At 51.5% G+C, this 70,565-nt stretch overlaps 1 protein-coding gene and 1 pseudogene across 2 annotated transcripts; both read left to right on the plus strand.

Annotated features, from left to right (window-relative positions):
- The first annotated feature begins 24,954 nt into the window (after nucleotides 1-24,954).
- LOC122477159 lies at nucleotides 24,955-25,384 on the plus strand (annotated as a pseudogene).
- A 32,049-nt stretch (nucleotides 25,385-57,433) lies between these two features.
- Nucleotides 57,434-69,203, plus strand: ZIC3 (Zic family member 3). Of its 2 annotated transcripts, none has more exons than XM_043570096.1 (3): nucleotides 57,434-59,126; nucleotides 60,278-60,441; nucleotides 68,603-69,203. In XM_043570096.1, exons 1-3 carry the CDS (start codon nucleotides 58,067-58,069, stop codon nucleotides 68,750-68,752), a joined length of 1,374 nt encoding a protein of 457 aa, XP_043426031.1. In that variant the 5' UTR covers nucleotides 57,434-58,066; the 3' UTR covers nucleotides 68,753-69,203. The 2 variants fall into 2 exon arrangements, with proteins under 2 accessions (XP_043426031.1, XP_043426030.1); XM_043570095.1 differs by lacking the exon at nucleotides 68,603-69,203 and adding an exon at nucleotides 61,299-63,541 and having other exon boundaries at nucleotides 57,457-59,126.
- The last annotated feature ends 1,362 nt before the right edge of the window (nucleotides 69,204-70,565 follow it).

The following is a 70,565-nucleotide window of genomic DNA, read 5'->3' on the forward strand; positions in this document are numbered from 1 at the left end:
GTCCAGCAGGCAGAAAGGAAATGTCTCTGCCCCGGCAAATACGGTCCAAGGCCCCAGAGAGAACGGGCAACAAAACAGAAAAGATTGTTACAGACCCCGCAGAGAAAGGGTGCAGGCACCAGCCTCCTTGGCACAGGGACATCGTGCTCGGAGGCCTCAACTCTCCAAAGGTAATGCTGGGCAGTGCCTTTGGCAATTGTAGGAGGTACCGGTTATCAAGCACTCCCTCTGGGCCGGGCCCGGTGCCCCACGCCTTATACGTATAATTTCCTTGAATCCCCACAGTATTGCCAGAAGGTGGGTGTCCCCGTCTTCCTCATTCTTTAGGCTCAGAGAGGTTAGGCGATAGGCGCTAAGCCACACAGTAAAGGACAGAGCGGGAATCGTAACCAGAACTGGAACCCAGGCTCCTCCGACCACAGAATCGGCGCGCTAACCGCTTCGTCATGCCACCTGTCCCACTGAGGCAGGGCGGAGTCTCTCCACGCTTTTGCAGCCACGCTGGTTGAACTCCTTGCATCCCTCCCCCCCCCCACCCCCCAGAGTTACCATCTCGCTAAAATTTCCAGCTCTCCTCCAAACCTTCGGTGGCTCTGTCGTTGCTTGTAGCACGAAGGTCAAGATCTTCAGGATGGGATTTAAGGTCTCCTGAATCTGGCCACGACCTGCTTTTCGGATCCGTTCTCGCTTGCTAGCTCCATCTATCCAAGCCCCGCCCCACCTCCGTCCCCCGTGCTGGCTGAGTCCCCGTCCTGTGAAAGGCCACGGCTCATGCCAGCTTTGCTCACTGCTGTTCCCTCTGCCTAGAAGCCCCTTCCGCAAGCACCCTCCTTTCTTCCGCTGGCTGGCCCATTCCTTCTTGGAAGCCCGGCTGACATGTCAACTCCCTTCTGAAGTCTCCCTCAATCCTCCCAGTTGGAATTGTCCCTTCCTCCTCGCGCGTCCTACACCCCTTGTGCTTTAATACCCTTGGGACGTTCTCACCCTGTCTTGTGTTACAGTCACTCCTGTAAGAGCATCTCTCCTCCTCGAAGGAGCAAACTCCGGGTGTACCCGGAACCGTGCCTTCTACGCAGCTCTGCGGCCGAATGAAGGGAGTTGCAGGCGTAGGGGTTGCTCAGCCCCAAACCTGGCCTCTTCAGTGGGGTCTCTCCAGGTCTAGGCCACACCAGTACACGCCATCCTTTGTGACTGTCCCCACTCAAAAAGCCTCAGCCTTCCCCCCATCTTGCCCAAACCAGCCTTCCAACATATTTTAAGAGCACTAGGTGGCATCCATTTGAGGGGACTCTGCATGCAACGACTCAGACGAACCTCAAGAATGTCAAGCTGCTCGAAAGAGGCCATGCAAAGAAGAACGCATTCTGTCTCGTGTCATTCTACGACATTCAGGGACAGGCAAAATTCCTCTACGATTTTAGATGTCAAACTAGTGGCTACTTTGGTGGCGGCGGGGGCCGGGGTGGGGGTGGGGGGTCGTGGTTAACGGGGCGGAGGCACTGAAGGAAGTTTCTCGGCTGCGGAAAAGCTTCATCTTGATTTGGGTCGTGGCCACATGGATGTGTATGTGTACGAAAGGTCATTGAGCCGTGCACTTAAAGTTGGTGCACTTTGCTGTATGTGTGGTTTACCTCCAGTTAAAAAAAAAAAAAAATAGGGGCGCCTGGGTGGCTCAGTCGGTTGGGCGTCGGACTCCGGCTCAGGTCATGATCTCAAGCCCCGTGAGTTCGAGCCCCACGTCGGCCTCTGTGCCGACAGCTCAGAGCCTGGAGCCTGTTTCTGGTTCTGTGTCTCCCCCCTCCCCCCACACACTCTGTGTCTCCCTCTCTCAAAGATAAACAAACATTAAAAAAAAAATTATTAAAAAAAAAGAAATGCTTAGCTAAGATGACGTGAAGACTCTCCAGAAAGCTAGGACTGCAGAAAACACTGAGTCCCACAGAGGATTTTTAAAAGGTTTTATTTTTCAATAATCTCTACTCCCCCCTCCCCCCCCCCCCCCCCCGCCCATGGGGCTTGAACTCACAACCCTGCCATCAAGAGGCAGGGACTCTACCGGCTTAGCTGGACGGGCACTCCAAATTTAAGTTTGATAGGAACACGTGGCTCTCACAAACACCAGTTCTCATATCTCCTTTACTCCTGCTCATCCTCAAGCCTAGAGAACAGAAGCGATCCCAGTCGATGAGCAGCACAGCGTGAGTTACCTGGGAGTTTGTCAGATACTGGAGAATCACCGGCCCCAGACCGCCAGAATCAGAATCTGCATTTTCACTTGATTCCGAGGCACCGTAGAGATTTCCGGAGACGTTTAAGAGAGTTCCTACTCAAACTTCAAAGTGCTTCCAAACGGCCTGCGGCCTTACAATTGCAATCCCTACAGTTGTAAGTTCGTGGGTCCAACCCCAGAGATCCTGACGCGGTAGTTCTAGGGCTGGGAATCCCGGATTGTAACAAGGCTGGGCTTGAGAGTTTCCGGGGAAGGTCAGCTCAGACCTTGAGAACACCTGCTACCAGAGACAACGCCACTCCTGGTAAGGGAGTTCCCGGCCACTTCCCAGAAGCCTGCCAAACAGGGGTCCGTCGTGATTTGGGACCTCGCTATCAAAAGAGAGGTTCATGGCAAATCTCAGCCCGGGGCCTTCCCGGCCAGGACCCAAAGCGGCCCCTTGCTGACAGCTTGGTGCCTCAAAGAAGCCCACGTCAAGTGCCACCAATCTCTTTTTGGCACCCTCCACCCGTCTCGAACAGGAGAAAACCCACCTCCCCCCGGGATCTCAGTGTCCTCAGAACAAAGACTTCTCCCTCTGGGCCCTAACGCCACGTGTGCACTGTAAGCAAACCAGGGCCAGAAGGAATGAAAGCACGCGGTCACCTGTCACCGTGGGCCAACCGTCCCCGGACAGTTGCGGCCACGAGTGCCTGAGGGTCTCCGCCAAGCCTGGCACCCTGGAGCCAGGGAGCGAGGAGGAAGCGCAGTAGGAAATACTAGTCACAGCGTTGGGAACGACTCACCTGAAAGGGTCAGCACTCAGATGCCCCATTCATCTTTGATATCGAGTAAAGGACTTCACTAAGCATTCAACTCGAGTGGCCAGTTATCAGATTGACAAAAATGCACATGAGTACTAATACCCGGAGTGGGTGAGAGGTGGGGGGGGGGGACACACACAACTGGGGAGAGCCTGAGTCAACACTAACTTTTTGGGGCGCCTGGGTGGCTCAGTCGGTTAAGCGTTCGACTTCAACTCAGGTCACGATCTCCCGGTTTGTGGGTTCGAGCCCCGCGTCGGGCTCCGTGCTGACAGCTCAGAGCCTGGAGCCTGCTTCGGATTGTGTTTCCCTCTCTCTGTGACCCTCCCCTCTGTCTCTGTCTCTCTCTCCCTCTCAAGAATAAATACACATTTTTTTTAAATTTTTAAAAAAGACTAACTTTTTGGAAGGCATTTTGGCAATACATATCCAGAAAGGAAGGGGCCGAAGTGGGGTACAAAGGAACTTCAGCTCAACTGGCCTGAAACTTGACGGAGAATACAATCTCCCACCTTCTTTTTTTGCCCATTGTATTGGCTAAAGTCGGAAAGAATAAGAATATCCATTGCTGATGTGAGTGTGAAAAAATGGGCACTTTTATTTACTGATCACAGCGTTGAAATTGGTATATCCTTTCCGGAAGGCAGTTGGGAAATCAATTACCAGGAGCCTTCAACATGTGCCTGCTTGCTGATCTAGCAATTCAATTCTAAGAATTTATCCGAAGGAGGGGCACCTGGGTGGCTCAGTCGGTTAAGCGTCCGACTTCGGCTCAGGTCACGATCTCGCGCTCCGTGAGTTCGAGCCCCGCGTCGGGCTCTGGGCTGACGGCTCAGAGCCTGGAGCCTGTTTCGGATTCTGTATCTCCCTCTCTCTCTGACCCTCCCCCGTTCATGCTCTGTTTCTCTCTGTCTCAAAAATAAATAAACGTTAAAAAAAAATAAAAAAAAAAAAAGAATTTATCCGAAGGAAATAATTAGAAATATGTGAATAGATGTGTCCACAAGGTGTTTACCACGGTTTTGCGTGTAGTAGTAAAAAACGTAAACCACCTGTATAGGCAACAAGAGACTGTTTAAGGAAATGATGAGCTGGGGCGCCTGGCTGGCTCAGTCGGTAGAGTGTGTGACTCTTCATCTTGGGCTCGTGAGTTTGAGCCCCACGCTGGGTATCGAGTTTACTTAAAAGGAAACAAAAATGTAAATTAAAAAAAATTTTTTTTTAATTTTTTTTAACGCTTATTTATTTTTGGGAAAGGGAAAGACGGAGTGCGAGTGACGGAGGGGCAGAGAGAGAGAGAGCGGGAGACACAGAACCCAAAGCAGGCTCCAGGCTCCGAGCTGTCAGCACAGAGCCCGACGCGGGGCTCGAACCCACGAACCGCGAGATCGTGACCTGAGCCGAAGTCAGATGCTCGACCTACTGAGCCACCCAGGTAGCCTGAGATGGAACTTATCTTTTTTTTTTTTTTTTAATTTTTTTTCAACATTTATTTATTTTTGGGACAGAGAGAGACAGAGCATGAACGGGGGAGGGGCAGAGAGAAAGGGAGACACAGAATCGGAAGCAGGCTCCAGGCTCCGAGCCATCAGCCCAGAGCCCAACGCGGGGCTCGAACTCCCGGACCGCGAGATCGTGACCTGGCTGAAGTCGGACGCTTAACCGACTGCGCCACCCAGGCGCCCCGAGATGGAACTTATCTTAAACGAGATGAAGTGTCACTGATTAAAAAAAGAAGAAGAAGAAAGAAAGAAAAAGCAGGAGCAGAACCTTGTTTTCCCTAAAAAAAAGGTTACATTGGCGCCCCTTCTAGCCTACTGACTTGACGACTGGAGACTTGGCGTTTGAGGGCAGGAAGCTGCGAGCAAAGTACAGTTCATAGTCTGTCACTTTCTGTAGACACTCAGATTTAGGTCCCATTCATACTTAGACGACATACCCACCCCACTGATGGACTCCTCGGTGGCCCCCGAGCTGGCAGGGCAGGGCAGGGCAGAAGAAAGCACAGACAAATGAGCATCTCGGAGAGTCAGCAGAGTTGCTGAGAAGCTTCGAGAAACTGAGTCTCTGAAACCTACGTGAAGGGCAACAACCCAGGAGTGGAGCGAACTGCTCTCTCCCAATATGCCTTGAGGCACCCGGTCCGAGGCAGCCAGACCAAGGCACTAGGGCAATAAAGGGTTTTTCACCAGTCATCCCCAGAACGACCCCTCTTACCCCAAATCCTACCAAGAACTGTGCTTTCCAAACTGCCGGCCGTGACCCACGCGCGGGCCCCGAGATCACACCGCTATGTTAAAAATACAATAGAAAGGACTGGTATGGATGGGTTAAGGCAGGAATAGGATAAAATATGATAGAAAATAGCGTCTCCCGGGCAGTAGGAGAACAAATAGGGTGCATGGGCACGTGCATACGTACACGTATGCATAAGTGAGGTTTGATGTATTGCTTACTCTGGGTATTGTCACTTGAATCTCCCTAGCCCACATTTGCCGCCTGTCCCCTGCTTTGGACTCATCAACCTCTTCACCCAAATGTTTTTTCACCGAGGGCGCCTGGGGGGCTCAGTCGGTTGAGCGTCCAACTTCGGCTCAGGTCACGATCTCGCCGTTCGGGAGTTCGAGCGCCGCGTCGGGCTCTGTGCGGACGGCTCGGAGCCTGGAGCCTGCTTCGGGTTCTGTGTCTCCCCTTCTCTCTGGCCCTCCCATGCTCATGCTCTGTCTCTCTCTGTCTCTCGAGAATAAATACACGTTAAAAAATTTTTTTTAAATGCAAATGTTTTTTCACTGAGGCTGACTTAAAAATACAGTCCCAATGCCATGGATTTCTGAGCATGACCCAAAGCCTACATAAACTACCTATCCAAGGCTCCCTGCAATCAGGAAGGAACGTTTGAATCGGAGGCACTTTTTTCTCCCGCCCACTCATATGCAAAGGATAGATTCATTTCATAAAACAGAAAGCATTCGTATTTACGAGTTTATATCTTCTCAACTATTCCCTCTTTGAAAACTTGCTTTAATATTGATCGTTCTGATACAGTGTGCTTGCCTTACAGAGACGAAATATGTTTATTAGGTGGCTAGTTTAAAAGAAAAAAAAAAACCAAAGGCATTAGAAGAAAAATTAATCTCAACAAAATATTTCCTGGACTCAGTTTCTGCAGAATTGCCCCACAGTCTATAATTATGAATAAAATACCCTTTGAAAAGACCTCATCAGAACCAGAGAGAAATGAGAACAATAGGGTAGGTATTACAAAAGATTGGTTCTTCTCGGATAATTGGTTTTAATAAAACGGTAAAAGTGTAGAAAACACCAGGCAACTATAATTAGGATAATAATCTATTGTTCTACAGGGATATGTACTGTGTTGTCCCTTTAAGGCAGGACGAGCCAAACAAGGAGAGAAGCCCAGGGACACTCTGGGACTGCTTTTAGATAGGACTGTATGTGTTTTCTATTTTTCTGCTCAGGTGTTATGGTATGCTGACACAAAGCATCTCCTCTCCACTGCTGAATTTCACTCTCTGTCAGTCCTGAGTGTGTGAAATCATCCTTGGTCTCCCCAGTTGGGAGAAATTCCGGGAATGGTGGCCCCATGAAGATCCACGAAGATCTTAATTGGATCGTGACCTTGACAAAGATGTGTTCTCAAGACAGAGGTCCCAACGAGTTACGAGACCGCTGAGCGAAAAGGTCAGCTTTTCATCTTCATTTTGCAGATAAAAAAAAAAAAAATGAGAGGGGAGAAATCAAACCATCTCCCCCGCCCTGGGCTGGGGAGGAGAGGAAAGCCTTTGCCCAGACGTTCCCATCCCCTGGCTGCTCGGGGTCAGAGGACAGCCAGAACCTTCCCTGGTGCCTATGGAAGAGCATGCCCTGGCCCGTCCCACGGAGACTGCCCTGTCGTTCTGGGCTAAAGGCCTGACAAGGGGCCGTCCCAGATGAGCTACGGGGAGAGGTCCTCACCTCCTGGGCCGCAATCCCTTCTCTTGTCCTTGGAGCTGTGGACCCTCCAACACTTAGGTCCCAACGATCCTGATTTATAGAATTTATAGAATTATCCAGTAATCGATAGCACAGGCCCTAGGGCAGGTCTGTCGAAGTTCAAGTCCTCTGCCCTCTACAGCTGTGCACCCTTAGCAAGTCCCTCAACAACGCTGAGCCTCCGTTTCTTCATCTGTAAAATGGGAGTGAACATAGTGCCTAGCTCAGAGGGCTGCGCTAACGATTAAATAATTACATGTAGGTGAGGTTCTCAGGCTGGGGCGTCGTGAACCCTTAAACACCAGCCAGGTTTGTAATTATCAGAAGCTCGTGGGAACGTTCATCTCCCCTCTTTTTCAGTCGCTAGGAGCTTGGGGAATGCACGAAGGAAGAACGAGGTGACCATCCCTAGAAAAGAAATTTGGGCGTTTAAAGGAAAGTCTAGTCACCTAGGATTCTCTTCTCTAAACGATGGTTGCGTTTGCACAACCACAGAATCTTGTCTGCCTCCTTCCGTTAAGGCGACTTCCGGTATCCAACATGCACACCACACATACGTCCCCAGGCACGCATGTGCGCACACACACACACACACGCACCCAGATAAGCTTGCTCTGAGGGCCCTGAGCCGAGGGGAAGGGTGTGTGTATCTGTGTGTGTGTGTGTGTGTGTGTCTTTGTTTGCCAACGTCAAACAGATGATCATTGCTTAAAGGAGCGTCCTTTGAGCTTCGCCATCCCTGATAACGTCTGATTCCTCTCCACGCTTTTCCTGCCAAATGGCGTTTCATCTTCTGCTTCGAATACTCCCAGAGTGAGCTCGCTCTGCCCGGAGGCTGCCACACTTAGCTTTAGCAAGCTCTTTCTACTTACAAGTTCTTTCTTAGTTTGGTCTGAAATCTGCTTCCTTCAAGCTTCATCTAGATCCCAGGTCAGCCTAACGGCAGAGAGTAAAATAAAGCCATTTGTATCGTGAACATTAGTAAGAAAGATCCTATTCCTTCCAGAGGGAGGCACAGAGTCGCTCCCCTTCTGCACTCAGTCCCCTGAGATGACTGGCGTCTTGGGTCGGCGGGGGTTGATCTTGGACCAGAATCCCAGCTGTCTAGGGCAGCTGCCTTGGCCGGCGCCCACCCCCGCGCAATTTTCCCCCTTTCTTTTCCCTGACTATTCTAGGCTCATAACATCTAGCACGTAACGTCCTCTGCCTCACCTGACGTGACCCCGGGGTTTCATCGGGACCCCCTCGGGAGTGTAGGTGGCTCTCACTCACCTTGGGCTATAAATACTCGGAAGTGTGCATCCAGCGGATGGGGTGCTGAGACCAGCACCCCCGAGAACGCCGTGTGTTTCCCAGGCTGACCCGCACCCCTCCTGAGCGACGGCCTCATAAAATGCACTGGATTTGGTTTAAGCCCATCAGTGATCATTTGCCCATCACTGCGCGCAAATCCTACAGCTTGACAGACCGTGGAGAAGGGCGGGGAGCACAGGTGTGTGTTTTGTGTCTTTTGACCTCGGTATTGATTCATGTAATTGACTTATTTCACACTCTGCACATTTTTAAGGTGCTTAGAAATAAAAACGTTACGTTGGGCTTTCCTATCTGCTTCCTATCCGGAGTTGCACGCCATCGGTTCCCATCTGCCCTAGGAAGACTTGATAACTGAACCCAAATGCCCTTTTTCATCTTCCCCCTCTGCACAGCTTTTTGGTTAAATAAAACGGTAAATGGCGTTTCTAAGTAACCGCGCGGCGATATTGTCCTCTAAAGTTTATTTATCTTATCTTGAGAGAGAGAGAGCGCATGTGGAGGAGGGGCAGCGACACAGAGGGAAACAGAGAATCCCAAGCAGGCCCCACGCTATCAGCACAGAGTGCGACGCGGGGCTCGATCCCACAACCATGAGGTCACGACCTGAGCCCAAAGCAAGAATCAGATGCTTAACCAACTGAGCCACCCAGGTGCCCCAGCAATGATGTTTTCCCAATTGAAGAAAGGGGTGGAAAGGGAACTAAGATTTATTGACCTTCGGTTAGGTGCTAGATGTTTTTACTTCTGTTGGTAAGATTTTAAGGGAGCGTCTCATTCACGTAGTAAAAGTGAAAGATTGTATTTATTCCCAAAGGCTAAAAAAAAAAAAAAAGAAAGAAAGAAAGAAAGAGAAACGTGTCATTAAACCTGTGCCTAAAATCAGCTCATACCGCAATTTCCGGAGTCTGTTTAAATGGATACTAGTATTTTTTAAATGTTTTATTTTGTTTCTGTCGTTGAAGATTTTATTTACTTATTTATTTATTTCACTAATCTCTACTCCCAGCACGGGGCTCGAGCTCACGACCCTGAGATCAAGAGTCACGTGCCCCACTGGTGCGCCAGCCAGGCACCCCTGAAACGTTTTCTTTTGGATTAATTTTAGACGCACAGAAGTGCGGCAAAGAGGACAGAAAATTTCGGAGCGTCGTTAGCTCAGCTTCCCCCGATGTGAACATCCTACGTAACCATGGTAAATTTGTCAAAACTAACACTGTTACCATTAGTACGGTACTAATAAGCACACTCCGGACTTTATTTGGATTTCATCAGTTTTTCCACTCACATCTTTTTTTGTGTTCCAGGCCCCGACCCAGAATTCTGTGATGCATTTTGTCATCCAATCTCCTTAGCCTTCTCCAACCTGTAAGCATTTTTTAGGTCTTTCATGACCTCCACACAGTTGAACACTAGCGTTAGTAGGTCTTCCGTGGGGAACAGAAGAAATTCTGTGGTCAGTGCGATTTAGAAAATGCTAGATTAAACAAAGATGTCTTAGAGACTGGAAGAATATGCTAATGTGGTTTTTGAATATTTAAGAAGGGACTGCAACAGGCAGCATTTCCCAAATATTTAGCCTCAGGAGCCACGATTCACAGAGGCTCTCTCCGGACTAGGGTTCTAGAAAACCCATAGGGGAAGTTTAAGTTCTATGTTTTTTTTCAATGTTTATTTATTGATTGAGAGAGAGAGAGAGAGAGAGAGCGCATACTCGAGAGCGGGGAAGGAGCAGAGAGAGAATCCCAAGCAGGCTCCGCCCTCTCAGCACAGAGCCCGACTCAGGGCTTGACTGCACAGATTGTGAGATCACGACCCGAGTCGACATCAAGAGTCCGACACTTGGGGCACCTGGGTGGCTCAGTCGGTTAAGCGTCCCACTCTCAATTTCGGCCTAAGCCGTGATCTCACGGTTCGTGAGTTCGAGTCCCGAGTCGGGCCCCACGCTGAGAATGGGGAGCCTGCTTGGGATTCTCTCTCCCTCCCTCTCTCTCTCTGCCCCTTCAGTGCTCTCTCTCTCTCTCAAAATACATAAAGAAAAGAAAAACTTAAAAAGCCTGACGCTTAACCGACTGGGCCACCCAGGCACCCCTATTTCTATGTTTTTAAAACATTTTTTAATGTTTACTTATTTTTGAGAGAGACAGAGACAGAGTGTGAGTGAGGGAGGGGCAGAGAGAGAGGGAGGCACAGAGTCCGAAGCAGGCTCCGGGATCCGAGCCGTCCGCAGGGAGCCCGACGCGGGGCTCGAACTCGGGGACCGTGTGATCATGACCTGAGCCGAAGGCGGCCGCCTAACTGGCTGAGCCACCCAGGCGCCCCTATATGCTGCGAATTACAGTCATCTTCCACATGTTCTTCCCGTCTCTTGTCCTGTACGTCTTCCTCCCTTCCTCCTAGTTAGTCAACCGCTAGACTGGCATTTCCCGACCGCACACCTGCTCCAGAAACTTTCTCCGGCCTACGCTCCAGACACACGAGGTGCTCCACGATCTCCCAAACCCGTCTCCTGCCTTGGAACACCACCCTCCCCCCCCCGCCCCCGCTCTGCCCGTCACGTCTTCCTCCTCGGTCTGTCAGAACCCAGTTCTTCCTTCCGCACCTCCCCGCCGGCCACCGTTCGCCACTATAATCCTGGCTCCTGTCTTTTGCCTCGCACGGCGTAAGGGCTCGCTGGGTGCTCGGCAAACGAGTGAACCGGAGTCCATGTGGCACCTCACACGTTCATTTGCGTCTCACGATAATCCCCCGAGGAAGGGGGTGATCATGCCCAGGCTACAGAGAAAGACGCTGGGGCGTAGAGTGGTCAAGTGACTTGCCCGGGTGTCGCACAGCTCATCAGGTGGAGAGTGACGTTTCCTGATCCCAGTCGGTAGCCGTGTTCTTTTCCACCTCGCCACGTGGCCTTCTTCAGTGAGCACGTGGCCACCAAGCCTGAAGCATTTACCAGGTCCGGAGAGCTGGGACCCGGGGGACCCGGAAAGGAAGACCGATGAAGGAGCGTTTCTGTTGGGACAGGCAGGAGTGGCATATTTTATGGACAAGAACACCCTGCCCTGAGAAGGGCAGGAAAGGCTTAGATCCAAGGCAAAGAGGCAAAAGGATCCGGAAGGGCTTAGCCGGGCGCCTGGGGGGCCCAGTCGGTGAAGCGTCGGACTCCAGGTCTCGGCTCAGGTCATGATCTCACAGTGTCAGTTCGAGCCCCACACGTGTGGAGCCTGCTTGGGGATTCTCTCTCTCTCCCTCTCCCTCTCTCCCCAAAATAAGTCAACATGAAAAAAAAAAAAAAGAAAAGAAAAAAAGAAGAAAAGAAAGAAAGAAACGGCTTCGAGGCCGCGACGAGCTGGAAATCTGTTCGGAGACAGTGATGAAGGCAACACTGTCTGATTGCCTAAAATTGGCCGCGCAGAAATGGATGGCAATGGAGACGTTTGCTGCTGGGGAGAGAATATACTTTAAATTTAATGAGGACGACTCCGGAAGCCCCGCTGATTCCTGATTGATAAGTACTGGGGCGCCTCACTTAACTTGCACGCACAGCTGTCTGCACGGAGCGTCGGCGGGTAGCGGGCAGCGGCTCGGCCCGCAGCAGAACTGTCCAGGCCATTCCGGCTGCCGGCGACGTCACCTCCCGGACAGCCAGCGGGAGAAGGGGCAAGCCCGCGGCCCCGCAGCCCCCCAAAAGGCTATTGCGTCCACGGCGCGCCGCGCCTGCCGAACGCTCCCCAGCCTGATTAGAAAGGATTATTCTGAAGGTCTGTGAAGTATCTAGTAACCAATCTTCCTGAGTTATTTTTGAATAGCTATTGAATGGATAATTTCCATACCCATTATCAAAATGATATGCTGGAGGTGGAATTTAGCTGTATTGTATTTGATCAGTAATTGCAGAAATGTTTTATTACTGTAATATTTTTGTTGCAGATGGGGGGGGGGCAAGATTTATTTGGGCATCGGAAGATGAACTGAAAGTTTTTTTGTTGTTTTTTTTCCCCACCTCCTGAGAGCGTCATTTGGCAACACAGCGTTTCCCGCCAGCGGCAGCTGCCAGGAGAAACGTAACGCAGGCCACATACAGAATTTGGATTTTTCCAGTAGCCCCATTTAAGAAGAAAGTGGGGAAAAAAAAAAACCCCGCTGAAATTAACTATCATAATATGTTTTGTTGAAATATATCCAAAATATCATCACTTCAGCATAAAACCAATATAAAATGATTGATGAGATCATTTACGTCTTTTTTTTCATAACTCACTCTTCAATCTCGGGTGTGTCTTTTACCCTTACAGTTCGTCTCAATTCAAAGTAGCCACAGTTCGGGGCCCCCCGGGGGGCTCAGTTGGTTGAACGTCCGACTTTGGCTCAGGTCATGATCTTGCGATTCGCGTGGGTGCAAGCCCCACGTCGGGCTCAGTGCTGACGGCTCGGAGCCTGGAGCCTGCTTCGGAGTCTGTGTCTCCCTCTCTGCCCCGCCCCGCTCATGTTCTGTGTCTCTCTGTCTCTGTCTCTGTCTCTCAAAAAAAATAAAATAAAACGCTAAGAGAAAGACACCTAGCCACAGTTCAAGTGCCTGATAAGCACATGGGACTAGTGGCTACCGGGCCGGACAGCGTCGGTCTACAAGGCAGCGGTGGCGGCTTCCAGTTAGCCCCTAATCTGGACTGGTCTTTATGGTTTGTTCTGCGCCCAGGCCAGGGAAAAGCTCACATTGCCCTCCGCTTTTAGACGGACTCCTGTCCCCATTCATTCCCGTGGTCCTATGCAGACCCTGCCAAGGTTGTCAAATCCAAAACTCAAAATCATCTGCTGACAGTCAGGGCAGGTAATGTTGCATGATGATGATTTATGCAAAGAAAGGAAGAGGCAGCCTCCCACATCACGCTCAGAAAAGGAAAAGGGAGGAGAGACTCAGCCAGCTCCAGGGTGATCCAAGTGCACAAAAATCCACCACGATGTCTTGCCCTTCGGCACCTTTCAGCATTTAGACCCTTCCCTGGGGCTGGGCTGGGCTTGCCACAGGTGATGCTGGACCCAAATCCCAGGAGAACCAAAACAAAGCTGGCTCGTTGGGTTGCCTTTACACTGCCGTAATAGGATTCTGAAATGAACAGTGTTGAAAATTGGCAGGCACAACTGATTCCTCTTGACTGATGGTCTTTCTAGTTACAGAATGATAATGCCATTTGAATCCTCTTTGTTGTGATGGATTCGGACCCATAGCTGCATATCCTCGGCACACTGAAGGAATGCTAGTATATGGGACATCTCTGGCCACGGCGTAGACTACCGTACTTGGGGGAGCCATAAAGCTAATTTTGATGTGCGTGCACTGCTTTGGCATTGATGTCTCTTCTCTGGTACTGTGACCTAATCCTGTCGTTCTCTGTTTCCCATTTGTGAGATTTGTCTGTCTGGCAACGTGGGTCAATTACTGGAAGACGATGTATTTTATATTCTACTATTTCTTCTCTACCCTCACCACCAAGCCCAGCCCGGTGCTAAACACTCAATGCCGTCAACCCTTGTCCACCTGATCTAATTACCAGCTGTCCAGCAATCCACCTCTGAAAAAGCTATGGCCATTCTTTTGGAATATTAGCACATTTCCAACGCTCCTTACTCTCCTTCCTTAAATGGCTTCGTTTAGGTATTAGACGTGCAACTCACGGTAAGTTTCTATACCAGCACAAATGCGAGCAGGTGAAAAACCCAGTTACCAGGTTGATTTGTCTGTGGCATTAAGAACTCATGGCTGGGGGCGCCTGGGTGGCGCAGTCGGTTAAGCGTCCGACTTCAGCCAGGTCACGATCTCGCGGTCCAGGAGTTCGAGCCCCGCGTCAGGCTCTGGGCTGATGGCTCAGAGCCTGGAGCCTGTTTCCGATTCTGTGTCTCCCTCTCTCTCTGCCCCTCCCCCGTTCATGCTCTGTCTCTCTCTGTCCCAAAAATAAATAAACGTTGAGAAAAAAAAAAATTAAAAAAAAAAAAAAAGAACTCATGGCTGATCTTTGCCCCTGAAAAGGTTGGGTGTTTGGGGGTTTTCTTTGTTTTGTTTTGGCATCCCCTATAAGGTTGCCAGTGTCACCAATTCAGTAGGCATTTCGTTGAAGGCTTACTGTGTGCTAAGCCTGCGCAATGGCTTAAAAGAGCTTGGCCTGTATGCTCAGCGGTGTCTGGGGGGGACATTTTAGAATGTTGTATTTTACTCTTCCTTATAAGAACACGTGGGGGGCGCCTGGGTGGCGCAGTCGGTTAAGCGTCCGACTTCAGCCAGGTCACGATCTCGCGGTCCGGGAGTTCGAGCCCCGCGTCAGGCTCTGGGCTGATGGCTCAGAGCCTGGAGCCTGTTTCCGATTCTGTGTCTCCCTCTCTCTCTGCCCATCCCCCGTTCATGCTCTGTCTCTCTCTGTCCCAAAAATAAATAAACGTTGAGAAAAAAAAAAATTAAAAAAAAAAAAAAAAGAACTCATGGCTGATCTTTGCCCCTGAAAAGGTTGGGTGTTTGGGGGTTTTCTTTGTTTTGTTTTGGCATCCCCTATAAGGTTGCCAGTGTCACCAATTCAGTAGGCATTTCGTTGAAGGCTTACTGTGTGCTAAGCCTGCGCAATGGCTTAAAAGAGCTTGGCCTGTATGCTCAGCGGTGTCTGGGGGGGACATTTTAGAATGTTGTATTTTACTCTTCCTTATAAGAACACGTGGGGGGCGCCTGGGTGGCGCAGTCGGTTAAGCGTCCGACTTCAGCCAGGTCACGATCTCGCGGTCCGGGAGTTCGAGCCCCGCGTCAGGCTCTGGGCTGATGGCTCAGAGCCTGGAGCCTGTTTCCGATTCTGTGTCTCCCTCTCTCTCTGCCCAGATAAATAAACGTTGAAAAAAAAAAAAAAGAACACGTGGAAATGCAGAAAAGCTAAAGGATTCATACTAATGACAGGAAACACCACCTCGAACTTAACTGAGACAAACATGGAAATCATTGGATGTGCTGTAACACGGCACATATTTAGCTGCGATTGGATTTTCGTTGGGCTTAAGGCATTTCTATCTTCAAGTGTGAGCAGAAGGGTTACAGTTCCGGAAATACGTAAAATTACGAAGATGCCTTTTTGAATATTATGACTAAAACGTAAGGTACAATTCAGGATTTTCATATTACTTTTTAATTCTCTGCGAATCAACTCCCTCCCACGTCCCCGATAACATGTGAGCCTACGGGTTGACTTTGATACAGGGGAGTTTTGCACGTACTTTCGGGACTGCTTTCTCGGGGAAAGCAGGGTGCTACTTACGTCATGTTTGGACTCACCAGCTTTAAGATCATAGCTAACCCCTGAACTAGCAGCAGCTGTTTCCTACGTGTCTGTTCGTTTGGTCTTCTCATCAACCCATTATTCCTTGGTTGACAAAAATTGATAAAGTTAGTTCATTGCTAAGCTTAATCCCCAGAAACGGTCCCGTCCGATAACATCATACTTTTCTACATTTCTCCTGTTATTTTTTATTTTATGCCACTCAGGATTGAAATGGACAGAGGGCTAAGTAAAGTAGGAAAATACATTAAATAAAGGAAAGCTACTTTGTCCGCCTGCACAGGTGGCCATAAAGAACAGCTTTTTCCCTAATGGCAAAGTCCCGCAGCTCCTAATCTTTGAGCAGGCATTTTATGCCCCGATTGTGACTAAAAGTAGCCTAACATGGAAAGAGGCAAGTGAAACATATTGGCCCATAAAGATTTCCTTTTAAAGGCGGAAGCTATCCAATTTGCTTGGCTAAAAAACTGTGTTGCTGGGGAGTTCCACCTCTTTGGAAATTAGTCCCAGCAGGCGAACTATTACATTCCTACCTTCGGCGGTGAAAGGTCTTTTAGGAGATGCTGCGATCCACCACTCTCCTAACCTTGGACTTTATGTAAAATAACATACCTGTAACCTTGACGAGCCAAATGAATTCGTTTAAGACATAATTTAAACTCTGCCTTGTTGAAAGAAGCTAATGAGGGTGGCTGTTTTTATTTTAAGCTCTGAGTTTGATGTTTAAGTGACTCACCCGGGGACATGGCTAAAGGGCACATTTGGACTCTGTGGGTCTGGGAAGGGTCTGAGATTGAAATGGCTTACAAGCTCCCCAGTGATATGAATGCTTCTGGTCCAAAGCCCCACACTTTCAGTGGCCAGGGGTCTAGAACATAGGCTACTCTGATGCACTCAGGAACGCATGCCGTCTTCCTTTACAGGATGCAGGATGCACTTAGGAAATGGATGGGTTTGTCCCTCTCTCTAAATATTTATTTGGAGAGGGGCGCCCGGGTGGCTCAGTCAGTTGAGCGTCCGACTTCGGCTCAGGTCGTGATCTCGCGCGCGGTCTGTGAGTTTGAGCCCCGTGTCCGGCTCTGTGCTGACAGCTCAGGGTCTGGAGCCTGCTTCGGAATCTGTGTCTCCCTCTCTCTCTGCCCCCCTCCCCTGCTCACGCTCTGTCTCTCTCTCTCTTTCTGTCAAAAATAAATTAACATTAAAAAAATTTAAATATTTATTTGGAGAGTGTGCATCTTTGTGAAAGAAAGAAAGAAAGAAAGAAAGAAAGGAAGGAATTCACTTCTTGTGTATATGGTTATGTGCCAGGACTATTAGGGACTTTCATTTAATTCTGACAGGTAGCATGCAAGGTGAGTGGTATTTGCCAGTGAAGAATAAAGAGCTAAGGGGGATGTACTTGTCTAAGGTCAAGGCTCCTTTCCTCTCTACTATCCTGTCCCCAAATTTCCAGTCTTATGACCGTGTCCAAAGGTGCCATCCAATTCACCTCATTTCCTTTTGTTTTTAAGTTTACTTATCTGGGGGGAGACAGGGAGAATGTGCACGGAGGAAGGACAGAGAGAGAGGGAGAATCCCAAGCAGTCTCCATGCTGTCAGCGTGGAGCCCGATGCGCAGCTCGAACTCAAGACCCATGAGATCGTGCCCTGAGCCAAACTCAAGAGTCGGACGCTTAACCGCCGGAGCCACCCGGGCGCGACAACCTCATTTTCAATCTGATCTCTGTGATTCTCAAAAGAAACATAGTACAAGCTGAAGATGAGCTGCTCTATTTCATAAGATGTAATGAAGCCCCATGACGGCATAGCTCGCTATTTCATCTCACCAGATACACCACCAGGCCCTCTGCGTCCCGCAAATGCAGCAATTATACTCATAACAGCCCAGGATGTCATCTTTAAGCAAGAAAGCAGTCATTAGGGTTATCCCCTGACCCCACGCGTCTATCTTTAGTCGCTCACCTCTGGCCAGCCCTCCTGGATGCCAAAACAAGCCGGTCGGTCCCTCGGCTGTTTGATCAAGAGGAAGTCAAGAAATCGGTTTACATTCACCGTCGAACTGTCCCGCCACTAACGCTAAGTCCAGAGGGCACGGAAACGCTGGGCACGAAACACTTCAAACAGGCATTCCAAGAAAACGCATTTCAATCGGTCATGGATCTGATAGGACCCGAGTTCTATCAGTAAACAAGTGTCTTGAAAAAAGAAAAAGAGAGCAAGTGACAGGAGGCAGAATTTGTACCCAACGATTTTTCCGTAACTAAAATACGGTCGACGCACACTGTTCATGTTAGTTTCAGGCGTACCACGTGGCGATTGGACACCTCTATCCCATATCCAACATTTTGAGACAACGTGGTTTCCACTGGATCCTAGATGCAGATCTCATTCTGCCTGGGAATAAGGAACCTGATGGGAGTAAACAGAACAACGAAGTTAGTCCACCAAATTTAGCTCACTGGGCAATTATCAAGCACCTGCAGCATGCACTGTTTTGGGTGATAGGGGGACTGAAAACAGTAAGGGCCAAGGCTTCCTCTCAAGACCTTAAGGGCGGGTACACAAATGACTCAGACAAGGTGTAGTAAGGTAAGGGACAGGAACAAAATGCCAAGCAGATGGAATCAAGATTCGAGGGAGGGGTGTCTGGGAGGCTCAGTCGGTTGAGCGTCTGCCTCTTGATTTTGACTCAGGTCATGATCCCAGGGTTGTGAGATCAAGTCCCACGTTGGGCTCCATGCTGAGAGTGGAGTGTGCTTAAGATTCTCTCTCTCTCTCTCTCTCTCAGGGCCGCTGGGTGGCTCAGTTGGTTGAGCGTCCAACTCTTGGTTTTGGCTCAGGTTATGATCTTGCCGTTGTGAGTTCAAGCCCCGCTTGGAGCTCCGTGCTGACGGCGTGGAGACTGCTTGGGATTCTCTCTCTGCCCCTCCCCTGTTTGCGCACACTCTCTCTCTCTCTCAAAATAAGTCAACTTTTTAAAAATAAAAAAAAATAGATTCTCTCTCCCTCTGCCCTCCCCCCTGCTCATACACTCCCTCTCTAAAAAATAAAGACCAAAAAAAAATAATAATAAAACTTATAAATAAAATAAAATTGGGGCGCCTGGGTGGCTCAGCCAGTTAAGCGTCGGACTTCGGCTCAGGTCACGATCTTGCAGTTTGTGAGTTTGTGCCTCCTCCCCGCTCGCTCGCTCTCTCTCATTCAAAAATAAACATTAAAAAATAGAAAATAAAATAAAATAAAGGGCACCATGATGGTTTATATGATTCAATTCTACCCATACGAATACTTCGGTGTCACCCTGGCAGATACTAAGGCATACGACAAAGCCAGAGCGACAAGAACAGTGTGGTACTGACTCCCCAGACAGATCAAAAGGCCAGCGGATCAGAATCGAGCGCGCGCGCGCGCGCACACACACACACGCACACAGAGTTGCTGGTCTCTATTGCTGCAGAACAAACCACCCTTGCCCCCCTTAGTCTATAATCCACAGAGCAGCCAGAGTGATCACTTTAAAACTATAAGTCACATCATGTCACGCATCTGCTCAAAATCTTCCAACAGCTTCTCAGCACACTTCAAATAAAATCCATAGCCCCTGGCATGACCTGTAAGGCCCTCATGTTCCCGTATTCGTGACCTCTCCGACCTGATCTGCTAACACTTTCTCCGTTGCTCGCTTGGCTGCGGCCACCTCCCTGCCGGTCCTTTAACACGCCGACCTCAGGAAGCTCGCTGCCTCCCGGGCCCGTGTAGCCCCATAGTTCAATTCAGGTCTTCACCCAAATGTCGCTGCTACTGGGAGGCCTTCCCTGACCGACCCACATCAGATGGGACCCTCTCACTCTCTGTCCCTTCACCCTGCTTTATCTATGTATCTCACCACTCACCTCTTCACTTGTTTGTTTCCGCCGCCTCCTTCTAGAACATAAATTCTGTGAGGGCAAGGCTTTTTGTGTGTGGTCAACCATCATAGCCCCGGTACCCAGGACAGTGCCTGGTAGGGATCCAGGCTCCTTGACCCACTAAGGAACTGCTCGATGCCTTTCCCTCCCGTCTTGCCTGCCCCAGTCTACTCTGCCCCCCTGCAGTCATGAATCTCATCCTGTTTCTCTGATTGAAGTTCCCCAGGGGTTCATTACCAAGGTCCTTCTCGCTTAGGGCCCGGCCTAACTTTTCCAGTCTTGTCTCCGACATTTTCTTGCCAGGCATTCTATCTGTGTTCTGGTCCAGTTGTTTTAAGTTTTTGTTTGTATCAGTGGAACCCTTGTTTGCCCCCTCAAATAAGATCTTGTGTGGACCCGTGATGTAGAAAATGGATTAAGGCAGAGGTGCTTTGGTGGAAACCGGGGCAGGCATGCTAGGATTCTGCCCATTTGACCTTCCACCTTCCCTCTAGCCTCGCCCTGAAGCAAGTCCAGCAACCAAGCTACTGAAACCCGTACTCTAACCAAGCTCTAAGACCCCGTGTCTCCCAACACCTCTGAACACCCCGCGTCCCCCACCCTGAATGTCCTTCGGAACCGTTTGTGCAACTCCAGATCCTACCTACACTCAAGAGCCGGTCTGATGTCACCTCGTCCAGGAAGATTTCCCTGGTCTCACCAGACATGACTCTTTCCTTCTCTGAACTTTGTTCGTGCATCGTTTATGGCCCTTACTTTCTGCATCGGGGAGGTTGGTTGCTAAGTTGTTTATTGGGCAGCGAGCCCCTTGAAAAGCAATGGGCGTTCAGTGCTTGCTAAGTGAATGATTCCCCGTGCTAGCCCCTCAAGTCCTCGTGTGGTGCCTCGCCCCCCAGTCGGTGCTCAATACGCATTTGTTGGGCGAATGAATGACGAAACGAGTTTCTTACGCTATACGGAACAAAACCAATTTTTAAGTTGAGCTTCGTTAGCTTGTTATGTGTTTCTCTTTCTTTTGGCCATAAAAACAGACAATGCCTCCAGTCCCCTGTGGCTCCCGAAGACTTAAGTAAGCCGCTCAATAACATTGCTGAATTTATGATGGGATTCATGAAAAGCTTGTAGCAAAAGTATCCTAGTGAGGAAATGACCATTCTGGGGACTTCAGTGTTAACTGGTGAGGCAACATTAGTTTTACATGAAAGAAAACATCTCATTGTGTAGACCTCACACGGCTGATAAATGTGCCAGAAAGAGTTTGTCCCAGGGCACCCCGCAGTAGATGCAAATAGGAAGACACTCACCACGGCAAACGGAAGTAGAGGGAAGCATGCTGTGTGACCTCACAAAAGTGAGTCCCCCTCTTGCGGCCTCCGTGTCTCAGTTTTTTAGTGTGGGAATGACGTTCGTCTCAGTGATCTCCAGTCTTCCCGCCAGTCCAAGCCATTTACGGTTCTCTTGGATCGGAAGCAGGCTACCCATTTCCACTGGATGGAGTCCCAGACAGCTACCCCCCCCCCCCCTGCTTAAGCACCTGGCATCCGGTCCTGCTGTTCCGTGAGGACCCCCTTCTAGTAACCCTGCTGGGTACAAGGCACGTCACCACCTTTGAACCCATCCGTTGCCAACGACCCCCTGGATACGGTTCCAAAGCTGGGAAGGCAAATGAAGATCTATCCGGCCGGGGAAGAAGACCCGTGTTGGCAAGGCATTCTCCTGGACGAATCAGCCTCCTTGCCTCCAAATCCCCGAGTGGTTGAAAAAGAACGGGGCCACCTGCCACAGCCCACACCCGATACCGCACTTATTACTGGGTGGTCACAACCACATCCTGTAGCCACAAGGGAGCCACGACGGACTGAATGTTTTGTGTCCCCCAGAGTTCATATGTTGAAATCCTAACCCCCAATGTGATGATATGAAGAGGTGGGCCTTTGGGAGGGGATTAGGTGATGAGGTGCAGCCCTCACGAGTAGGAGCACTGCCCTTATCTACGAGACCCCAGAGAGCCCTCTTCCCACCTTCGACCACGTGAGGACACAGTGACAAGATAGCAGTCTACGAGCCAGAAATTGCCCCCAAGCGGGGAAGACTGCCTCCTCACATCTCCACCTCCTTTGCCCCATTTCTCTGAGCTCCCTTCCTGAGAGCAGCACCGCGGATCTGACAGAAGCAGTCAGTGCGGCGTCAGGAACTCACATCTGTCCCCGCCGGCACCAGAGAAACAGCGAACGTTCTGCTTGAGCGGCTTGGCAGGCATGGATTTGGAATCTGGCTTCCTCCGCAACTAGCTCCGTGACCCTGCTCAAGCGACTTCCCCTCTCTGCCCCGTGTCTCTGGCCTCTGTCAAAGGGGGAGCCTAACGGTCCCGTCTTCGGGGCTTGGCGTGAGGAGAACGTGAGCTGAGGCTTGTGGCCAAAAACGTAGAATGGCGCCTCACCTGCGAGAAAAATTCAGTAAGTATTGACAATTACCACGATGCTGATTAAGCCTGAAGCTCCCTGAGTGCGGCGAAACCCCCCTGGTTCTGCAGGTGGTTGTTGGAGGGGTAGCAAGCTTCCGGCCAGGCTTCCTTATACTGGTGTGCACATCGTATCTACATATGGCTTACTATGGGCTCCTTCGAAGCACGTTACGTGTTTTCACTTCACTCCCGCCCCAACCCCGTGAGGTAGGATTTTCGGCATCACGGTCCCCGTAGTCCCGAGACGGAGAAGTGAGGACGTTTGCCCAGCGTCCCACAGTGGGTAAGTGGCGGAGTTGGGGCATGAGCCTTCACGCCACCGGTAACCCCGGGGAGGCAGGTGTATTACCTCAAACCGGGGTCGGTGACCCCTCGAACCTTCCGACCTGTCGCTAACGAACTGCGGTGAGCCCCGTTATTCACGCGGAAGGGTTGCGGGCAAACCACTGCCACCGAAGGGTAGGAGGTGGCAAGAAAGGTATTCATCCTCCCTGAGGAGAAGGCAAAGGATTCTTCTTCGCTCCTGATGCCCGGTGACTGGGCTCACCCAACCCTTCTCTCCGCCGGTGGCAGGCTCCTCGGCTCGGCGCGCACAAAGTCAAAGCTTTCGCGACGAACGGTTCTTATCTACACACTTAGGAGAAAGATTTGCTCGTTAACGTCTTTTCGGGACATGCCGAAGCCGCTTCTACCTCCTTCTTACCAGCTTGCCTCCAAAGGCAAGGTCTGTCATCCGCCGAGCGGTTACAACGCGCCAGGCGCTGTTCTAACAGCTGTTGGCACGTGTTGTCTCGCGTAACCCTCAATCCTACCTGCGGAAACGCAGGGGTTGGAAAAGCTCGCAGGGAGTGGCCTGTGTCCTCACTTTGGAGCTTTCCACCGCTTTGGGCCAGAACCGCTCTGGCCATTCTCTAGCCGTGTCCCTCCCACGGGGCAAGGAATCTGCAGGGCCGAGGGAAGGCGTCCCCCCGCCCCCCGCCTCCATCCCCGGAGCCTGGCCTCCCACCACCCAGCTTCTAGACCAGACACAGAGAACCCGGGACCCCGGAAATTCCTGCCCGAGTGACTCCAAACTCACTTCGGGGGCCTGAGAGGGACAGTGTGAGCGCCCTAGGTCTGAGGCGTGATAGAGAACGGCTGTCTGTGGGGGCTTCTGAGGAATTCTGGACCTGCCGAGGTGAGGCCCAGTCTCCGGGCGAGGGAGGGGCGAGAGACAGGCTCTAGGTCAGAGACTGGCTCCCCCTGTGTGGCCGTGTTCCAGCCCGGAGTTCCAAGGAGCACGAGAATTTTGAATTCCAGCCTGGCCTTTCCGAGTGTCGCAAAGGCGTATTTGTCGGGAGAGGAAGGCTAGAACGTGTTTTATTGGCCCATTTGCTAGCTTTTCCCAGCTAACTCTTGGCCCAGCCTCTCACATTTTAGGCTTGCCCCCAGGTACACACGGGATACGGTTGTGCTCTTCGTCCGGGGACCGCCTCGAATGCCACTTCTTCCAGCAATTTCTTCCTCCCCCCTCCTCGTGTGCCAGCCTCTGCCCCAGCCTGCCTGGCCACACTGTCTGAGCTCCATTTCTCTTCCCCACGAGATCGTGAGCCAAGAACTTCAGCTTGTCCACCTGCCAGGCCCTCCGCGCCCAGCACGGTGTCTCCCCATACGCGTGCCCGGAGGTGTTCGCCGGCTGAAAGACACAGAGGGAGAAAATAAGGGTGATACCCCTTGGGGAGCAAGGAAAGAAGGCGAAGGAATCAGGAGCGTCCTTGGCATGAAGACAGGTGAATGGACAAGAGTTTCCTTTTTTCCCCTCCTTTTAGTGGAAAGCGTCCAACGCAGAGAGAGCGGCGTGAGGAGTTTCCAGGCACCCTTCTCCAGGTTGCTGCAGCAACCGTGAACTCACAGCCACCGAAAAGCAAGAGTTTGCTGATCAAGAACTTGGGATCACCACGCCCAGCCGAGCAAGCACGGGAGAAGAATTCATTGTGGCGACCGCAGAGGCCGTGGGCCAGGAGCTCGTGCCAAGTGGTAGCCTGTGTGTGAGCGGGGAGGGGGGTCTCTTCTTCCCACCGTGATCCTCAGTGGCAAGGAGCTGGGCCAGCGTGGGGCCCGTGGCCGTGGCTGCTCACTGAGCTGGCCGTCTTCCTTCGCTCGTTGCCAACCCCACACTTCGTGATTTCAGACACCTCTGTGCGCATCCATGCTGACTTGTCTTAATTCTGTCAAAGCCTTCTCTCTCCCCTGGAGCTGTCTGGGAATTCTGGTTCATTGTTGCTGGCAGTTTTTTACTTCCTTTGTGCTTAACTTTTGAAATACGAAAGGGGTTGGACAGTGTCAGACAATATGGCCCCCGTCACGCCACATTTTACATTGAAATCATCTTTAGGGGCTTTGCTCCTTGACACAGATGGTCTCCATATCCTAGGAGATGGTCTTTCGGCACGAAAATGAAAAAGCTGCGCCCCCTGTGAATCAAGAAACTTGGCGAGTTTATTCGGGCTCAAGTCAGACGACTCCTCTATTAAAGGCGCAGATGAGTTCCCACTCGTCTTTCCCATCTGGTCATGGCCCCCCCCCCCCCGTTCACCCCGAAGCTCCTCCCCTTTTCTAAGGCGCTCAGGGGGACCTGCCCCGAGTCGAGTGGGCTCCCTGCGTCCCCGGGGCCCTGTTCGGGAAGCCCCCCGTCTGCAACCTGTCCACCCTTCCAACAGCCTGCCCCTCATGGGATTTTGGTTTCATCTGACTTTTACAGTTAAATCAATTGGACAAGCTGTGCTACAATGTAAAACATTCGTCACGTAAATTAATCACTCAGTACTACCTGTTCTGTTTCATAGTATCTATAACCCTCAAGGTTCTATTATTTGGTGCCAGGAAATGTCTCATTACGTGCGGGTATGTTCGTGTGTCTGTGTATGTCAGTCGCATTTTAAGAATTCTGCAAAACACCGGTGGCCATGCGGCCAACATGAAGTTCAATCCGTTTGTGACCTCGGACCGGAGCAAGAACCGTTAAGAGGCATTTCAACGCACCTTCCCACATTCGCAGGAAGATTACGTCTTCCCCTCTTCCCAAAGAGCTGCGACAGAAGTACAACGTTCGATCCACGGGCATCCGGAAGGACGATGAAGTACACGTTGTGCGAGGACACTACAGAGGTCAGCAAATTGGCAAAGTGGTCCAGGTTTACAGGAAGAAATACGTCATCTACATCGAACGAGTACAGCGAGAGAAGGCCAGTGGCACAACTGGCCACGTGGGCATCCACCCCAGCAAGGTGGTTATCACTACACCAAAACCGGACAAAGGCCGCAAAAAGATCCTTGAACGCAAAGCCAGATCTCGCCAAGTACTCGCCAATCGAGAAGGTGTGGGAATAAAGTAATATTCTATACGACATTAAATAAAAACTGTTAGAATGAAACAAAAAAAAAAGAATTATGAAAAACACAAATCCAAGGAGTTACACGGACCTGAGAATAAATGATGTTTGAATTTCTTTCTTGCTCCCTTTCCTGTCTTAAGATATCTATCAAGTTGAACTTTCCAAGATTAAGAGATTCCAAGAGGAACAATTCTGGTGATCTCAGAAGCGTCTATTTCAAAGGCTTGTTCTTACTAATAAAGACTAAATGTAGGCCGATGGAATCCAGCTACTGTATTTTATGTTCAAATGTGGTCAGACTTGGACTGAAATCCTGGCTTTGCTAATCCTTAGCCGTGTGAGATTGAGAACGTTGCTTTACCTTCCTAAGCCTCTGTCGAACGGGATAAACAAACTTGTCTATGTTCTATGTCCCGCTACAAAGAACCGACAAAGATTAGCGTATAAGAATAAAGATCCCCCTGAAATCAATTAAAAGAAAGCTAATGACCCAAAAGAAAAACGGGCATAGGATTTGATGAAGTCATTCGCAGAAGAGGAAACCTGGATGGTGAGTAAATACAGGAAACAATGCTCCCTAGTTACCACGGAAATATGAAGGAAGACCACAAAAGATACATTGCGGCCCACGATCCGATTGGCAAAAATATTAGCGTCTGGCAATGTGAAACATGGCAAGGAGCCAGAGAAGTTGATCTTTTCAGACATTACAAACGGAATTGTAAATGTGCAGGACGCTTTAGCTCTATCTGGTAACAGAGGTTCACGGCACGGGAGGCAGGAAGCACGCTTCTTGACGTCTCTAAGAAGACGCGTACAAGGTTGTCCCCTACGACACCGTGCGAGCACAGAACCGGGGAGAAAAAGTCCACTGACAGGAGGATGGCTGAACAATTGTAGTAAGTTTACACAAAAGGATACTATGCAGCAGCGGACGTGAATAAACTTAAGCTACACTTCCCAACATGGATGCATCTCAAAAACCTAATTTTGGCCAAAAAGCCACCTGCGGTACGAAGCCTAGAGTGTGAACACATCTCCAGAACGCTTAAGACCCTGGGGAAAATACGCTGTATTACTCAGGGATTCATACAGGCACGTGTTGTACAGACAGAAAGCCTGCAGCAAAATTATAAAGACGTGAATGGGAATGGTAAACACCAAATTCGAGAAAAGAGTCACCTCTCCAGAGTGGGAAGAAGAGAGATAAATGTGATCACGGGGGCTTCAACTATATTTCTCCTGTTTTATTTCCTGAGCTGGGTACCGCAGCCTTTAATTTGTAGGTGGGAGTCTTCGTAAATATCCTTTTTTTTTTTTTCAGAGGGATTCAGAGAGAGAGAGAGACACAGCTCAAGTTGAGGGGGGGGCAGAGGGAGAGAGAGAATCTTAAGCAGGCTCCACGCCCAGTGCACGGGGCCCCATCTCACGACTGTGAGATCATGACCTGAGCTGAAATCAGGAGTCAGACGCTCAACCGACTGAGCCACGCAGGCACCCCCGTAAATATCCTTTCATGGTGACATAATACTCCTAATGCCTGAGCCTGCTTTATATAACTCAACATCAGCTCTACTGCCCTGCGTTACGTGGAGATTGAAAGTCACAGTCTACTCGAGCAGCGCCCCAACCGGGCACAGCCCCAGTCCTCCTGATGTTGTGTGTGAAACGCCTCGCTCGTCTGTCGCCGGGGAACCCCCGCTTGATTCGCTCGTGGTTTTTCAATTAGGACTGGGCTCATCTGGGTGGTTCTTCGGCCAGTCTTGACAGTGGTTTCTTCAGCCATCGGAGCAACCAGGGGCTAGGCTCAGCTCACGCGTCAGCACGGCTGGGACTCTCTTGCTCCCCACGTAGCCCGAAAGCTTCTCTCTCTCCACATGGTTTCTGTAGCGCCTCCCATGGTGACCCAAACGTTCCGCCCGCACGGAACCGAAGCCAGCCAGATCTTAGAACCCAGAACTCGCTTGGGGTCATTTCTGCTGCCTTTTATTGGTTAACTCGCGTCCGAGCCCCGGTCTTGATGCAGAGAGAGAGGGCGAGTGAGCTACACGGATGGAAATCTATGCCTATTGCTTAGCAACCCAGCCTGGTGGGCCCTCTATTCTGTCACTGAGCAGGCACGATTACTGGGTGCTGGGCACTACGGAACCCCAGAAGGAAGAGCGGCGGCTCACGTCCTCGAGGAGTTTGGAGCGCAGCCGACAAAGAAGTGGGGCCAGAGCCTATCTTCCCGGCGGGCACGAGGTGACCTTGCAGGCCGAATCAAAAGCCGGGGGACATCCAGGCTGGGTGACAGCCACAATAGCCACTTGACCTAACAGGCGGAGCCCTCGGTCACAAAAGGGCATCTGATTAGTCTAACAAGGCGTAGTTTTTGTAAGGACACGAGGCTGTTACCGGCCCGGGGCCTCGCTGTTTACATCAACAGTTTTTCAGATTCTGCAACGGCTACCTTTGCCCCATACAACCTAGTAGTGCTTGCCTTGTTCGTAACAGGTGCCAAACAAACATCTCCTTTTAGGTTGAACTCAATGGCTCAGTGATTATTTTAATGTCTAAGAAATGTTGTTGTACTGCCTGCGACACTTAGAACGCTCCCGTAAGGAATACTCAGTAAGGATGGAAACCAATTTGCCAATACATTTCATATTAAAAAAAATAATAATAAAAAGAAATAAACAAACATGAAAAAAAGAAAAAGACAACTCAACAGAAAATTGGATCAAGGATACAAACAGAAAGCTCTCAGAAGGGGAAATATGGGTAGTCAACAAAACCTTCTAAAAGATGTTCCACATTGCTAATAATTAAAGCAACACCAATGAACAACAAAAAAAAAAAGAAAAAAGAAAGAAAAGAAAAGAAATATTCAGTAAGGGCACCTGGGTGGCTCAGTCGGTGAAGCGTCTGACTTCAGCTCAGCTCATGATCGCACGGTTGGTGTTCGAGCCCCGCGTTGGGCTCTGTGCTGAGGGCTAGGAGCCTAAAGCCTGCTTCGGATTCTGTGTCTCTCTCTCTCTTTCTCTCTCTCTGCCCACCCCCTGCTTGGTCTCTCTCTCTCTCACTCTCTCTCTCTCTCTCTCTCACTGTCTCTCTCTCTCAAAAATAAATAAATAAACATTGAAAAAAAATACCCAGACCTCCCAAGACAGAGATATACACCCATATATACATACATACGTACTATGTACAACAGCTATCAGTCCCAGATTATTTTAGTTTGCTTTTAGCCAACTGCATTTTTTAAAGTTCCCAGACACTTCCACAAGCAAATCGGCACCACTTGTACTGCACAGCTAATCACTTTTAATTCTTCCAGCAGTCATTTGGATAATATCAGACATAATGAAACCACTTATCGGTAACGTGGGTCTAATTCCCCCTATGCAAAATCGTCCCTTTTAATTCGGGTTTGGAATCCCTGCCAGAGCTCTTGAGGCTGCTCTTTCTATAGGGTCATTACTGAAGGAAGTTTATTTTTATGATAATAAATTCTAACACAAATAGACCTCACACAATAACACAGGACCCCAGCTCGTTTTTCCCAACAGTGGTCAATATTACCCGAGTGAACAAGAAGCAGGCGGTTTCTGAACCGCACCAAGTGTACCGATGTGGGTTATATGCAGGTGACCCCCGGATCCCTGACCGTCTGTCGTGGCAACAAGGATTTAAATTAAATGGGATCTCACGAAACCAGATAGGAAGAAGGGCACCTGGCTGGCTGCGTTGGTAGAGCGTGTGACTCTTGATCTCAGGGTCCTGCGTTTGAGCCTCACGTTGGGTGTGGAGATTACTTACAAATTGAAGTCTTTTTAAAAATTCAGATATGAAGAGACTGAGGGCAGCACTGTTATTATCTCTAATGCAAATAAAGATGGCAGCACATTTGTTTTTAAGGCACGATTTCTCTTGGTGGCTTAGCTGGCATCATTAAGGCCCTTTGTGTGGGTTTAATCCGCCTACTCAAGAGCGTGATGCTATTTTCACTCTTTAAAGCGACATGAACTTCGTTAACGGAAGACAGAAGATGAATCCCCAAGGATCCGCAACCAAAAGCAGTACTTATGGGAGAAATCAGTCTGCTATCTGGGTTGGAGAAAATCAGCTGAAGACAAGTGCCGAGTGGCCAGGAAATGGAAAGGAAGGTGAAGAAAGGAAAATACGAAGGGAACGAGTCAAAGCCACCTTCATGGTCTTGACCATTCTTCACTGTGGGATCCTTTCTCGTGTCCAGGCTCCTCCTTACATACCCAGTACCTGGCAGCCTAAAATTGCAGGAAGAAGGGCGGTGATGCTAATGCCTCAAGGAAAGAAGTGTCCAGGCTCGCTCCCCGATTAGGCAGGCACTCTGTCTTTCGGCATAAAACTTGGAAAATAAAGGCAGGCACAGTATGAGAAACAGCTTTGTCTTGAAGTATCTAAAGAGGGAAAAAGACCAAATTGCAATCTGAAACTTGCTGTGAAGTGTGTTTTATTCATCCCGTTTTCCTGTCTTGGGACATCTACATCCTTACAAATGGATTCATGCTGTACCAGTGACTCTTCGTGTTAGAATCCTTGGACCAAATTCACAGGGAAAAAAAAAAAAAAATCAGCCCTCGGTCTCTTGAATATTTTGTTGTTGTTGTTGAGCTCGACCAGACCTGTGATTCATTAGCTGCTTGTCATGTTTTGATATGTGGATCAGGAATTGATCAACGGCTGGCAAAATTTAATAAAAGGAGCTCATTTCTGGAGAAACGAGCTCGTCGCCATGCCAACTATCGATCTTCCCCGATGGAGACGCGGTAGTCAGTCACAAAATGGGCCCTGTTAGGCAGGCCCTGCTGTCTATCCAGAGGAAATCACTGGGTTGCCAACCTCAAATGAGTTCTTAGAAATGACTTCAGGTTCACCGTGGAGAGAACTGGGGTACACGTGTTGGCAGGAAAGAATCTGCCTCACGACCGCACGAGACACAACCATCCCATTGAGCACCTGAGAATCCTGTCAGATGGCTGGTCTGGAGTGCAACCTTACTGAAATGCAGCACTCGGGCCCTGCTTAGCATATTGTAGCCACGGAGAGAGAACGGACAGCTTAACCTATTCCCGCTTCATGTTTAGGAAGTGTAAACGCCAAGAGATCTGTTTACTCTGTGTCATTATGTACTCACTTCCTAGGTGTGAGAAAGATTAATAGTGCCTTTATCAAAGAGAGATCTGGGGCTGTCCTTCGTTGTACAACATAAAGGCCAGGGCGAAAAGAGAGAAAAGAATAATCGAAGAATTCTTTGAACTTCTGGAAACTATGAACACTCCTTTAAAGTTAAGAAGTCATCAGAATATTTGAAAACGTCACAGATTCTAATTTGAGAAATTCCATCCGCTTTTCTAGGAACGAAGACGATTTTAACCACAGGGATTGTGTTTTGCTCCATTGTTACCAAGGGAATCAAGGGCTCTTCATATTCTTTCAACACTAATTTGCATGCCCACCACGTAGCAGGCAGAGCTCACGAATGGAACCGCTACGTGTTGACCACGTTTTTGGACTGATTCTGTCCCATGTGCGGAGATGAGAGGTGAAGATGCCCCGTGTACGCCTTCCCCAGCAATCTTCAAGCCTCATGGGCATGATGATTCCCCCCACCCCAGCCAGCTAAACTCAGGAACCAGCTCGTGATGGTGAGACAGGCCCACACTCAAAACAGAACCAACGTTCACATAGCTCACTCAATTGATTTTCGACAAGGGCACCAAAACCATTTATTGGGGAAAGGACAGTCTCTTCAACAAATGGCGCTGGGACAACTGCGTATCCACATGCGAAAGAATGAAATGGAACCCTCGGCTTACACCGTATACAAAAAATAACTCAAAAGATCAAAGACCTAAATGTAAGAGCTAAAACACAAAATTCTTAGAAGAAAACATTGGAGGAAATCCTCATGACGTCAGATTTGGCAACAACTTCATGCATATGATACCAAAAGGACAAACAATAAAAGAGTAAAACAGGGGCGCCCGGCTGGCTCAGTTGGCGGGGCACGCGCCTCTTGATCTCAGGGTCGTGAGTTCGAGCCCCATGTTGGGTGTAGAGATTACTTAAATAAATAAAACTTTAAAAATAGATTTAGCAATCCCTATCAAAATAACACCAGCATTCTTCACAGAGCTAAAACAAACAACCCTAAATGTGTTTCTGGGAACCAGAAAAGACCCCAAATAGCCAAAGCCATCTTGAAAAGGAAAACCAAAGCAGGAGGCATCACAATCCCACGCTTCAAGACGTATTACAAAACTATAATCATCAAGACAGTATGGTACTGGCACAACAGACACTCAGATCAATGGAAAAGGATAGAAAACCCAGAAATGGACCCACAAACGTATGGCCAACTCATCTTTGACAAAGCAGGAAAGAATATCCGATGGAATAAAGACACTCTCTTCAGCAAGTGGTGCTGGGAAAACTGGACAGCGACACGCAGAATGAACCTGGACCACTTTCTTTCACCAGACACAAGAATAAACTCAAGATGGATCAAAGACCTAAACGTAAGACAAGAAGCCATCAAAATCCTCGAGGAGAAAGCCGGCAAAAACGTCTTTGACCTTGGCCGTAGCAACTTCTTACTCAACACATCTCCAGAGGCAAGGGAAACAAAAGCAAAAATGAACTACTGGGACCTCATCAAAATAAAAGGCTTCTGCACAGTGAAGGAAACAATCAGCAAAACTAAAAGGCAACCGACGGAATGGGAGAAGATATTTGCAAATGGCATATCAGATAAAGGGTTAATATCCAAAATCTATAAAGAATGTATCAAACTCAACACCCAAAAAAGAAATAATCCAGTGAAGAAATGGGCAAAAGATATGAATAGACACTTCTCCAAAGAAGACATCCAGATGGCTAACAGATACATGAAAAGACGTTCAACATCACTCATCATCCGGGAAATACAAATCAAAACCACAGTGAGGTACCACCTCACACCTGTCAGAATGACTAACATCCACAACTCAGGCAACAACAGATGTTGGCGAGGATGCGGAGAAAGAGGATCTCTTTTGCATTGTTGGTGGGAATGCAAGCTGGTGCGGCCACTCCTGAAAACAGGATGGAGGTTCCTCAAAAAACTAAAAATAGAACTACCCTCCGACCCAGCAATGGCACTACTAGGCATTTATCCAAGGGATATAGGTGTGCTGTTTCGAAGGGGTATATGCACCCCAATGTTTATAGCAGCACTATCGACAATAGCCAAAGTATAGAAAGAGACCAAATGTCCATCGGTGGATGAATGGATATAGAAGGCGTGGTGTATATATATATCTATAGATAGATAGATAGATAGATATAGATATGTATATGTATATGTATATGTATATGTATGTGTATATATACACATACATATGTATATATACACATACATACACACAATGGAGTATTACTCGGCAATCAAAAAGAATGAAATCTTGCCATTTGCAACTACGTGGATGGAACTGGAGGGTATTATGCTAAGTGACATTAGTCAGTCAGAGAAAGACAAATACATATGACTTCACTCATATGAGAACTTTAAGATACAAAACAGATGAACATAAGGGAAGGGAAGCAAAAATCATATAAAAACAAGGAAGGGGACAAAATAAGAAACTCTTAAATATGGAGAACAAACTGAGGGTTACTGGAGGGGTGGGGGGGGGATGGGCTAAATGGGTGAGGGGCACTAAGGAATGTATTCCTGAAATCATTGTTGCACTATATGCGAACTAACTTGGATGTAAATTTAAAAATTAATTAATTAATTAATTTTTAAAAAACCCAAAAATAACAAAAATAAAAATAGATTTAAAAACATTTTTAAAAGAAAGAAATAGTGGGGCGCCTGGGTGGCTCAGTCGGTTAGGCGTCCGACTTTGGCTCAGGTCACGATCTCACAGTTCGTGGGTTCAAGCCCCGCATCGGGCTCTGTGCTGACAGCTCGGAGCCTGGAGCCTGCTGCGGATTCTGTGTCTCCCTCTCTCTCTGCCCCTCCCCTGCTCACACTCTGTCTCTCTGTGTCTCTCAAAAATAAATAAATGCAAGAGGTTTTTTTTAAAGAAAAAAATAGATAAATTGGATTTCACCAAAATGGAGAACTTTTGTGCATTAAAGGATACTATCAAGAAAACAAAAAGACAACCTACTACGTGGGAGAAGATATTTGCAAATCATATATCTGATAAGTCTTTAATACCAGAAATATATCAAGAACCCCTATCATCCAACAACAACCCAATTCAAAAATGGGCAAAGGATTGAATACACGTATTTCCGAGGTAGATCTACAAAGGGCCAATGAGCGCATGAAAAGACGTGCAACATCATAATTCATCAGGGAAATGCAAATTAAAACCACGAGACACCACTTCAAACCTACCACGAGGGCTAAAATAACTAAACACACACACAGAAAACAAGTGTTGGGTGAGGATGTGAAGAAAACGGCATCCTCATACGTGGCCGGTGGAAATGGGAAATGGTAAAGCCACTGTGGAAAAGAGTTTGGTGGTTTCTCAAAAGACTGAGCGTGGAACTACTCTACGACCCAGCAATTCCATTGCAAAAGAATGGAAAGCAAGGGCTCAAATAGATCTTTGTACGTAGCAGTATTATTCACAATTGCCCAGAGGTGGAAAGAACACAAGCGTCCGTCAACAGATGAATGGATAAATGAAATGCGATAGATACATACCATAGAATGCTATTCAGCCATAAAAAGGAACGAAATGTGTTACGTTGCTACGACGTGGGCGAACCTTGTGACATTGCGCTAAGGAAAAGAAGTGATACACAAAAAGACAAATATTATAGGATTCCACTTCCATGAAGTAACTAGAATCGTCAAGTTCCTAGAAAGAGAAAGTCCAACAGTGGTCAGCAGGGCTGGAGAGGGCAATGGAGAGTTGTTGAACGAGGACAGAGTTGATTTCCTGATTTAAGAAAAAACAACAACAGTGGGATGGGCACTGGGTGTTGTATGTAAGTGATGAATCATGGGAATCTACTCCCGAAGCCAAGAGCACACTGTATACATCGTATGTTAGCCAACCGAACAATAAAGTATATTCTTAAAAAAATAGTAAGAGATAAAATAAAATAAAGCTCAGAAGAAATATTATAGCTTTCAAAACAATGAAATAAAAATAAATTAAAAAAAAGCCAACAGAACCGGAGCCCTCTGCTATCATTCCCTTTGCTCGTTAATATCGTCAGCAAAGGCAAATTTCTCTACTTCTGTCCCAGCGTCCCGTGGTGTTCTGATTGTCTGTGTCTTTCTCCATCTCTGCCACTGCTGTGAGCGTCTTGAGGGCAGAGGCCAGCTTTTCTTTATGACAGCGGGCTGGATGGGAATGTGGGCTTTGGATTCAGACAGGCCTTTGAGTCCAACTCCACATCCTTCACTACCTAGCCAGGGGGCCTTAAGCGAGTTCTCGAAGCTCTCTGCGACTGTGCCTCCTCACGTGCAAACTGGAGATTGGTTTAAAGGAGGTGATCATAAGCATTCAGATCATCTTAGTTATAATAACCACATAAGCATTCAGATCATCTTTTTTTTTTAATTTTTTTTAACATTTATTTATTTTTGAGACAGAGAGAGACAGAGCATGAACAGGGGAGGAGCAGAGAGAGAGGGAGACACAGAATCGGAAACAGGCTCCAGGCTCTGAGCTGTCAGCACGGAGCCCGACGCGGGGCTCGAACTCATGGACCGTGAGATCATGACCTGAGCCGAAGTCAGATGCTTAACCGACCGAGCCACCCAGGCGCCCCCAGATCATCTTAGTTATAATAACAACATTAATTTTCATGACTAAAAGGAGAGGATTTTTAATGCAAAAGACTAACAACTTTAAGGAGCATAAGGATTTATAATGATCATACCCAACACCTAACACAGGCCTAACATAGAGCTGGATAGTGGCTGACGAGTTGCAAGGGACGTGTTTCTGCCACACCGTAGTCGCCGATGGCAATCGACTCTTTCCTGGTCTGTCCCTCCACTAGACTGGCAGTTTCTTGAGGGTGAAACTGGGTCTTGGTACCTGGAGCGTGTTGTCGAGCACTTGGCACACGGTAGGAAGCCAACGCATTTCCAGAGTTCTTCTCAAGACTTGGGAGGTCTTGTGATTACGTGTGATGAGAAATGGCATTTCCTTGTTCATGCTTCCCAGTGAGAACGTCGCAGTGCAGAAAGTTGCATTGTATTTGCTTCTTTACGGGTTTGTCTCCCTCGTCTAGACTGTGAGCGCCTGGAGACGAGGGACTGTCCTTTATTCATCTTTGTGTCCCCACTTCTAGAACAATGCCTGACACGTACTAGCAGGTGCTCGGTGCGTGTATAAGGCATGAAAGAAGCAGACCAGAATTGGACCGGATGCTTGCATTTTGCTTTGTGAGAGAAGGCTGACACTGGGGAGGGGAAGGTCCTGGAACAGTGCTTGGTATGGAGTAGGCACTCAGTGAACCCTCTTGGATGGATGGATGGATGGATGGACGGACGGATGAACCTTACTCCCTATTCGGATGGTCGATGTTGGGTTTGGGTTTTTCTTTTCCAGAGAGGGACACCGGAGAACATGTCTCACTCAAGCTCTTCTAAGCGTGTTTAAATGATCTCCTTCCCATCATGAACTTAGGCTTATCCAAATAATAGGAGGCTGTCCAGGTTTTCAGATGTGGAAGGAAGTAGGAGATGGTGACAGTTTGGGGGGTGGATACCAACAGGGAAAACACTAAAAGGCCAAGAATTTTCCAGCTGAAGGGCGGTAAAATAGACAAAGAGGAAGAGAAAGAAAACTAAAAAAAGGAATGTAGGGGAGAGATCACTCGTGGATGTTGGCATCCTGCAATCTGCAGGGAGAGATTAATAGAGCATCACCTCCTGCTGTAAGCCCTTAGAAAACGTTTTCAAGGGCTAGTTCGCGTGCTCTCCCTACGTGCAGTTTGGGGAGCCTAAGTTAAAAAACAGTCCAGTGACCTGGCTCTCTTTTGCATAATGGCCTCTGCCTTCTGAGTTCTCTGCTGAGATCCCCCGACTCCCTTCCGCAACGTCATCGCAAGATGGCCTACGGTAGGGGTTCGTCTTGGGACACGCTTTGCCATCAGGAGCAACGGGTCCCTCCGTCCGGGAATATGTGGTTTCTTCCCCCTCGCCAGCAAATCCACCGACGCGTGGTTCAGCCGGGGAGCACTCACGACCAGCAGTACCGAGATCCAGCCCAAACTGGCCGCTGCCGGTCACACGGGGCTGTCAGCCGTGTCCGCAGGCAGCCCCGCGTGGCATCCATTCTCCGTGGCTGTAAACAGTTCTTGAGACCCAGCCCACCGGTGGGACTTCCTACCATCTGGAGTTTTGTGTGTGTGTGTGTGTGTGTGTGTGTGATGATACTTCGTAAACACCAGGTGACGGTGCATCGTTTGGGGCCCTGCCGGGCTTCCTCTCTAAGCATGACTGTCTGTAGAGGGCCCGTGACTCAGCCGATTGCTCTGGAAGGCTCCTTTCATTCCTAAATACTTGGTAGCAAAGGTAGCTTTGAGATACACAAAAGTGGGACTTCCGCGTGCTCCCGAAGAGGCCTGGAAGTATCTCTAATTACAAAAGGCAAACGAGGCGTCGATTCGTGGGATAAGACACCTTCGGGGCGGGGGGGGGGGGTTGGTTTACAAAGAAATTACACGAATGGCATATCCTTAGGTCTCACGGCACAGCCTCTTCTTATGTGGAGACAACCTCTGCAGCTCCTTTTGCGTTGGTCGTGGTGAGGCGGTTTGAACATCCCTCCACATTCAGGGGCGCCCTAGCCACACGGTCTCGCGGGACCGCTTGAGCCCGTCCCAACCACGCTCAGAGTCCCCGCATTCCGCGAGACCTGGTCTTCGATCTGTGCCACTTTAGCACCTGAAAATGATCTCTTTATTGTTCCAAGAAGAACAGCGCTCGCTCATCTCACGCGTGCAAAGCACACGCCGGGCCACCTTCCGTGGCTGCTAACGAGGAAGGGAACCGAGACGCTGTGATCTGTTGTGACTCGTGGCGCACGGAGCGGGGCACACGGCAGGCACTTGAAACTACCCATTGGTTCATTGTCAGATGCCCAACCAAGCCAATGACCACGCAGAACCTAAACTGCCTGCTTTCTCCTGCTCTGTGGGTCTACTTCTCACTATCTCTTAAAAATGGGGTTGAGGACAGGGAGGCCCTGATGCCGTAATAAGTTAAGCCAAAGCCTCCTCTGGGGTTTTAGTTCCTATTTTCATTTTATTTCATTGTATGCTATTCTATTCATTTTAAGTGTATTTATTTTGGGGAGAGAGAGAGAGAGAGAGTGAGTAGGGGACAAGCAGGGAGAGAGGAGACAGAGAATCCCAAGCAGACTTTAAGAGCAGGCTGACAGCACAAAGCCCGACGCGGGGCTCAAACTCACGAACCTTGAGATCAAGACCTGAGCCCAAACCAAGAGTCGGACGCTCAACTGACTGAGCCACCCAGGCACCCCCCACCCCCCGCTTATTTTATTTTTTTACTGTTTACTTATTTTTGAGAGAGAGCACGAGGGAGGGAGGGGCAGAGACGGGAGGCGACAGAGGGTTCGAAGCCGGCTCTGCGTTGACAGCATGGAGCCCAACGCGGGGCTCGAAGTCATGAACTGTGAGATCATGACCTGAGCCAAAGTCGGACATTTAACCGATCGAGCCACCTGGGCGCCCCTTCGGTTGCTAATTTTAAATGTCTGAGTTCTTCTCTTCTAGACACAGCAAGAGATTTTTCTGTTTTTAAAGAGTTTTAAACATGTCCTCAGCGCTGACTAGGTGCCGGGCACTGTGCTGACCCTTTAACCATCAATAGACTCCCTTTTACCGGACAGGAAGGGACTGCTACCCACCAAGCGCCCTTCTCCAAAACTGTGTGCAAAGCAACTGTCTGGGCATACGGGATGCAAAGCCATGGACGCTGAACTCAACATGGTCCACACCGCACAATTACTACTTGGTACCAGGGCAAAGCCGTGGCGTGTTTAAAGTTTGTTTATTTATGTTTGACAGAGACAGCGAGAGAGAACGAGCAGGGGAGGGGCAGAGAGAGAGAGGGGGAGACGGGATCCGGAGCAGGCTCCGTGCCATCCGCGCAGAGCCTGAGGCGGGGCTTGAACTCACAGACCGCACGCAGGACCCGAGGGGTCGTGACCTGAGCTGAGATCAGGCGTTGGACGCTGAACCCACTGAGCCCCCCGAGCGCCCCATAAAGCTGCGGCGTAGTGAGAGCCTTTTGCCCTGACTACATTGTTTCTTCTTCTCCTGGGAAAGTCCAGCGCGGACGAGACCCCAAGCGTGGAAACGTTCCTCCCGAATCCGGTGCCGCTGAATACCCTGGGAGATGCGAAGGGGGCGACTGTGGCCCAGCACACCCACAGCTGCGCCCGAGATTTGGCCCACAGGCCTGAGATCGGGCCGGAGTGCTCCCGTGCCCGCCTGGCACAAAGGCATGAGGAGCTTTGGGAAGATCTTCGTTTCCGTGGGCGCCTGGCTGGCTCAGTCAGTGGAGCGTGTGACTCCTGATCTTGGCGCCCCCCCCCATGGGGCGTGGAGAGCACTTGAATAAATAAAAATCAAGATAAAAAAAATTTTTTTTAAATCACATGTGTAGGACTGCTCCCGTAGAGCCCAGGCCCAGGACTGACTCCAGGCACCGAGAGTCGTGCTTGTCGGCGCCTTGTTGGGGGTGGCAGTCGAGTTGAGCTGTTGAGAATTGGGCAGCGATTGAGGAAGGGAAACCCAACCCCCACCACGCAAGTAGCTCAAGGCCAGCCCAATAGGTCCTCTCTCCCCACCTTCTGCCCGTTGCCCTGGTGGCACTTTGTGACACCTCCCACACATCTGTGCACTACCGAGCATCCTCTTATCATCACTTGTTGTGAGAATATGCTGGAGTGGAGGTGAAGGGGAGGGCAGAGTCTTTGTGTTGGTCCCCGTCCCCTTAGGGCAGAGGCTTTGGCTGCCCTGGGCAGTGACAGGCCACTGGATCAGGGAACCCTCGCTCTTTTATAGGAAGCAGTGCCAGCTTGGCTCTGGCTAGGTCTTTAGTGACAGAGGCTCAGTTAGGGCATCTCCAGGTGGCGATGGAATTCTCTTTGGGGATCTGAGACACAAAAGCCTTTGTTATCGGTCGGTATGATGGCAGGTGGGATAAAGGGCTGTGATCACAGATTCTCCTTGGGAGGCGATTTGATTGTATTTATTTTTAAATGTGTGTTTTTGAGACAGCACGAGCCGGGGAGGGGCGCAGAGAGAGGGGGACGGAGGATCCGAAGCCGGCTTCTGCGCTGACAGCGGGGAGCCCAAAGTGGGGCTCGAACCCACGAACCGTGAGGTCATGGCCTGAGCGGAAGTGGGACGCTCCAGCATCTGAGCCACCCAGGCGCCCCTGGAGGGGATTTTAAAAGTAGCTTTGCACAGTCCTCCTCCAAGCCCCCATAAACATGGTGAAACACGTTAACCCCTTCTAGCCCTTTTGCCTGCTTTGACCTGTTACGGACGAAGACACTTGATGAGCCCCAAAGATAGGCACCGCCATTAACCTCCTCTCTCAGATGTGGACGCTACGGTTCAGAGTTCATAAGTCACTTGTCCCAGGTGAAGAAGCTAATTAGTGGCGAGGTGGAAAGACGCCCCTTCTGCAGACAGAAGCTGGGGGCCCTTAAGGCCAGGCTGGGAGCCGGCTGCGTGGGCACAGAGGCTCAGCCCGGGCCGTGCGGACGCGCGCCTTGCAATTCCCTCCCAGGCGCCCCCTGGGCGCAAGCCTCCTGCAGTGTCGCCCCGGAACTGTGGGCCCTCCAGTTCACACTTGACCCCGCGCTTGGCAGACCCAAAGTGGGTGTGGCCCAAGGTGAGCTGGAAACACCAGGCAGAGTAGCTGGGCGTAAGGTATTTTCCCAACAGCCCCGGTCACCTGGGGCAGCCTCTGTCAGGCGGTCAGGTGCGCCCTGTAAATCTCCCACAGACTCTGCCCCACCGCAGCGGGCTCGGGACTGTGCCCGAGTCGTGCTCCAGGGGAGATGGGGGCTGCGGTCACGTTTGGTGCGGCCTACTAGATTCCAAACGCTTGGAAACGAGTCACTTCAGCCCTATGCCTCAGTTTCCTTGTATGTAAGAGGAAGGATAATAGCATCAACCTCAGAGGATTGTGGAGGGGATTTCTAGAGATGGTTTACATCCAGCGCCTTGTATTTAACAGGTGCTAAATAAACGGTGCCTTTCTTGCTTTTCCGGAGCGCTCTGAACACTATGTCTTGCAAAGTTGTTAAGTCATTTCCTAAGTGACTGCAAAGTCCAAGGTGAGGTGGGGAAGCTGAGGGGGGCGGGGGGACTTTGATCTGGCTGGAAGCAGATGTTAAAGAGGACAACTCGTGGGCACAGATGTAAGTCTGGGAGAATTACAAACGCAAGGGACCGGTGGGTGCTCTGGGCAAACAGGGCTAAGCCAGCGAATGGCTTTTTCCGGCGGGGAGACTTTGGCTGAGAGGAGCCAGATTGGGGGCAGTGGGAGGAGGGGCCGGGTCTCGCTGGGGCCTTTGAGGACAGTCAGGCCTCCAAGTGCAAAGCACCAAGTGTTTGCTCCAGGCTTGGATCCTCCACCCTGGAGAGGACAAGGGACAAGTTCCTCCCACCTGCCTCTTGGGGGGGGGGGGGGGGGGACGTGTCGCGCACAGCGCTGAGGCAGGGGAAAGTGAGAAGGGCGGAAAAGACTCTGCTAGGCAGCCACCCCCCCCCCGCCCCCCGCAGCCGTGGACCAGCTGGGTAGTGCGGAGCATTAGGCGCAGGACCAGGGTCACGGCCAACCCCTGGATCCTTCGCCTCCTGCCTCCGCGGCATGTAGGGCCGAAGAGGTCCCACCCAGAAATGGTCACTGGAGGCGAGACAGGAGCTATCTGTATCTGGTGTGCTCCACCTGTGCGGTTTCCAAGCAGTCAGCTTCTGAGCCCGCCCTGGAGAGCAAGTCAGGACCGCCTGCGCAGCTCTTGGACCCCCGGGGCTGGGGTCAGCCCTGGCTTCTTAGCAGGAGCTTGGGTCGCCTTATTTTTACGATCCCAAAACACTTAAAGCCCCAGTTTTTGGAGCGGCCGCCCAGAAGCAACGGGACTCTTCTGTTTCCCGGAGAGGGGGCACGGCAGCCCCTCTAGGTCAAAGTCCACGGAAGGCCAGGAAGCCGCGGGGTGAGCCCGTCCTGCTGCAGAGCTGGCGTCCCTGGCCATCGGGATCGCGGGGCTCAGGGACCCGGGGAGGGGGGCGGGCACTGCCCCGCCAAGCCCCGCCCCCCCCCGCCCACGCAACCTCTGGCTGGACAGGGGAGGTGATAGCAGAAGATCCAGTCCATTTAGAGGACAGATGGGTTCAAAGGAGATTTTTAGACGGGGGGGGGGGGGGGGGGGGAGCGGTAAGAGGAAGAGGCAGGAGCCCATCCATTTGCCCAGCAAACATATGGTTAGTCGCCGTCCACAGCGAGAAACCAGGCTCCGTGCGGGATGCACGAGAAGCAGCCCTCCTTCCACAGTGGGGGGAACGGAGAGGCCAGGATTGGCCCGCCGGCAACTTGTAGGAGCCTCGCGGAGACGGGAAGCCAGCTTCTGATTCCGATCTGAATGATGTGTGACACTGTCCCTTCTCTCCGCGGTAGACATCACACACCCAGCCATACCCGCGTCTTCCCGCCCTCCCAGTGGAGAGCTAGATGAAAAGGGCGGCGGCCGCTTGGCTTGTCCGGGCAGCAGTAAATCTTCCGAGCTGCCCGGCCTTGGTGGCCAGCCGCTCCTCCGGGTCTGGCCTAGGACGACAGCGGGCTCCCGGGCGGCGGAGGCGCAGGCGGGCTCTGCGAGCCGGGGAGAGCGCGGCGGCCGGGGGAGGGAGGGGGGGGAAACGCTGGTGAAGGCCACTCGAGAGGGGTCCTGGGCTCGCTGTGGGCTTCCTAGCGTGGCTTTGGGTCCCTCGGCAAGGACTGCTCGAGTCCCCAAGTCATGGAGACAGCCCGGGAAGGACCTGTGGGGGAGGGGGGGGGAGGGGGGGAGTCAGTCGAGTCCGGCCCGGGGCGGCGGGTCAGACCCGGCGCTGGCTTTTCTTCGGGCTCCTCCGCCAAGGGTTCCCCGAGGACCCGGGCTTGCCACCCGCGTGCGCTTCAGCGCCGGGTGGCCCCGTCGCGCCTGTTGGCAAGCCGCCTGTTGCGGCCGTCGAGCTCACGCTGGAATTGCTCTGTGCCTGGAATTAGAATCCTAAACTTTCACCCCGGATTCCCGGAGCCGCGGTGCGATATAAAAGAAGGGTAATCAAGTGTTAGCTGTAGGCAACAAGGCATCCCCCGTCTCGAAAGAACCCATCACGCTCGGGATTTATTATTTTTATTATTTGCGCCCAGCATTTCAGAGATGTCCGTGTGGTCTGCTGCTCGGAGACAGACCCCACCCTGGTGCGGGAGTCACAGCAAACTCCCAGCCCCTGTCAACCTGCTAACCCCAGGCAGGTGAAACCCCTGGCTCCTGCACCCCATGGTGGACAGGCTCCTGTGGCCCCCAGCGCTGGCCCAGCCCAGGCAGTGCTGCTGGGGCGCCCCTACGTGCAGGAGTCCGGGAAGGAACCCCTAAAGAAACTGCCAACTGGCGGGGCCTGCTCTCCGCGGGGTGGGGCGGTAGGGAGAAGAAGGGATCCCCTGGGAGCCACCGAGCACCAGGCGAGACTGAGGGAGGATTCCAGGCGACTGGAGCGCCAACCACCGCGGGGGGCCCGGAAGTGGAGACCTGGCCCTAAGGGGAAAGGAGGTTCTTCTTCCTCCTTCGTTGTAGGGTCAGCCTGAGGATCTGTCCCGGACTGAAGAGACCCCTGGGAAGGAACGGGGTGGGCAGCGATTTCCCTTCCAACGAGGGAGAGCCTGGGGGTGGGGGGAGCAAAAATTCAGGGGAGCTAAGCATCCCCTCCCCCTCGCCCACGGCTCCTAGACGGACTCGGGCCCTTACCAACAAATGGTGAGTCCTTTAGGAAGGCTAGAGAAACTGGCAGGTGAGCGAAAGAGGGGCGCGTGAGCTCCGGAGGAGGCAGAGGTGTGGTCGTCCCGTGGAAATTGAAAATAGGCACGGAGGGCGCGTGTGATCGAGCCCAGGGGATGTATGTATTAGTGTGTAAGAGAATGAGAGAGAGAGACAGAGACAGAGACATAAGAGACAGGGGCAGGATGGACGGATGGATCACAGTGGGTGACTTATCTCAAAATGCAGAGTTTGGTCGATTCTACCAACGCATAAATCTCACACAGCTTTCGCTTATTCGTCCCTTGAGACCTTAGCCAAACCGCACTGTTCTAGTTCAAGTTCCAAGTGGAACTGGAAACAAAAGCAGGCAACGAAGGATTCCGGCGCTGCCAGAAAGGAGGACCACAGAGCCTCCTCCCTCTTCTCCCCTCCTCATCATCCTGGCGGGGAGCGCCCCCAGCTCTAACAGAGGCTGACTCAACTCGGAGCGTGGCGGGGGGGAGCGGGGGGGGGGGCGGCGGGGGGGGGGAGGCGGGCGGGGTGGGGGGCCCTAGGGGGTCTGTGGGACTCTGGAGCTGGGCGGCTCCTGCCAACCTTTCCTTGCATCCAGGGAGGGGGCGGGCGTGGCCGCTTCTCCCGTGGGTTCTCAGAATGGTGTACACATTTGTACTTGGCCTTTGGGGGCCCCCGGCACCAGCCCCGCGGCTCCGTGGTCCATTAGGCCAGTAAGCGCCGGGCTAATTGTGGGCTCGGCCCGCCCAGGGCCACCAATTCGGTCCTACCGGTGGGCGTCTCCGGCTGGGCCTCTCTTTCGGCCACCCAGAGGGGCCACGAAAGCATGGAGGCGGCCTTTGGGAAGGTCGGGGAAGCCTTCCAGGGCCTCTGGTTACGATGGGGCACGGGGAGAACACAGGGGAGAAACCTGCTGCCTACTAGGAACAACGTGCTAGTCAGAGCCCGGGCGAGGCGACACAGAGAGACCTCTTACGTGGGGGCCGGCGACCCTGACTCCTCCTCCCCCCCACTCCTGGATCCCACTTGCTCTGGGGACGAGGCGCAGCCCGAGGGCCCCCACGACTCCCCCCCCCTCCCCGCCACCCCGGTCGAGGTGCCCCGGCAAGCTGCGCAGGGGCTCGCTTTCCCAGGGCAGACGGGCCAGGAGGGGGACGACTGAGCCTCGCGGATCCAGGCCATCCGCTGCGGGGTGGGAGCGATCGCGCGGCCACGATCCCCAGCATTGACCCGAGTTGACGTCAGGGTACCCCCGCGAAGTGACCGCCACGTGAGAAAGCCCGGGCCGCGCACAATGCGCCGGCGCCTGTGTTAGGGCCGGGCGGGTGCTCGGGGAGCCAGGCCTGCGCTGTCCGCGGCCTCATCATTCATTTCCCTGGACGTGCTGGTAAAAATGCATCAAAACAGGCTGCGGAGCGCGGTATAAAAGCACAGCGGGATGAGCTGCTTTCCAAAAAGAATCTCGGTGATTGGACCGGGCTCGGCGTGATTGACATGAGCTTAGTTTGGTAAAGGGAAGACACGCAAGCTTTCACAGCGGGATCCCTTTTCTAAAATATATCACACTAGCCTTTGAAAAGCGCCGCACACTATAAGGAAATAGCGTTTCACGGCTCGCTTTATGGTGCGATGACATTTCTTTAAAACACAGCGAAGATCAAAAAAAGGGAGAGAGAGAAATAAAATGTGTTGCAAACACAATGTTTTAATTAGTTTATTCTGCGCGTTGCTTTTATCTGACGTATACATTGCGGGTTCCCCTTTAATTAAGCAGCCCCTCTCGAGCGGCGGCGGCGAGCAGGAAGGGAGGCGAGGCGCTGTGCCCCTTCGTTCCCTTTAGGAAACACGCAAGGGCTGGCCGACCCCAGAGCCGAGCTCGCAGGCCCCAGTGCCCTTTGGGCCGCGAGCAGCAGGCTGGGGCTTTGGGGGGCTTCGGGAAGCGGCAGGACCCGAGCGCCCCGCGGAGGCTGAGCGCTGGGAGCAGAAGAAGAGAGGAAGGGGAGGAGGTTTTTTCCCTCCAGGGAGACGAAGGGAACGCAGGCCGTCTTGGGAGCTTGGGCTCCGCGCCAACCTCCAGTCCCCTCCCCTCCGGGCTCCCCCCGCCCCCACTGCGCCCCCGCTGCCGCCGATGTCCCTTCCTCCCCCGGCCCTCTCGGGCCCCCAGTTCGCTGGTTCGGGGAGCGACGCGCACCCGATGAGCCCTAGGGTCTCTGCCCACTCCCCGGCTTTTTGGGCTCCGACTTCCGGCCACTTCGCCCTCCCTGGGTCCCGAAGTAAGGTGGGGGGGGTGGAGGTCCTCCGATGCCCGACCGACAGGGAGGGGAGACCTCGCCCGCATCTGCTCTCTGAAAGCGCGGGCGTCCAGGCGCTGTCGTAAGTGGCGCCTCCAGAAAGGCGAGGGAGAAGCTAATGGTAGGACGTGTTGTGAGCCTAAGCAAGGCCTCGTCTTACACACACACACTCCACGCTTACTTTGGGGGAGGCTCTGCAGACAGCCCGCGCGCAGACAGCCCCCCACGCGGCACTCGCCCACCAGTATTTGCTGCTCCGGCGGTGGGATGGTGATGGTAGGCGTGTTCTCGGAGGCCTTAACCCCAGAGGGCACGGCTCATCCTGCTGGTGAGATCAGAAAACTCAAAATACAAACCTGTGGAGTCTGGGGAGGGAGGGAGGGAGGGAGATAAGAGAGGCAGATCTGGCCCAAAGACAAACCCCAGAACACAACCCTGGAAATTGGTGGGCTAGCGGTTAACAACTCCCCTCCCTTCCACATTTGCTCCTCCCACCGACAATGGAAATGGAAGTCAAGGCTTTCTTCTTCCTGGGAGCCGGGATGGGGGTGACGCCAGCCACCACGGGGCTGGGAGGCCTCCTCTCTGCCTTTTTCTCCAAGGCAAATTTCCTTGTGGCATCTTCCCACTCGAGACCGCGAGACCGAAGTCAGGGGGCGCAGGTCAGCCTCGAAGAATGTCACACAGTCAGCACTTCCACAAAACATGTCTGAAATTTGCGGTCCTCAGTATCAAGGCCTCCTTTTGAAATCGTGTACACTCTCTCGAGGTAACAGCACACATAAGCATATGCTAGGTTTGGATGGAGCTTGCGAAACAACTGCAAAGATCCTTTGATAATAATCAAAATGATTCGTTGAATATGGGGTTTCTATGAATACGAAAGTTCGATATTACAGAGCATGGGCACAATATGCGTCCTTCATTGTATTATCCTCTAAAGGTTCTTTCTCTTTCATCAAATTGTTACGGACCCACATTCTAAAATCCAATCAACAAAGAGTAAGTGACGTGCACGATGACAAAGGAGGGCCAACCCAGCGTCCAGAGCAGTAGCCTTCCAACTTTTTTGACTTTGTGCTCAACGTAACGATTTGAACCTACCCAGCTGTAAGATGACCACATAACTCGGAAAGTGAGGCTCATTTATGGAAGTGAACGACAAAGCACTCTCCTATAGCTAGTCCTGTGTGTGTGTGGGTGGGTGGGTGGGTGGGTGTGTGTGTTGGGGGAATTGTGGAATTGAGAAATTAAGAATAATAATAAGCCTCACATGGTTCCGAAATGATCTTTAAAATTGTTTTAAAGGGGCCACAATGGAAGCAACACTAAATGGAGCCCTCGGCCTTGAAGGCAAAAATCGCAGAAGAGGACAGAAGTAGAATGTAAGGGAAGAACCACTGCCCAAATTGGGAAAACAATGGACTCAAGCTGATTTCTTTTTTTCCTCACAAAAAGATAAACTCTGCTCTAAAAGTTCCACCTGGGTGTTCATTTCAGCAAATAAAGAAGTTCTGATAGTTACCCCCGAACTTTCCAGTGGTCAGTAGAGTATTCATGAAGTACTTGTTCTGGAACGTCAGATCCTGGCACAGGTTTTCAGGGTGTTAGACCGTTTTGCGGCTCCTGAGTCCTGACGCCATTTCCTCTTGTATCCCCCACAATCCCTAAGGCAGTGTCTTGCATGTGGCAGGCAGACTGTAAGTATTTTTTTAAGTTTATTTATTTATTTTGAGAGAGAGAGAGAGAGAGAGAGAGCACAAGCAGGGGAGGGGCAGAGAGAGAGAGAGAGAGAGAGGGAGAGAATCCCAAGCAGGCTCCGCACCGTCCGCGTGGAGCCCGACACGGGGCTCGATCCCATGAACCGTGAGATCATGACCTGAGCCGAAATCAAGACTGAGCTGCCCAGGCGCCCCTAAATATTTTCGGAATGGAGTGGAAATGTAGCGATCCTGTGAAAGCAAAAGGTTTTTTGAAGGATACAAAAGGCTAAGTTTCAAATCATTCTGCAACTTGAGCTGCGACCACCTGTCCTCATCTCTCTCTGCCTTCTACAACGCGGGGCAGATGTCCCTGGGACCTGAGACACACTGCGCGTTCCCTGGACATGTCTGTTCTTCGTAATTACCCAGACCCTGAGAGGCATACGGTTCCCCTCATCAGTCCTGGGGAGTCTACCTAGATTGAGGGGCAGACGGGGACAGCAAAGGAAGTCACCCCCTATCCCCTTCTCGTATCTTTCGCCAGGAGGTCAGGACCGGGCTGAGCAGAGTGGACAGAAGTGGTTATTAGAACAGCCCTTTTCTTCAAGTGACTCCATTCTCACTGTCTTCCCGGGGCAATTTGGTTCTATGAACGGCGAAAGCGTAGCTCTTTAGTTGAACTAACATCAATGGGACCGGTCTCAGGAGCAAACCACGTCTTGACCAGACGCCCTTGATTTCTTTCACCTCAGGCCAGGGCACGGCAAGGGTTCATTGCTAGAAAGTAGAGAGAGTGGGGCTGGAGCTGAAAGGCGAGATTTGGGGAGCATGTGGCGGGCAGAGGGAACAGAAATATCAGAAATATCGGTCTGGAGTGGAGGTCTCCAGTTTACCCACCGAGCGCACCAAGTTCGCGTTATCTCAGACCTGGGTGGTGACGCCAGGGCCAAGGATGGAAGCCTGGGACGGTTGCAGGGTGGGAGCAGAGAGGCTCCGGACGCTGACCCACTCGTGCCAGGTTCCCTGAGTCGAATCCCCTGGGGAGTTGGCGATTCCAATGCTTTTGGAGCAGAAGGCAGGCTCCCTCTCCCCAATCTGAGGAGGCGTGAGGGTTGAAAAAGAAAAGGGGAGGTTGCAATTTAACTCTCTAATTCAGAACAACAAAAACAGATCAGACGAGAGTTCGAGCTTTTTAGGGTGTGCGTTAGGGAAATGGGTCGTCCTCCACTCACAGGGGGTGTACTAGAAACTGGGGACGACAGGAAGTCTGTACCCACCTCTCCGTGGTGACTGGCTGCATATAAACCACCCTGAAGGCTAGTTTGCTTCAGTCGGAAGCTGAACTATGGAAGTTCAGTATGGAAGCTTCCTTGGCTTCAGGAAGCTAGTTCAGGAAGAAGGTGGGAAAGATGAGAGATAAAATTAGTGAGTTTTTCCTAAAGTGAGAAAGGGCTATTTAGGGCATGGGGGTAGAAGCGTCTTCTGGAGTGTTCTTGAGGCCCTTAGAAGTAATGTGGAGGCAATAAAGGTGTTCTAGGCCCCCCTTCATTCAATAAGTAGGTAGATGAGAAGAGCGTCTTTCTAGAAATTTGTGACGGGTGGGGAGGCAGGAGAAGAGGAAAAGGGAGGTCTGCTGGTAAAATGCGTTTCACAAGGCCATTGGTCCTGAGGAAAACTTGACCTTTAGCCCCAGACAGCTGCAAGAGGGGTTTCTGCGCAGCTAGTGTTGACTGCTGCCTCTGCGTTGAGGGTTGAGGTCGGGAGAAGGACAGGGCTAGGCAGAGGGGACCCCCCCCCCGCCACTCCCCGGGGTGTCGTTGCTCAAATCAGGCTTTTCAATACTTGAAGGCCCGCCTTGTTACATTGAGAGAAAGGGGCGAGGAGCTAAGGCGCAGAGGTCTTCGGGGGCCAGGTTGGAGTGGAACTCCGACTCTGGGCGAGGGGGGAAGGGAAGGGGCCTGGGGGCCGGTGGGCACACAGGCTGAGAAAATTAGGTAAGGACACCTAGGGCAGTCCTGTGAGGTACTTCCAGGCCTGCGGTGCCTGGGGTTTCAAGGTCCCCAGTGAGGGGGTGGCAGTGCCTTGGGCCTCTGGGACAACGGCCGCTGAGGGAAGCACACAGGGCAGGTGCCTCCCTTTAGGAGGCAAGGGCCCTCCTGAGGCGCCATGGGAGACAACGCAGGCGCCCTGGGAGAGAAGCCCACGGGTGCCTGAGGGAAATGCACAGGGCTTCCCTCCAGGGGTTGAGGGCCTGCTCTGAGCGGAGGGGAGGGGGGGGGGGGGGCTGCTGCCCAGGAAGATGCTAATCCCTGAATTCTGTTGTCCCCTCCCAACCTTCCAAGAGCTGAGGGTTTCTCAAGACAGGGCCAGGAGGGGGCTCGCTTTACATTTTCCGGCCACCACCATCTCACCAAGATGGCTCCTGCCTGGTCCCCTTGAAGAGACGCGGCACCTGGCACCCTCAGTGAGCTGGAACGGGACTGTCGCCCAGAGCCCTTCTTCCTTTCTTGGGCTGGCCTTCCTTTCTTGGCCTTCCTGGGGTCACCCGACTCCCAAGCCGATTTTCCACAAATGGCACCTGAAAGACCCCAGATGCAGAAGTGTCTCTTTCTCCACTGCCCTACCCATGTGACACCTGGTCAGGCCACATCTCCCTGAGGAGACAATCTAGCCCTTCTAGGCCCATCTAAGCCAGACTCCTGAATTGTGGAGTTACCAGATAAGATACAAGACGTCCAGTTAAATGTCAATGTCAGATAAACAGCAAATAATCTTTTAGTATAAATACCTCCCATGCGGTATTTGGGACATACTTATACTTAAAAAAAAAAAAAACCCAAAACACGGTTGTTTATTTGCAATTCAGATTTACCTGAGCATTCCAGATTTATGTGCTAAACCTGGTAACGCTACTCGAGTAGCTGTTTATGGAGGGCTAGTTTGCTCTGTTTGCCGGCCTGTGTCCGGTTCAAAGGGTGATGTGTAATCTACCAAAGTTGAGTCTGAGGGCACAGGCCGAGAGCAGGGGGGACATGTAACCTTTAAAGGTAACATTTGGGGGGTGCCTGGGTGGCTCATTCAGTTCAGCGGCCGACTCCGGATTTCAGTTCATTTCATGATCTCGCGGTACGTGAGTTCGAGGCCCCCCCCCCCCCCCCCTCCGCATCGGGCTCTGTGCTGGCACTGCCAAACCTGCTTGGGATTCTTTCTCTCTCCCACTCTCCCTCTCTGCCCCTCCCCTGCTTTCGTGCTCTCTCTCTCTCAAAATAAATACATAAGCATCAAAAAAATAAAGGTAACATTTGGTACCCTGGGTCTGATAGGGTAAGAGTTCAGGAGGAAAGCAGAGGGAGAGGGAGAGACCTATCTAAGAGGACAAGCTAAGGGGATGCCCGGCTGGCTCAGCTGGTAGAGTGTGCAACTCATGATCTCAGGGTCAGGGGTTTGAGCGCCACGTGGGGCACAGAGCTTACTTTAAAAAAAAAAAAATGAGAGGACAAGCTATGGCAGCAGCTGGCCAACTGGGTCGTTGGGAGCCCCTGGAATCTTTATATTAACCTACCTTTATAGTTTAAAGGAAGGGCTTTCGGAGAGGGAACTGTACTGGCCGATAAGCCCTTTTCCTCGGGAGAAAGGGACCCGGTGTTTTGGAGAGAGGGATGGGAGAGGGGTGGATTGCAGGCCCTTACTGAGGAGAGACAGTTGAATTGGCAGAGAGGTGACCTCTCTGTTCCTCAAAGCCCCTCGGGCCTGGGGACTTGGGGTCACTTCCCTTGGGCTTCCTGAAGGCAGGCTGCTCATTGGCCTTCGCCTGGACTCACATGCTTTTCTTGGTTTGGGGGCTGCGGTTGCCCCTCAGGGCTCAGTCACGCAGAAAGGGTCAATAAAGTATGTATCTCAAGCCAAAGGAGAAAGACAATAAAACCACCCTCGGGGTCAGAGGTCACCTCGTCACTGATTGAGATATTCACAACTCTTTTTTCCTCTCTCCTCTCTTCTTGTCCCCTCTAGCTCTGGAGGGCTGGTCCTCCCTTGACTCTTTACTTTTCGCCTTTCTCCAAAGCCAAAGTTTATCACCGGAAATCAATGAGATGTGAGGCTGGAAAAAAAATAAAAAAAAAAATCATGTCATGTAAAATGAAGCTTGAAAAGTAGGAGAGTGATAGTGGATGAAACCCCTCAGTTAAGAATACCTAGCCTCGGAGCGCCTGGCTGGCTCAGTTGGTGGAGCACGTGACTCTGGCTCTTGGGTTGTGAGTTCAAGCCCCGCGTTGGGTATGGGGATTACTTAAAAATAAAATCTAAAACAAACAAACACACACACAAACAAACAAAAACCCAGAACACTTAGCCTCTTACAGAGGCTGTGGCCCAACAATTCTAGGGTCAGCAAGCTTTTTCTCTAAAGGGTCAGATAGAAAATATTTTAGGCTCTGCGGGCCACATGCAGTCCCGGTAGCCATAATCTCCCTCACCTTTTCTTCTCCTTTTCCTTTTTCTACTTCTAACCCCTTAAAAATTAAAGCGCGCACACACACACACACACACACACACGCGCACACACATTCTTTGCTCCAGGGGCCATACAAATACAACACAGGCTGTCTGCTAGATCTGGCTTGCAGGCCGCCAAATCACATTCAGGCGAGGAGTCAGTCTAATTTACCCCTACTCTGTCTTGTTTGGGGGGGGGATGAGGGGGAGAAGGACTGTAGCCTCTGCCCCCAGGGAGGAGGGAAGGGGGACCAAGAACGGTGGACGGACGGGGGCCTGGACTAGGGCAATGGAGCTTGGTGACCCGTGGACCATGGGGGCCCGAGACCTACGCACCAAGGCTGAGATTCACTGCCGGAGACCACGATGTGGCCCAGAGGTACCCCTCCTGTCACTTTGCGCGCAGGATCCTGTCTCAAAGCAGAGACGTGAAGCAAATACCTCAGGACAGTCCAGGCCTTCTGTCCACTTCTTTTGGAGCTGAGATCGTTTGCATTTCAGGACGAATGGAGCATTTAGCACCTAGAAGGAACTTGGGGTCCTGGGTAAATGTGTGCTCCAGAATGTCAGGCAAACTTCACACCCCTATCCCTTCTCCTTCGCCTGTCTCTTCGGGTCTCTGGGGGAGCACCTGTAAACACAAATCAAGGGCACCATTGTCTCTCTGCCTCCGCCTGGGTGTCCCTCTTGCCTTGCCTGGGCACTCCCCCACCCCTACAAGGGGTTCTGATCCTGAAGGAAAGGGGAAGTCCTCTTCCAATGTGACTTGTCCCTCTGGCGCTCAGAGCCACAGCCAGTGTGTCCTAGAGCTCAGAGGCACCCCCACAGCAGTAAAGATATTCGCTGGCAACAGGACCCGGTGGGCCACAACCACGGCTGTCTAGGAGCCTTGCTCCCGGACTTGGCCCTGAGCACTGCCCATGGCCTACGGCTTCACTCCATTTCCTGTACTTCTGGGGCTCTCCTCCTCATCCTAAACTGGATTCTGATAGCTCTAGTTCAATTCCCTGCCTTCCCTCTCCAAGTTCAATCCTATTTACTTTAGCCTGTGTCTCTGAAGTTCATATCTCTATCTCTATATGCATGCATATATATAATATATATATATTATATATATATATTCTGCACAGCCCTGATTGACAAGTACAATGAAAATGTCTCATTCCCGTCCGGTTTGCATTTCATTACATTGGTCAGCGATGCCTTGGACTGGAGGACAAAGGCAAAACAGATTTTTTAAAGGTGTTGATGAACCATATCTATTTGCTCACTCGCTATTGTATTTTAATTGCATTTAGGGCTTATACAATATTTGTCAAATGATGGGAGTGTGGTGAAAACTCTAATGCAGCCAATAAAACCTGGAGCCCAAATGAGCGGTGGGCGAGTGTGTCTGCAGGTCCCGGGGCTCCGGAGATCGATAGTTCAGCTCGGCCCCTGAAGCCAATTAAAAGCTTTATCTTAGCATAAAAATAAAGAGGAGTTAAAAACGCATTCCTTTCCCAGCTTTCTCCCCCTTCATTTTTTTTATGGCGTTTCGCAGTTTTTCTTTTAAAAAGGTCTGGGATTCCGAGGAGAGGGTGGGGATTTATGTAAAGAAAGTGTCGTTTACCAGGGAGAAAAAATGCGAATAATGGTGAGTTTCAAGGGCAAGTTTCAACGAGAAACACTTTGTGCTCCGGTAGGAAGAGGCAGGGGCACCAAATGCAGCCTCTTGGAATAATTCCCTTCCTGGATTCAAAGATTCATTTATTGAAATAAATCAGGAAGCATTGGCAGAACGGAAATCCGCTTGCTGGGTTTAAAGGGTCTTTAAAATGTTGCGAGTGTTAGATTGCAAGTCTTTTCTAAATACAAAACAGAAGAAAAGACCGCAGTGTTTCCCTTGGACTTAAAGAAAATCGCTAGGTCTCCGACTCAGGATAATTTCATGTCCGCTACAGAAAATGTGTTTAGAAAGAAATCCTGCCCGGTAGCACAACATGCTGTACATGTTTTGTGTTTTTAGGAGGCTGGAGTGAAGAAAAAAGTGATACAGTGCTGCAGGTCTGGACATTCGGTTTGCCTCCTGCTTCTCTAAGATGGACCCTAAAATTCAGGCTCAAAAGCTTTGCTTGTTTGGCAGTGGCCAGTTTCATTGCTTCTGATTGGGGCAGGGGAATAAATCTTTTTCCTATTTACTGTTTGAACTCAGTGTGAGGGAACAGATCCCATTAGATTTCCTATCCATACAGACATGTGGATATTTAGACCAGACCACATACAACTGGGGGACGCATAAAAGAGATTTATTGGTTAATTTACGCTGCCTAATACACATGTAAACCCCAGTAAGCCAAAGCTGCCGAAGGAGCCCCGGTTATCGCGTGAAATAAAAACCACGACCCCCGGGTTCGAGTTGCCCTGCCCTGCCCAGGCCAGTGATTCCTTTCTCCACCTGAGAAACGAGGAAACGAGAACTCTCTTCTGCCTTGCCCCAGCTTGAGTGCGGGAAAAACTTTTCTTGTCTGTTCCGGCCACCAGTCGACTTTCAGGCACAGGCTCCCCGAAGCCGTCTGTCCCCCGAAAGTCCTTCCCTGGGTCTCCTCCGGAAAGCAAGCTGAGGGGTGGGGGCTGCGGGTCAGCAGGAAAACGTCGCCTTATTATTGTTATTAGTACTATGATTGCCTAAGAGCAGTGGTCTGCTTTGGGGGAGGGGGTTTTGTTTCCACACGCGGAAAACTTGATGTATCTGGAGATCTGTCGCCTTCTCTCGGTCCCGAGGGTGAGGGTTTCCCCCTCCCCCAAAGGAAACCTTCACCCAAAGCAGCCAAAATAGAATTCGAAGCGATCCGCCTCGGGCCTGCTGTTCGCAAAGCCCCCAGCGTCGTCCTCTGGGGGGGCATCTGGGGGCCCTGCGCCTCGCTGAGCCAGGACACCCCCTCAGAGTCGCACACTCGGGCTGGGCCGCGCTGCCCCAGGAAGGGCTCCACCGCCCGGGGTTTTGGCCTGGCTGAACCGCCTCAGGTCGGCCCCTTAACAAGCATCCCCCCCCCTCCCCACTTCTCGGTTGATGATCTAATTGAATTATGCCTTTTTGTTCCAGGGACTACAGAGCACGTGCTGGAGGCAATTAATTATCGGAATGTGGCCATATCAAAACGGACACCGGGCACCGGGTAGGTCAGCAGCCGCAACGTCCCCCCTGCCCTGCGCTCAGGACCCCTCCCCCAGAAGGAGCCGACCCGGCTCCCTCGGCGGCCTTCCTCCCTCGGCCCCTCGCCCGGCTGCCCGCCCCGACTCCCAAACGCGCCGGGCCCCAGGTTCTCAGGGGGTACCTGGCCGGTCTCTCCGCAAACCCTCGCCCCAGCGCCGGCCGTGCCGGGGCCCGACAGCCACCCCCCACCCCAACCCGCGAGCCTAGAGAACCGCTCTCCTCTGCACTGGCGACGGGAGGAAATCCAAACTTTCTCTACGCCACTCCGCGCCCAGGGTCCGTGGGGGTCGGTGGGAGGCGAAGAGGGGTAGAGGGAAGGAAGGATATCAAGGGCAAAGGGAAAAGAAAGGGGAAAAGAAAGGAGAGCAATCCTCCCTTTCGGTAAACCTGACTCCGGGGAATTCATTTGCATGATTTAGGCATATTTGTTCCTCTCTGAGCCCCCTCCCCCCTGCAAAGAAACCTTCTGCTGAGCGACACTGAACCCGTTCTTGGAGAGCCTATTTTCAGTAGATGTAATAATTTAAGTCAGTGGTGGACTCACCTCCCAACCTGGGGAGAGAGCTGTGGATGGAGAGGGAGATTGGGGTGAGTTTGGGGGGGAGGGGGTGCCTACGGTAAGTGTGCTACGGGCAGGGCTACCTCCCCACCCCCCACCCCCTACCCCCAGCAAAATGGCAAAGAAAGAAGGTGAAGTCTTGGCCAGGCCTGGCAGATTGGGGGGCAGGAAGTAAAGGGCTGCCGTTATAAAGCGCTGCTTGAGGCTGTCTCTCCCAGCGCCTCTGAACTTGATCAGATGTTCTGTTTCCTACAGAGAGATGGCGGCCGGGCTGTGAGGCTGCCTCAAGGCTCAGACTTTGGGGACTCGGCCCGTTGGAGATGTGACAATCCCAGCCGTGTTTCTGTGGGCCTTTTCTTTCCACTCCCACTCGCCCGCATTCTTTGCAAACGCACTGCCGGACAAAAAAAAAAAAAAAAATGAGTAGATTTATAGCCCTGTGTGAACCTGGCCATTAAGTCCAGAAAGACCTTGCACCAGGCGGGGTGGGGGTGAAGTGGGAGGGGGTGTGATTGCGCGCACAACAACTCTGGGAAGCAAATCCTTAAGGGGTAAGGATTCCCGAGGTCACTTGGTGCTTCTCCGGGTAGGAGGGGAGGAGAGCAAAGCCTTGGCTGTTGAGAGGGAAGAAAATTCCACCTCACCGTCCCCATTCCCGCCCCCCCCCCCCGCTTTTGCATTTGAAAATGTTGAGAATTTGAAGCTGATTACCCTTTGGGTTGGAAGCCATGCTGATCCTGTGTGTGTGTGTGTGTGTGTAGTGAGTTTGCTAGGCTATGCAGCGTGTTGAGTGCGTCGTGTGCGTGTTTCGTGTGCACCGGCTAAGTATATTCTGTGCGTGTGTAGTACTTGTGCTTGTGTGTGTGTCTTCTGGGCTGCGTGCGTGTATTTGGTCGGTTGTGCCAAAGCGTGCGCCGACGTCTACTGTTTTGTGTGTGGCTTGTTGTGTTACTGGGTTGTGTGCGCTTGCTGTTGTGTGTTTGCTGGGCTGCGCGCGTGTTCCCAGCTACGTGCTTGCGTTTGATATGTTCGCTGTGTTGTAGCTGGTGTGTCACTATGGGGAGGGGGGGGCAGGGGCAGCGGCGACTATAGCCACCACTCACAAACCGAAGAGTCAACGCTTGGCTCAGACGGAAGGGAGATCGGCTCTAATTGTAACCGTTTCCCGTCGTTTGGGCCTCGGACGGCCAGCGGCAGCTCGGGGCCCGGACGGCGAGCTGGCCGGGCTGGGTCGGTGCTCTCGGGGCCATCGGGGCCCACAGTGGCGTGTGGGGAGGACGCGGCTAATGGGCCGCGAACGTGGAACTGCTACGCCCGCCGCAGGATCGGCGCCCTGCGGGCGCCAAGAGGGCACTTTCTCAGGGTGGTGAGGCGGCGGGGGACCAGCGCCGCGCCGACGGTGGGAACGATCCTTGCGGGGCCAGGAGTGCATTTGGCCAAAGCGGGTAACGCGCGTGAGGGGGGCTGGTCCGCTTCGGGCCGGAGGCGAGCCAGGGAGAGGCCCGGCTCCGCCCCGCCGGCCGCCGATCGAGCCCGGCTCCGCTTCCCCCACAGCCGCGCACGCCCCGCGGAGCCCACTCGCGGGCGCCGGGCCGCCGCCGCCGCCTCACCTGCCAGGCGCCGGGCCACGGCCCAATCAGCGGCGGTCGCTCGGCCGCGGCTGCCATGTTCCCCGCTCCGCGCTGCCAATCAGCGTGGCGGCGGCCAATGGGCTTCAGGGCCGGGGGTCAGGTGACCGCGGGCCAGCTGGCTCCCGATTGGCGCGCGCCGCGCGGCCTCCCGCTCGGTTTATGTGAGAGGAGTGAGTGATTGACTTTATCAGTCCAAGGACATTACTCTGGAGGCGAAGAGGCTGGGACTCGCGCGGCGAGCGGCGAGGACCGAGCCTGCCTCCAGCCCGCTGCCCGCCGGCCGGCCACGAGCCGGCTCTGCTACTAAGCGCAGCCCAGCCGGGAGGCCCGCGCCGAGGGAGCCTTCTGGCCCCGCGGTGCTGCGCTCTCGGGGAGAGGAGGGGTGCCCGGGACCGGATTGGCCAACTCCGCCCTCCACTTATTATTTTGCTTATTTTTCTTTGTGCGCGCCTGTTAGTTTGTTACACGAGATCTAGTCCCAGAGTCTTTTCTCCTCCCTTCTCCCCGCTCCTTCTTCCCCCCTCCTCCCCCCCCCCTCCTGCTCCTCTACTTCCCCTCCTCCCTCCTATCCTTCTGCAGGAGACTCTCCCAGCGACGGAAAGTTGCGGCCCCTGGCACCGCCTCGGGGGTCTCCCGGCCGTGTCCAACCGCCGCCAACCGTCTCCGACGACGGCACTTCGAAGATCTCCTCCTTCGCCCGCACCCTCGCTCATTTCAGCGCTCTCGCCGGTGCCCAGAACGCCCCACCCATGACGATGCTCCTGGACGGAGGCCCGCAGTTCCCCGGGCTGGGAGTGGGCAGCTTCGGCGCGCCGCGCCACCACGAGATGCCCAACCGCGAGCCGGCGGGCATGGGGCTGAATCCCTTCGGGGACTCGCCCCACGCCGCCGCCGCCGCCGCCGCCGCCGCCGCCTTCAAGCTGAGCCCCGCCGCGGCTCACGATCTGTCTTCGGGCCAGAGCTCCGCGTTCACGCCGCAGGGCTCGGGTTACGCCAACGCCCTGGGCCATCACCACCACCACCATCACCACCATCACCACGCCGGCCAGGTGCCCAGCTACGGCGGTGCAGCCTCCGCCGCCTTCAACTCCACGCGCGACTTTCTGTTCCGCCAGCGCGGCTCCGGGCTCGGCGAGGCGGCCTCGGGTGGCGGGCAGCACGGGCTCTTCGCCGGCTCGGCGAGCAGCCTGCACGCTCCAGCTGGCATCCCCGAGCCTCCTGGGTACCTGCTCTTCCCCGGGCTGCACGAGCAGGGCGCCGGGCACCCGTCGCCTACAGGGCACGTGGACAACAACCAGGTCCACCTGGGGCTGCGCGGGGAGCTGTTCGGCCGCGCCGACCCGTACCGCCCGGTGGCCAGTCCGCGCACGGACCCCTACACGGCCGGCGCGCAGTTCCCTAACTACAGCCCCATGAACATGAACATGGGCGTGAACGTGGCGGCCCACCACGGGCCCGGCGCCTTCTTCCGTTACATGCGGCAGCCCATCAAGCAGGAGCTGTCGTGCAAGTGGATCGACGAGGCTCAGCTGAGCCGGCCCAAGAAGAGCTGCGACCGGACCTTCAGCACCATGCACGAGCTGGTGACACATGTCACCATGGAGCATGTGGGGGGCCCGGAGCAGAACAACCACGTCTGCTACTGGGAGGAGTGCCCTCGCGAGGGCAAGTCCTTCAAGGCGAAGTACAAACTGGTCAACCACATTCGCGTGCACACGGGCGAGAAGCCCTTCCCGTGCCCCTTCCCGGGCTGCGGGAAGATCTTTGCCCGCTCCGAGAACCTCAAGATCCACAAGAGGACCCACACAGGTAAGGGGGAAGGCAGGCGGGCGCGGGATTGACCGCGGCCCCGCGCCACCCAGCCGACTGGCAGCGCGAGGGAGAGGGGTGGCGACCGGAGAAGAGGGGCGGCGCCCCGCGGGGGCCCTTCGGAAAAGAAGCGCTGTCAGTGTCCCTCCACCTCTCGCCCTCCCCGCCCTGCGGCGCTTTTGCCCAGTTCTAACTTCCCGGGCTGACGGCCCCGCGGTCTCAGGAACTAATTGGAACCTTCTCGCGCCCAGGAACCAACTGGCGCCGCCTCTTTTTGTCTCTCTTTCTGGGTTACTAGGAAGGGACTCCGAACGTGTTGAGAGCGGATGGCTTACCAGCGACTCCGCTCTCGGCACACATTCGGGGAGGGCAACCATAGAAATGCTAATGAAAACTAACTTTCGGTTACTTCCGCTCTTTTCTCCCCCCCCCCCCCCCCCTTGATTGGCACATCTCCTCATTAAATGACTGATACTTTTGTCAAACTATTTTTATTTGGAGTTCCAGGTTCAATTCAGTCCTCCGGGAGGAAAGCTAAAGTAGAAAAGGCACCACAGTTTCGTGGCTTGTTCAGAACATCTTGTAAAACTGTCCGGAGCCCCTGGATTGATCTAGTTTTCTCTTTTCCAACGTTAAGTACGCCGACCCGTGCTTTTTAATACTGGGTTTAGCCAAACCGCTGCCTTTGAAAGAGGCGAATTAAAAGGTACAAAGAAGGACCCGAACGGGATTGTCCCGTCCCCGGCCCATTGTCCCGCCCGGGCTGGGTTACATCGCCGAGGTGGCGGCGGAGCGTTGGCCACGCGTTGGGAGCCCCGGGCCGAGGGGGGCGGGGGGGGGGGTGGGGATGGAAGCACAAGTTAGGGGAAACTTTGGAGGAGCCTGAGGCTTCCCCATCCTGCGCGAGAACAAAGGGACGCGCAGGTTCCGGGCCGGCCGTGCCCCACCCCCGCCCGGACCAGCACTCCCCGGCCCTGCAGGCTCAACCCGCGCTCTCCATTTTTCTCCAGGGAAACGAGATGCCACGGCCGCCCCCAGTCGGCGCTCCCTCTCCGGCCAGACCGCAGGGCGCTCCGTCTCCCGCTGCTGGGCCCCGGGAAGCTCCGGGCCCTGACCGCATTTCCCCCCCTTTGCGTTTTTGCCTTTTGCAGGTGAGAAACCTTTCAAATGTGAATTTGAAGGCTGTGACAGACGCTTTGCCAACAGCAGCGACCGCAAGAAGCACATGCATGTGCACACCTCGGACAAGCCCTATATCTGCAAAGTGTGCGACAAGTCCTACACGCACCCGAGCTCTCTGCGCAAGCACATGAAGGTAATTACCTCTTTATTAGCGGTCGGCGGTTTATAAACACTCGGCCCGACACCGGGCCGCGGAACGGAAGCGCCCGCGCTGCCAACCCTGTATCCTCCACGTTAAATCCGATTTGCTCCAGCGGTGACACCTTGAACCCATTTTGGGGACCCGCGGGGGGGGGGGGGGTGGGGAGGGCGGGGGGAGAGCACGGTGGGGAGGAGGAGGGAGCAGAGGGAACAATTGCTTGTTTACTGGGAAGCTCTAACCGAGCTCGCCGGGGGGCTTGGGGTTGCGGTGGCCGCGTCTTCCCGGCACTGCCCGCGGTGGGAACCGAGAGAGTGCCCGCGCCGAACCCGGGGGTGGGTGCTTCCTTCGCTCTACGGCTGCCCTGCGGCTGCCGACCAAACAATAGGGCCGAGGAGCGTGGTCTGATTCCCACCCATTTGTCTGAGACCTCGAAGTGCCCTGGGCGCCTGTGCCACCTTTCTCTGTACCTGCTTTCCCAAGCCGCAGCGGGCTTGGTGAAACCTGGGCCGGGAGTGAGTGTTCCATAGGGCCCCCAAGACTAAGTGCTCATCCCACTCCATCGGCGGAGAAAGGGCAGGAGTGAAACCCCGTGTTGTATTCCTTTTCCATGATGCCAGTCTTAGGGCTGAAGCTGTTCTCTTGGCGACCATCTCCGGGTTTTGTAGACCTCGGTAATCCGGAAATTCAAAACAACCACCCACCCCCCCCCCCCAAAATCAGCGGCATTTCTCGTCTAAGTGGGTCACTGGGCGGTCTTGTTCCTACAGTGCTCGAATTCTGCTCTTGTTTTTGCTTGCACGATGCCAGTTGGAATTATATTCATTATAATATATACATGTTAATTTTAGGTTCATGAATCTCAAGGGTCAGATTCCTCCCCTGCTGCCAGTTCAGGCTATGAATCTTCCACTCCACCCGCTATAGCTTCTGCAAACAGTAAAGATACCACTAAAACCCCTTCTGCAGTTCAAACTAGCACCAGCCACAACCCTGGACTTCCTCCCAATTTTAACGAATGGTACGTCTGAGGACAAACACAAACCCTGTTAACCATAGAATGGACCAAATGCATTTTAAAAAGAAAACTGAGACCAATCAGACGGAAATGGAGTTTTAAGGCGAGAGGCCATATATAGGGTTACATCTTGTCAATTGCAATTGTCCAGGAAGGTTTTGGGGGCAAGATCCAAAAGTAGTCATGCCCTGTTCTCAGGAGTAGAAAATACGTTTTGGCGTTTGAAGGATTTTCCCAAACAAATCTCCTCACTGCTTTTTCCTCCCTTTTCTCTTGCTCTCTGCACACCCCCTTCCTAAGCTCCTTCAGTGCATTTTAACACTTGTCCTGTTTCTTGAGAGGAAGTTATAGAAGGCTTGGTGGTGGTGGTGATGTTAAATGATGGAAATGCTTCGCCTTAGTGGTGATTGTTTAAACTCTCACAGTCTTAAACCGTGCCAAAGTCCTGTTATGTCTTGAACTTTTCCTCAAAGCATTACACTTGTGAATGTATTTTTGTCTAATGGGGTCGAAACTGTTGTTCGGTATTTTTTCAGGCCGAGGATGTGATGTTCCTCTACGGATTGTGACGTTTAGTATACGGTTGCCTTTTGTAATAACTTTTTTTTTTTTGTAAATACATATCCACTGATGCCATATTTATCGTTTGTAATTTAATTATTGCTCCAAGTGCCGGGAACTGAACAATATTTATGGAAAAATGTTTTCTAACAAATGCTGTACAGCTTTGGATTATAACTGCTTTAGCATTAAATTTTATTGTTTTGAAAGAAGAACACAATTTACAGTTTTTGAACCACGGACTCCTTTCTCTTGTTTTGTAACAGCCTCCTTCTACAAAGAGGAGACGTAAGCAAATGAAATCTTGTTTGTTGGTATTTATAACTCACGCAGATCCCTTTTTTAATTGTTAAATTATTTTTCTATTGCAGTATAGATTCCTTATAGTGTCAGCTTCCATCTGGGGAGACCCTCCTTTCTTTATCTCTAGCTCAGATGGTTGTTTAACTGCGAGTCTAAATGTGTGTGTCCTGGATTTTCGGCATGCAAATCAAATATTACTGATCAGTTCAGTTAGTGGCCAGGACATCTCAATCTTGTATTTCAAAGGCTGAGAAGCTGGATTTAATCATCCCTGCCCTCCATATATAAACATAAGGTAACCTAATGAGTTTTATGTCCCTTCGTTTTTTATTACCTTACATAAAAATGAACATTGTGGCAGGATGCATGTCTGTGTAATCTATCGAGAGATCACCCATATACATATATACGTTTGTATCTATGACTTATCTAATCTGCCTATCAAATCTATCTAGCTGTCTATATATTTTCAAAAGTAAGCGTATGTCTGAAACAGTGGTGATGAGTAAGGCCAGTCCAGCCGTGCTTACTTACGGTTAAAGTGCTTCTTAAAAAGACCCATAGTCCATTGACAATTTTGGAAGGCAAACGCTGATTTGTTTTGCTGTATATAGTTCAATTCATAATTATCACAATTCTTCATAACGTTTTTATAGCGGTGTGATAACTGCAGCGGTTCTGAAATGATATTATGGAAAGAAAAAACATTTGCAAAATATGTATTTTTAAAGTTCATGGTTTATAGGCACAGATGTTAAGAGCATTGTTTCCATTAAAATCAATAACAATGAAAAATGGTTGTTTGCTTTGTGATAAAATATTAACAATGCATTTAATCTTCAGCGAAGCAGCTCATTTGGATAAACAGTTCTTTTACAGTTATGTGGAAAAAAAAAAACCTGATTACTATATTGGGGGGTTGGAGCGGGTTAGAGTATCGAGAGACTTTAACTAATTTAGGGTGCCGTTTAATATTGAGACCCCAGTCTCTGCATGAGTAACCAGCTTGCAAATCAGCAAATATAATGGTGGAGATAAGGAATTGTAAAGAATTAGAAATGTAATGAATAGGTTTAAGTACCTCCTTCTCTTGAAGGGAGCAATGCTCTAGGTTTTTTGGTGGCCATCAATTTGGTATTATACATAATCATTTTGAATTATAGAATCTTGTTTATTGTTCTTTTTGAAGAAATAAAGTCTTGGCACATCTTATTTATGGTACAACATTTTTGTATTTAGTGCCCGCTTTTTTTTTTTTTTTCCATGTTCAAATAAATCAACCTTAACTCGAAATGCTGAGAGAAATGATGATGATTAAAAGAAACTTTGATTTCCTGGATACAGTCGAAGCAGCCTATTTTCAGTTACCTACTGATCTTTGTCAACAACTATTGACAGTTTCTAATGGCAAACTGCTTTGATGCAATTTTTTGTCTGTGGAGAATGGGGTTTTTTTGCACTTTTCCTCCACCAATAGACAAGGCAAGGGCCTGAAGGCCATGAACAGAGAGATTGGGATGACTTCACAAGCGAGGAGCAGGTAACCTGGTCAGTATACCACTTCTACCCCAGACATTCCAATCTTGACCTTGACATCGAGGGTGCTGGACCAGATTCCTATTTCAGGATTTTTCCTTCACTTCAAACCCGAGGCCGCTTTAAATGCTCAGCAAGTTTTCAGAAAGTCTATATTCATAATACTGGCTCTAGATGTGTTCCAACTGAAGTCTAAATCGTGTTTTCCTTCTGGAATAGGCACTGAACTTCCACAATTTATTGTTTTCTCCCTAAATTTCCTCTCCCAACTTAACCTAATCTTAAATGGGAGTTGAGTGATGGGTTGGTTGCAAGTTTCTCTCAGAAACTTGCCCCCCGCCCCCCGCCATTAAATATACCAAAATCTCTCTTTCGGAGACATAAATCAGAGTTTGGTTTTTCCTTAGTGGACTTGGTATTATTCTACCATAAAATTTTGCCATAAAGCGTTGTGTCCTAGGAGGGGAAGACAGCAATTAACAATGATGATAAGCAACATTTTGATCACGTAATGGCTTTGCCCCTCTACGTGATCTGCTGTAATTCTGGCGCAGCGTCATATTTCTCAAATAGTCTGTGTCCTCTGCCCTTGTCATCTGTTGGCAAAGAAAAGTTTATTTTATTAGAAAACTTTTCACAGGCATTTTTTCCTGTAATCTGACTCTGGGGGTGCACATTTATATTCTTGAATTTTCAGTCAATACCTTAAAGAATAAGCACCTCCCCCCCCCCCCCCAGCTGGAAACCATGAATGTCAACTGGGCTCTTAGTGATCTACCTGTTATTTTCCTTCTTGCACCTGGTAAGACCTTTGTTAAAAGTCCATTATCTTTTCCAAAATGGGTGGTTTAGCTTAAGATTTCCACTGTTGGGTGGGGAAAAGGGAGGTGTCTATTTCCAAGCAGACAGAAGTCTGGCCTTCATCCAGTTTGGAAGGTTAAAGATCAGGGTCCAGGCTAAGCGGGACGGTCGGTCTTAGCTACTGGGAAGGTTGGAGAGCGAGCAGGGACCGCCTCCGCTCACAAAGCCTCCCAGGAAAGTTGTGCTCAGGACCTCCTCGCCCCTCCCCCCTCCTCGCCTCCAGCTGTCCCCTTGCCTCTTCGCCCCTGGCACCCTCTCCTCCCCCTAAAACCCCTCCCCGCCAAACCGAAGAGGAAAGTCGAACGGCCTCTTGCCACTTAAGTTTTTCTGTAAGAATAGCCCCCGGTGTGCCCTGCCCTGAAGGGCGGCTTCTCGGCCTGGCAGCCTGGCTGGTTTTCTCCGGCTGGCTGGCTGACCCTCGAGGCTCCAGCCTTTGCCAGGGCTTTGCCCCAGGGACCAGGCCGGGCGTTTCGGAAGTCTGGGCTCCGGCTCGGCGTTCCTCGGGCCCCTCGTCGGGGCGCCCAGAGTCCCTGTGCACACACCAAGCTCTTGCAAGTCCCGGTCGAAGCTCGGGCGGGGGGCGGGGGGGGAGGGGACCTCGTTTCCTAGGGTCAATTCTCTCGCGGTCTCGGCCCGCTGACCCTTTGACCTCCACCTACAGGGCCCTTGGCGGCCGTAAGCCGGCGGTCGCCCGGGTTCCGCGGACGCTTCGCGCCCCATCGCCTCCCGGCCTCATTAGGCCGGCGGGGCTGTAAAGCAGGAATCAGCCGCTGCCTAATCCGGACCTGGGGTCAATACGAGCCCAAACAATGGTGAGCTCCGAAGGCCGCAGCGTAGCACTGGCCGCAAACTTTGTGTTCCATTCATTTTCTCCGGGCGGTGGGGGAGGGAGGAGAGGGGAGGGAGACACTCGGACGCCCGGAGGCTGCTCCCGGCCGCCGGGGCTCCTAAGCCGGCGTCCTCCGGCCCGGCCCTCCCGGTCTCTCCGCAGGGCCTGGACTGGAGGGGCGGAGGCGGGGGGGGGGGGGGGGGAGGGGGAGGCCCGGGGCCTGGTCGGCGGCCCGCGCGGGGGGTGCGAGGGTCCGAGGGCCGGCCCGGAGGGGGCTGCCCCCGCGCCGGGAGCGGACTTTGAAGTGGGTTTTTAGCGCGCACGTGCGAGAGCCGGGCCGGGGCCCGAGCGGGGACCCGCTGCGAGGAAAGAGTAGGCTCGGCCCGGGCCCCAACCCCTCCCCCGCTCCCCGTCGCTCCGGCCTTTTCAAGCCCGCCGCCCCCCCCCTCCGCCCCCACTCCCGCGCAGGCGCACACCCCGCAGCCGTCGAGCCGCTCTGGCGGCCGGGGGGGTGGGGGGGTTGGGGGGAGAGTTGAAAGCGGCTTTGCAGCGCCGCGGCCTCGGCGGAGCGGGGAGGGGAGGGGAGGGGTGTGGGGAAGGGGGGTGGTTTTGGGGGCGGCTCTCGAGTGGTGAACATGGCGGCCGGATGCGAACCCCCGCGGAGCGCAGCAAAGCGCTGACTGCGGGCTGCCGAACTGTTGTGTGCTTTAAACTCCCTCGTTATTCCCCGGCTCCGAGCGCCTCGCGGCAGAATGTAGATCGCGGCGGCCGAACGCAAAATTGTGAAAAAAAAACGGAAGCGAAGAAGTTCTTCCAGGGCATTCTGGGCGTGGGAAGTTGGCGAGCCTTCTGGGGGTTGGGGCTCCCAGGGGACTTGGACTTGAAACCCGCCGGAGGCCGCCCCACCCTCCCGTCCCGCTCGAAACCCTCTCCTCCCGGGTCGGGGGGGGGGGGGATGCCATTTTGAGTTCTTGTACCGGGGCGGGAGGCCACAGCACCTCCGAGCCCCTAAAACTGCCAATGTGCGGGACACTTTCTCTGCCAAGGACAATGGCGGGGCCCCGGGAGGGGAGCACGCAGGTACCATTTCCGAATGAGACGCCCCTGCTTCTCGCCCGAGAGGTGCCATCGCGAGTTCGAACCTTACGCGTTGCTCGGGCCCCGTTTCCTGCATATCTCATTTAACCGTGGGCCTTTGAAAAATGGCACTGTCGCAGCTTTTGTATGTGCTGGGAACAGCTGGCGATCTTACGCCAAGGGGGGGGGGGGGAGAAAAAGGTCACAGTCCCGAAAACTTTCATTCAGCTTTTGCTTAAGTGCCTAAATGCCGGCGGGTGAAAGAACCCGCGGTAGCTCTGGGATCTGAGGCTCGTGGTTTTTTCTGCAGAAAAATGTTGCACATTCACCTTCGGCCGTGTGTTTCGTGAGGACGGGGGCGGAAAAAAAGTGAGATAAAAGGAGGTAGTTGTGGACCCCCGCCTCCTCTAGGAAAATAAGCGGACGAATTCTTTCGGGTTGCGTCTTCGTGGAGGCCGAGAGCTAAAGGAAAAGGCAGCCTTCTTGGGGCTGCCCACTGTCAAGTATTTGGGCACCTGAAGGTGTGGGGCAGTTCCCGGGGGGCCACCTTGGGAAGGGTCCCAGGTGGGTGGGCAGGTCATTAGCAAAGCTGGCCCAGATCTGGGGGGGAAATCTGCAAAACAGTGCCTTTATCTGCAGAGAACAATTGATGGGGTTGTCTTTCCTCCCTTTCAGTGCAGAAAGAAGACGGCTTTGGAGCAAGAATTTGGAATATGCATTTAAGTTGTCGGGCTTTGCATTGGAAACCCCTGGGCAATTAAAATCATAAGCATGCCTTGTAGTATTTTCTGTCCTTTTCTTATGTGTAATTCCTGCAAGTCAAAGGGGCCGGAGCCCCTTCTGCAGTTTGGAAACTTGTTTTGAAATTGCCACCAAACAGATCTTTTTTTCTCCCCCCCTTCGGTTGAAGTTTCCTTCCCGGGTTCAGCCACTCCCCCCCCCCCACCCCCTCCCTGGAATGGAGTATTGACATCTTTGAGAGATCAAAGGAAGTAGGTGGTCCTTGGTCTATACTTTATTTTTCCAATGCTGTAGTTGGAACCCTGAGGTTTGGCTTTCCCCTGGGTAAACCTCTTGGTGCTGAAAGTGTGAAAGATGAAAAGTTCATTAACTTGAAAAAGCTTTAGCTGGTGGTTAGGCACTTTGTCTCTCTCAGAACCACAGAGCCCAGATTGTCTCTTAAGGGGACGTTAAAATCAAGCTAAAGATGCGCTGGTGAACTGCCTCCCCTGGATACCTGCGGTGTTCTTTGGGTCATTTGATATGGTAAAGCTGGTTGATTTGCATAGGGGTTATGTGAATGGAATTTCTGCAAATCTGGATGAGTGATAAACCGGTAGAACTCTCATATTTGTGGGATGACTCTGAAGGGCCCTGCTTTTTCCCACTAAGGCTTGGTTTCTATCATAACCGTCGAAATTTGCAGCTTGAAACCCACTAAGTTTTCAGGAAACATTAAAAGGGGGGGGGGAGTGGTTCAGGGTACTTGGGCTGATAGCACAGGAGCAAAACTTCTTTGAATGAGATTCAAGAAACTCCCTGTTTCCAAAAACAAAAACAAAAACAAAACCTGCATCTCTTAACAAAAGAAAACATCCTTCTTTAAAAATCATGTAATAAAGCAGACAAATTTGCATAGTGTTTATGTGATGACACGTCAACCTGTTGACTAATGTGATGAACAGAGAGAAAGGTTGAGCTTACAGTAAGTGTTAAAATAGCCATCAGCAGAAGGCAAGTTTATTATGTTTGATCTCGGATAGGCTGTATATGTTGTCTAACGTGTTGTATTTAAACGCAACGTCTGTAAAGATCATTTGCACGTACGGTGTGGAAAAGATTCCATTGTGTTCTATTATAGACTAGCATTTGAAACAATTTTTTCCAATGAACATTTTAAGATTTTTTTCTAAGCGTAAACACAGCCTGTTTTGACCTGTCTGCAGTTCACTTTTTGTTTTTTTTGCCAGTGTTGTCCTGCTTGGTATCCGGGACAGTCTCTAATTCCTGACGAAGAACTTGATACTGACGTGGGTATGCAGCAGCCAGCCCTCCATAACACTACCTATCCTAAATGCAGGGTTCACGCCCAACCTACTGTGCAAGAAATGATTTACTGATGAGGTTTCAAAGAAAACCACATCAATTTGGATGTCTGTTACCTTGAAGCGATCATTGTAAGAGTAATAGCTTCCGGAGGTATAAAAAAGACTATTTTCTTCCTTTGGTGTATTTCAGTCTGTGTTGAGCAATCATTTGTGAAAATGGAAAAGCAAAACCCCTCTCCCCCCGCCCCCGGCCTTCACATTCACACCCTGCCACTTTAGGATTATCCGTGGGAAGACGGAGGTGAAGACTGGCCTGATTCATAACCCAGTGTGTATTATCTCATGCATTGTGTTGACCTTGTTGAAAGTCTCTTTCAAATACCTGCATCGCACATGTGGGGCTAACGTGTTGAAAACTAGAAACACGCGTGCTTGTTCTGTTAATTTTGTATGTTTGTGTTCAAAAAGCAGTATCCAAGATCCCTACAGTTGTTGTTTGACCTGAATAAAACCATGAAAACGTTTTGTGATTATTGTTTTATTACAGTGACAACTATAACTCCTAAAATAATGTCGACCGACCTGTTGAATTGGGACAGTTTATATTCTATTCACATGTAGTTGGGCTTCCCCTGAGCGATGAACCTGGGGGAAAAAAACCCCAACCCGCTGAACAAACCTCAACCAACTGTTCTGAGCTCACAGTGTTTTCCCAGAGGGACTCAGGGCCAGGTGCTGGGGAAGTCAGGGGAAAACTTCCAAGTCAAGGATTGATGGGGTGATTAGAAGGAAGGACTGGAGGCAGGAGTTGGGAGGAACAACAGCATTGGAACACCACTCTTTGGGTGAGAAAGGGAAAGACAAAGCTAAAAATAGCCTCAAAGAAGAAAGGAGGGCCTCCAGACATTGCAGCATAGAACATTACATGCCTGTTATTCAGGGGCCCCAAAGTGGTTCTTGGGGTAGACAAGTTGGCAACCATTGATTAGGACACTTACAGAATCATGGAACATAGGTGTTATTAAAACACAAGTTGTCGTTAATTAACTGTAGTGTTCGAGAAGATGGAGACACTTCAGAGCAATTCTTCGAACTCCAGATACTTGATTTCTCATTTTAAATTTAACATCGGTAATCTAACGTAATCTGTGAGTGGCCATCGTTCTATTTATTTGACGTGATTATGCCGTGATGAGGTATTGTAAAATCGCAGCCTGATAGAGTATATGGCTATTGGCTTTTTTTTTCGATCCAGTTTTATTAAAATTTCTAAGTAGACTGATGATACTGTAATTTTTAAGGAGAGGGAAAACGGCCCGTCTCCCTCTGATTTTTGTCGTTCATTTGCATCAAGAGTAGGAGTACAGGCCGGTCAAGAAAGACTGTGATTCTTTGATTCTTAGCTCCCTGAGAGTTGACATTTTTATAGCCCCTAGAACAGTGTCGGTAGAATTTTGTTTTGTTTTGTTTTTGTTTTTCAGAACAAGAACTGTGTTCTTTCCGACAGGCAGCGGAGTATTATAATGGGATTATTTAGAAAGCCCTTGGAAAGGTGGACTACAAAGTTGTGCGAGAGGCAGCTGCACTGTGATAATAATACCTCCTAGGGTTATTCCAGGGATTAACAACAACAACAACAAAATTTCTTAGGGTATCTAAGAAATACTGCATTTCATAAGCATAATGGCTAGATCAGGCACGTGGGTTTATGAACATAGCCATGAATATTTAAACGCGTAAAATTAAAATGTTATTAAATGCCTGTTGTTCGTTATCTTCCAATGAATGCACTTATTCTTGGATCAAAATAAGTTGTGTACTTAAAATCTGTAAGCATACTAATTTAATGGCTTGCTGGTAATTCGGTACAATTTCACTTGAGTCA

Source organism: Prionailurus bengalensis, chromosome X, assembly GCF_016509475.1.
Source record: "Prionailurus bengalensis isolate Pbe53 chromosome X, Fcat_Pben_1.1_paternal_pri, whole genome shotgun sequence".
Lineage (NCBI taxonomy): Eukaryota > Metazoa > Chordata > Mammalia > Carnivora > Felidae > Prionailurus > Prionailurus bengalensis.

Excerpts from the sequence above, each read along its gene's own strand:
- ZIC3 (XM_043570095.1), top strand. The coding sequence starts at position 58,067 with ATGACGATGCTCCTGGACGGAGGCCCGCAGTTCCCCGGGCTGGGAGTG. Across the intron at positions 59,127-60,277 it reads CCACAAGAGGACCCACACAG|GTGAGAAACCTTTCAAATGT; the intron begins GTAAGGGGGAAG and ends TGCCTTTTGCAG. Across the intron at positions 60,442-61,298 it reads CTCTGCGCAAGCACATGAAG|GTTCATGAATCTCAAGGGTC; the intron begins GTAATTACCTCT and ends TGTTAATTTTAG.